Source organism: Erythranthe guttata, chromosome 2, assembly GCF_056151865.1.
Source record: "Erythranthe guttata isolate IM_541 chromosome 2, IM_541, whole genome shotgun sequence".
NCBI lineage: Eukaryota > Viridiplantae > Streptophyta > Magnoliopsida > Lamiales > Phrymaceae > Erythranthe > Erythranthe guttata.
In genome coordinates this window covers 6701298-6773386 of record NC_142534.1, presented here as the reverse complement: position 1 = coordinate 6773386, position 72089 = coordinate 6701298, and the positions used below count along the sequence as shown (strand labels likewise).

Genomic DNA, 72089 nt, shown 5'->3' with positions numbered 1-72089 from the left:
GTTATTATTTGATGAAAGAAAACATAGTGCAATCTAATCATGCTTCACCACCTTATAACTACTACATTGATCAGGAACTCACAAGTGCTTCCTTAATTAGTTCAATGTAATACGCTAAACAATATTAGCGGTTTGAGTCTAAACAATTAAATGACTTACGTTTCATGTCTCTAGAAGACCATAAATACTCTACCCTTTAAGTAAACTGAGGGTTACGTTTAATGAAATAGTTCAACCACAGCTAATAAGAGATTCAAAATTTTGTAAGTCAATAAATATGTAATGCTGTAAATTAGTTATCTAAGTTGATAGGAGATGATACCATGTTGTGTCAAGAAAGCAGTCATCAGACTACCAGGAGCAAGAACAACATTGAAGTAGAGTAACACATAAGCAAGGCTTGCCGGCAGAACAGGCTGCTGAATATATTCAAACCACCCATTCTTGATAACTTCTACACTCGTAGCAACTATGCAGCATAAGAAAATCAACATCAGTGCAAACAAGAAGGAAAATCATCAATACAAAATTAAGAAAGATCATTTATATGTACATGAACAAATATCTTTATGTATATATATCTATACTACAACCAATATATTATCATTTGTTACAAAAGGTCCATTACTTACATATATTTGAGGTGTCTGGAATTGAATCTGTAGGCGAACTCCCACAGCAACATTGTGAACATTTGGCACGGTCCAGGACTCCAGCAGAGAGCATGTTCGTTAACCACGTAAGAACAACCTAGGTCATGCAAAAGAAAATCAGAAAATTAACATTGTTTCCGAATTGAGCACCCAGACTACAGCAAGGGTATGTTACCACTACAGGCAGCGACCATATCATTAGACCAGCAGCCAGCTTTAAGCATGTGACTGGTTCATGTTGAGATAAGAAAATGCCAAATAATGATGCTCCTGCAATCTGCGATCGTACAAAATTATGAAAATTGTCAGCATCATGAGTATCTCGACAAAAAATCATAGTTTTATTGCACCGGAGGAACTATGACGAGATCAGATTCTTCAATCACCTCGCAGAGGAGATCAATTCTACTGAGGATTGCATTTGCCTGTGCAAGAGCAATTGGTCTACTTGTTCCTGCCAACTGACATAACAGATTCTAACTTGTTAAAATTCGTAAAACTTGGCAGCTTTAATAATGATGACGTGGAAAAAGAAATCAATAAAATACAAAAAAAAAATTTTACCAAAACAACCCAGTCACGCTCCATTGCTACCCCCAAAGCCAGTCCACAGAGCCTTTCAACAGCCAAAGCTATCACAAGTACAACAAACCAAGGTTGGACAAGAACAGAAGAGACAGGTGTGGGGTGGATGGTATGCGCATGAATTATCATTCCAACAGATAACAACTGAGCAGCTCCCTGTAACAAGAAGCGTGAAACTTCGCGGAAAAGGCTTCAACTTCAATATTATTACAGACAAGTGAAAAGTAGGTACCTGGACAATAGTTAAGCAATTGTATGCTGGGACTCTTGGAAAGTAGTCCATTAGTTTCCCTACCAAAGGGCCTCCAACAATTACTGCGACCTGTTAAAATATGCAGGTATTTCTACAGTTAACCACTCAATTCTTATTTAAAGGCCTCGTTATCTATGTGGAGTACTACCTTTGCAAAGAAACCCAAGACAGCCACAGGAAGAAGACTTGGATGAATCAACGAAATGGCAGCAGGCCAAGCGAAATTCCATAGCTGTTCAACCAGATTTCCAGCCAAGCAGCTAGCATATAAAGCTAAATGCATACATGACTATCGTTAGAAAAGGAATTATCATAAATAAATGTAATAATACTGTAAAAAACCACTATCACTAGATGCAACTTGAGGGCAGCTTGGGAATTTTAAAAATCGTGCGTGTGTGTGTGTGTGTGTGTGTGCGCGCGATTGCTCATAATATCCATATGAAACAAGAAAGGTAGTCACTGCTAGTATTATGTAAAAACCTATTAAGGATATCTTAGCCACCAGCTAAAATTTGGAAATGCCAGGAGACAGTGGAGAAGCTTTGGTGTCTCTATATCTTGCATTATTTATTGGCCAAAAATTCCTTATAATATGATACGAAGGCATGTCTCTTATTGAATCATGGTGACTCAAATAGACAGAAAAAGATTAGGAATTCACATTAAAATCATAGATTTCAAGCACCAAAATATAAGATTTTATGTGGAAAATATATCCACTTAATGATAGATTGCCACGGGGTTCCGTAAATTTTTTATTTCATCATTCTACTAAAAATCTATCATTTTAATTTTTAAGGAGAACGCTCACCATAGAGTCCAGCTGGATGAGCAGGAGTTGCTGCAATTGCGTTCTGTTCCTCTTCTGATAAGACCTACATGATGCCCAGGAGTTATAGATGGCCAAAAATTGAAATATATATATGTATAAAATATATATATATATATATATATATATATATATATATATGGAAATTCATAATTCTCAAAGATCAAAACAAGCTAAGAAACGAGGAAATACAAGTCAAAGAACACTTACAGGTAATGCTGTCAATATTGTGTCTACATAGGTGCCTCCAACAAGTAAGTTAATTCCTTCTGTTTCCAAGGTATCAGATTTCAGATGAACAACTGGAATAGAACAATTTGATTCAAGAGATGCGGTATCCTCAAAGACTTCCTCAGTTGCAGTTGCAACAGAATCCAAGACATCAATGCTAGTCAATGAACACTTTAAACTAAATGCATCGAGCCTGCAAATATGAGAAAAAACATTTTTCAAATACCTAAATAACAGTAAATCTACTGAATATCAACTCTGAGAAATTTATTTTATTCTTCATATATTTTATGAAGTCGTAATAGGCTCAGTAATTGTCTATAATAGTCTATAAAGGTTATATTGTAGTGATCACATGAACTCCCCACCCCCCAAGAATTTGATGGTGAGCACCAAACGGAAACCTGATCAGCCTACCATTAAGAACAAGAAGCAGTTGAATCACGAAAAAAAAAATAAAAAATAATAATCCTCTTCAAAGTAAGATAAACCAGAGATTTCTCGGATGTAAAAAAGTACTTCATGACATGAACAATCACTCGAATATGTACTACTAGGTAAATGTTCCACTAACAAAATCAAACAGATAGAAAAAAGAACTCTGAACACAGAGAAATGGTTACAACTAGAATCAGTTTTGAAATGCGAATTTCTACGGAAACTTCCACACAAATTTAAAATCATTTTGTAAACATAACCGTTCTGAAATTTAGCAAGAACACAAATTACAATAATAAGTAGGAATTTAATAGGAAAAAGCACCATAGTACAAATTGGATGGCATTAAAATAAATAAATAATCTACATTCCATCCTAATAACAGTGAAAAAAACACATGATCAAATATAACAAAAATTCACTAAAGAAACGGGAAACAAGAGAAGCGCAGCGTACCTGGCAGGGGCAAAATGGGGATTTAGCCATCGTCCAGCCGAAGAGAAGTAAGGAAGGCGCAGTCGGAGATAAGACGAAGACGACGGTGAAGCAGGATGAGTATGGAGCCGGTGAAGAGCGGCGGAAGGCTGACCATGAGCCATAATAACCACACCCATGGCCATTTCTCCTTCAATCCTTCTGCGCTAGTGCTACAACTCGTGAGTTTCTCCAACTTTTCTCCAATTTGTAGCGCTGGTAATTCTTCTGATTCCGATTCTTCTCGATAAATACTCATGCAGCATTATCAGCTGATTCCGTCAAAATTAAAAACAAAAACAAAAAAAAAATTGCAGTTATTGTTCGTCCAACCAGAGAATCTGCAGCGTATGAAGATTGGTTCTAGACCATCGGCGATTGGCAAGGAGAATCGGAGTGGGAGGAATTAGGTTTTTGAATGAAAGAGATGAATTTTGGTACGGGGTAGTGGAAAATGTTGGTTTATCCGGAAATTGGTTTTGAGGTCGCATGAATGAGAGGGGGCGGCCAGCGGACACTTCTGAAGTGGATAGTGTAGAGGCTATTAATCACTTCTGACGTGTACAAATCCTCTCTCACTACCACCAGTAGTTCCAGTACCCACTTGTTTTCTTTTTTTTTTTTTTTTTTTTTTTATTTTTATTTAGAACTTATATTAAGGGGCAATTTGCCATACCCTCCTCTAGTATAATTTCCTTTCAAATAAGGCACAATTCGCATTTTGCTAACAGTCCACAGGGTATCCCAACATTCATAATTGGACCAATATACCCATAGCATTAAAACGCTGCAAGTCGCCTCGTCAACTTTCTCAAAAATACCGTCTTTCTTTTCTCCCACTTTCTCTCTCTTCTCTCAGAAACCAACACCGAAGAACAACTTACAAGGTTTTTTACTGTGATTTTGTAAGGTTTTGCTCTACATTCCTCTGGTTTTGCTCGGTATTGCTGCGCTTTTTGCTACGAAGTTGTGCGTGGAAGAAAAAATGGTGAAAAAAATGTAAGTAGTTCGAAGCCTAACTTTAACAAATTGGATGATTTTTCAAAACCTAATCTTAGTGTCGCCATAATCTGTTTATTTTACAGCTTTTACTACGAGAACTTCTAAACGTAAGGGTACTTTTTTCAAAGCTTTGTTTATTCCGAAAAATCTACTGTATGGTGAACCTAAGAAAAAAACGTGATGTTGTGCTCGAGAAGAAGAAGTAAGATATTGCTGAAAGAACAAGATTGAGAATTGTTAGTGTTAGTGTTGTTGGACATGAAATTGCTCTTGTAATTATGCAAAGAAAGGAAAACTTATGAAAGATAGAAGATGCAAAGAGAAATGAACTAACAAAAGCATATAACAAAGCCCTTGATATGAGCCAGCGATGCAACGAAGTTGATGCCGAGCTAAACAAAGTGCAAACTGACATTATGCATGTTGATGAGATGGCGATGCATAGAGAGATGCTTCATTCATTATCTATACAATGTTTTGACGCATTGGGACTTCGAGCTACAAAATACTCACGTTCACATCCACTTAAATGGCTGCAAGATGGTGTATTCTGCGATGTGGTACATCAACAGTGATGTGTAAGTTTGCTACCGAACATGGAGATTGATTATGAGATCGGTTTTGTTTATACTCCTTCTGATATTTGTCCGGATTCGAGGAGGAATCCTTTTAAAGAGGGGGAGTATGATACGATCCTAGCAAGCTTAAAGATGAAGAATTGGAAGAAGAGAAAACGAGTGAGATTCATGGATCCGTTCCTGTTTCAATTGAAGTATAAAGTTTTGAATCGGGCCTTTAAAGAGTCCTTGCTTCGAAATTGGAAGAAAAGGAAGAGGAGACATTGTTAGACAAGTCGAATTCCATACATGCGAGATTCTCGCCTAATTCTGGCAGTTTTACTAATCGGGTTATAACTCTCTCATATAACGTCCAATTAAAGTGATTTTAATTGCTAGGGAACGCTAGCTTCAAGTTCTAAAACTTTGCTTTTTTTTTTTACCCGAGAGAGATTCGGATTGGAAAAGGTAGGAAATCGAGCTTGAAGTCAAGACACGTGCACAACCAAGTGTCTACTCGAGTTATGAAGAATGTTCGTGTCATCGACTTGATGTTTGGAGTTTATATTTTATTAAATTACGTTTTTATTTTGTATTTATTATATTTCATTGTTTTAGAGTTCTTTATGATTAGGGTTTTGCTTATTTATTATTTTCGTTATTATAGTTTAGGTAGGAGTCATTTTCCTTGTGAAAAATGAGTCTTTTTAGGCTTTATAAATAGGTTGCCAATTTGGCCTTTTATTATAGACGAATTTTAATGAATATTTGAGTATATTGAGAGTTAATTCTCCTTCGTTGTTCTACAACAAATTTCGGGATTTTACAAGTGGATTCTTGTAAATTTCTTAGCGACATAATATTGGTTTCTAGTTCTTTATAACCACGGGGTCAATATTCTACATTCATAATAATGGTTTCTAGCTCTTTATAGCTATGGGGTCATTATTCCTTGCTTCTGCCAGCTTGAATCCTTTGTTTTTGGATGTCTTCGATCTTGCTTCCCTGCAAGGTATTAGGTCTCGTAACGAGTTCTAGGGGGTTCGTATCAGTTCCTAAGAAGTAGAGAACTGTTGTCCTAGAAGAAGAGAAATTTATCGACAAACCAAATAATCGAGATCATTGCAAGTGTCAAGCTTACTTACTCCTTTGAGAGAAGTACAAATTGACAATTAATAAGTTGTTCACCTCTCCTGAAGATAATGAGTAAGAAAATAATAATATATAAATTTAATTTTATGACTAACTCATATAATCTTTATATGTCAATGTATGTGTAGAGCAATTCGTATTTGGAAACCTTCTAAAACTCAGCTCTTTGAGTTCTGTACATTAGAAGATATTGTGTTACTGATCAAAAGATGTGACCTTTCAAGTTGTGTAAGCTCTCTAAATAAGCTTTGTTATTATTTACATATCTGATTTGAAAAATTATGTGGTCTCACATTCTCTATCTCACATATGATGATGCATATGGTGCAATGATGAGGGTTGATCAAGAAAATGGTAGGATTAAACAGGTTGGTGAGGATTTAGCAGAACAAATCATTGTCTTCATGTTCATGTTTTTGGTAACAATAAATAACATAAATTAAACTTGCATTTTCTATAATGTAATACTATAAATAATGCCAATTTACGCTATTATTTTACCCATTTTTCAGACATTTCACAGGACTAAACAAAATTCATTGTACATGCTTGGAAAGTTTATGTATGAAAGAAACTTAAGAATTAAATATTCTTGATCTTCTATATATGTCCATTCTAAACGCAACAACAAAACCACCACAGATCATTGGACATTGCTTGTTCTAGGCAGAAAAATGAATGGTTGCACCGCGACTCTTTCAACAAAACAAATCTAGCAAATCCTTTGTTATTAGATAGTCTGGAAATGGTAAGAACATTGTATCATAACCTACATGAGCTCCGTAAATTAACTCTAATCTATTGTGTTTTAATATCATTTTTCTAAAAATATTGCAGAAATCGTTTATTGAGGAGTACGGTAAAAAATCAAAATAAAGAATTGACATTCCAGTAGGTGGAGATTTCTAGTCTGTGATGTATATCGTTCACAAATATTTCCATCAACAAAATTGTCATCAAGAAGGATACTAAAGACATCATAAATTATTTCTGAATAGATGTCATTGAACAGTTCTTAGGCCATGAGTATGCCATTGATCGTTCATAAGTGAAGTAGGATGTATCCGTTGACAACCAATATGCTGAGTTTTGTATTTGTTATACTTGTTTAAATTTTCTAATTTAATGAATACTTGTCTCTCTGCATCTTTGTATTCTAAACTATGTGTAAGAAATATGCAAATGAAACTAAGCTATAACTATAAGCTCCGTTCAAAATATTTCTTATTCTTTAACACATCACTTCATTCCGATGTAGCACTACTCTATAAAATTAGCATAACATAAAATGTGCTTCATACTCAGTCAAAAAATTCTAAGTAAAAGCTCTCCACCTAAGCTGCGTAAAACTGTGTCTAATAATCTGTCAACAACATTAATAATATAAATAAACTCTCCGACTAAGCTGCGTAAAAAAATAACTAAACAAGGCACATCATGCATCGGAAAAAAATATCGAACATAAGCCGATTAAAGTGCATAATTAGTATCTGTAATAAAAAAAACAACCCCAAAAAACATCCTGAACAACAAAACTTTGAATCTAACATAACTAACAACACAAAAAAATCTTAAAAAACAGAGATAAACAACACCACTAAGATCTCGCTATCATAACAAATATATATATCAAAATAATAGTATACGCATGTGCCAATCGTAATGTGTTTCTAACATCGAACCACAAACACAAAAATACAAAAACAACTAGTAGAGATAAACAACAAAACGCCCAAAAAAAAAACAACTAAAAACACATTTTCTCGACTGGGATCACCATCAAAATGAACGATAACCAGCAACGAAACATCACAGGCATGAACTTGTATTCAATTTACATAATTTTCGAATTACTTACATGAATCGCACCATGTGTTCCCGTCGTCGCACCACAAACGACCAAATCGAAGCAAAAACTTACAAAAGCAGCAACGAGTTCAGCGATATCCAGCAACGAAGCACAAAACACGATTAAATGGACTTGATTAAACCGAGAGATTATTTTCTAGGTAAACGTGTACGTCAGATTTGTTTAATGTAGCTTTAATACCATAAGGGTATTTCTGTAACTTCCACTCTTGTTCGGCTAGGTAAAAACCCATGGAGGACTGTTAGCAAATAACATAAATCCGTCTGTCCTGTTTGTTATAGAGAACATTTTTCAGGGACCAACATCCAATTTCCTCTTATTATAAAGGAATATTAGCTAAAATAACTTAGGTTTGAGAATAATTATCACCAAGGACGAATGTATTTTTATTTCAAATTTCCCTCTTATTTTCTTCATGCAACCATTCGTTTATTGAAGAAAAGAAAAATCTTTGGGAACATAAAGTCTATAAATTCGCTGCTCATACAATATACAACAAAAATAGCCAGCTTCGTTGTCGTTTCCTTGTTGTGGAATGTTCGTGTCAACAAAAAAAATGGAAATCGTTGCCAATACATTACAATGAGCAACGACTTATTTCGTTGTTAAATATATATCGTTGCCAATACGTTTATAATGCACAACGATTCTAATTTGTTGGCAATAATATTTCATTGCCAATACACGTGCATTGCACAACGAATTGATTTCATCGCCAAAGATATGTACAACATGCAACAAATATTATTGTTGCAAAAATTATCTTTATTTCATAGGCAAAATGAATATTTCATTGCCAAATATCTTAGTGGTTTTTGTGCATAAGGCCCTGACCAAACATCTGTATTATTCTAGGTTTAGGGGCTATATCTCTTTCGCCAATAAGCCCATTCATTTAATATGTATTATAAATAAAGGAAAAATTAACGTATATGAAAAAATTACCCCCAATTCTTAATTGTAACCCCAATGTCATCAATTTTGTCCAGAAAAAAAATCTAATTTTGACTTTTGTTTTTTCAAAAATTATTTTTTTGCCGTTGACTTTTCGATTTTATTTTATTTATTATTTTTTTTTGTGGTCTTTTTTTTCCACCACCGGTTTTCGGTGTTGACCGCCAGTCTCCGGCATTGACTTTTTCGATATTATTTTTTATTTATTTTTTTCTCATAAAATTTTTATCCATTTTTTAATATGCCCGACGCTAAACGTTGATCGTAATTGTAGTGTCATTAACAGTAATTATACTGTCACTGACAGTACATTAACGTAATTATACTATCGTTGACAGTACATTAACGTAATTGTACTGTGGTTGACAGTACATTTATGTCATTGTACTGTCGTTGACAGTACAATTAGAGTCAACGACAATGTTATTATTTTTTTGGATTTTAATTTTAGTTTTTAATTTTGTTTGATTTGTTGACAAGTCAACGTAATTATATTACTATCGTTGACAGGAACATAACTGTAAAAACAATAATATTATTGTCAACCACATCAATACTATTATTTTTTTTGGGTTTTTTGTTTTGTTTGATTTGTTGACGGAGTAACGTAATGATATTACTGTCTATTATTGTAATATTACTGTGGTTGACGGTAATATTACTATTGTTACAGTAATACTACTGTCAACCAGAGTAATATTAATTCTTTTGGATTTTTGTTATGTTTACCTTTGTTGAACGGTCAACATATTAAAATTACTCTATTACAAAATAATAATGACTTTTGTTGTGTTAATATTACTGTGCTAGAGATTAATATAGCAATATTACTGTATAAAACTGTACTATAGTTAATATTATTGTGTTTAACAGTAATATTACTGTCAACCACAGCAATATTGTTGTTTAAATTGGGGGGGGGGGGGGGCAAAAAGATGTTAAAGAAAAAAAAAATTCTAAAAAATAAAAGTTAACGCCGGAGATCGGCGGCGGAAAAATCAGGAAGAAAAAATAATAAATAATGAATAAAAAAATAAAAAAAGTCAACACCAGAGACCGTCGGTCAACGCCGGAAACCGGTGGAAAAATCAGGAAGAAAAGAAGAAAAAAAAGTCAACGCCGGAAACTCGCGGTCAACGGCGGTGACGAACGAAATTGTCCATAAAATTGGGGTTTGGGTCAAAATTGAATGATTTGTGAAATTTGGGGTCAAATTGAGGTTAGATTAAATTAAAGGATGAAATCGGAGCATATTAAAATATGAGGGACTATTTTAGTCTTTTACAAACCTCTGGACCATGTGTGGACTTTTTTGTAAAAGAGTTTTTTGTCTGAACACCTTTATGAATAAGTACCCATTGATGAGCTTATTTGTAAAGTGCCCAATATCTTATTCTAAAGTTGTAATCACGTGAAATTTGCAACAATTTATTGTTGCCGAAAGTTCATTTTTAACAACGAAATGATGTGTGCTTTTTTCGTTGCTAATTTTTGAAATTTATATTTTATGTATGATTATATTTCGTGGCCAATTTTGCTAATTAAGATATATTTGCTACAAATTTAAATTGTAGCAAAAATTTTCCCAACAAAATATTTTGTTGTGGTTTATTAAATTTGTTGGCAAATGTGATTAAAAGGCTACAAAAATATTTTTTTGCCGGAACATTAACCTTAAGCCACAAATTAAATTTTTTGTTGCTTACAAATAACTTTGTAAGCAACGAAACTGATATCGTATTAAAAAAAAAAAAAAAATAGTTGCCAATTTTGCAATTTCTTGTAGTGTGGTTAAAAAATCCTAATCCAGGCAACCCTAATCGTATCTTTGTACTTTTTCCCCCTTATTTCTTTGCTCTACTAATTTTGAAATTATATTGAGATAAAATGGTTGAAGTTCATGTGAAATTCTATCAACATCAATCTCCTACTTTCCATCCATTTTTCTATAATTACTGTGCAATAAAATCGTTGACTCTATATCTTTCATACGAAATCTGATATTAGATGGTTATGAACTCCTAATCCACGACCAACATACGATTTTACTTTGTAATTACTTTTTATTTTTATTTTTTAATAGCATCCACCAACGTAAAAACCTTCAGCCATGATTAGATGGGCAATGGAAAGTATCTTATATCGATACGATCTTTCCTAAAATTAGAGAAATTTAATTTTAATTTTTTTAATATTATTGCTTATATAAAAAAAAATTTGCTCATGAGGTCTTGAACTATTAGTCTATTACAATGTGAGCACAATCTTTTTATTTCCACCAAAATCAACGTCAACCCTAAAATAATAGAGTTTCCCTCCGTAGACAACTTTGCTTACTCGCGTTTGAGTCTATATATAAAAGGAGTAAACGATTAGCAACCCTAGAGTAACCCTAATGTCATTTTTGTAATTTTATTCTACTTCTATTTAAAAATTCCATGTGCATGTTTTTCTTTTGTATACAAAAGAAATTCACGTTTGGCAACCCTAGGGTAACCCCAATTTCGTTTTTGTAAAAACTCTATTATTTATGAAAAATCATGTGTATCGGTCGATTATGGAAGTTAATTTTTTTTAGTTATTTTCCATGGCCGCTTTAATTATCATGCACTAAAAAAAAAAAAAATTGTTTCTTCCCTTTTAGAATGCTGTAATTATTTATTTTTTATTCTAGTTATATTTTTAATATAATTTTTCTCTACTAAAATTTTGCTTTCTTTGTTATCTCAAGAGAACGATTTTCCACTTTGTTGGTTTTAGTGTTTGAGATGACTTATCTCCTATCAACCATAACACACAATGCATATCCTCTCATACATGTTAAAAAATTGTAACCGTTCACTACTAAAAATATCTACACACTCATACACAATCGACTAACAAATAATAAGCTTTCATTGGCAAAAAAGCTGGAGCGTTATCATCGTTCCTCCATCAGAAATATATTGCGTTAAAATCATGTTATAATTGTCAGGTTGTCAACTACTAATAAAATGTAGGGGGCTATATGTCAAACACCCTTCATTGGGATTTCAATTCTTGATAAATCCTTTATTTATAAATGATATTTGAGATAAATCCAATGGGCCTGAAAAACCATAAATGCCCCCACCCTTTTCTTTTTTATTTTGTTTAATGGTTTTCTTTATTTCAATTTAAAAGAAAATTTTGTAATTTTTTTTTTTATTTTTGGTTTTTAATTTTAAATTATTGTTTTTCTTATTTATATGTTTCATGTTTTTTATTTTAATTTAAAAATGGTTTTATTTTTATTTTCGTTTTTTCATGGTTTTTTTCTTAATTTCAATTTTTTTTAAACATGTTTTTTTTTCCTAGTTTTTTTAAATAAAAGCCACTCTTTATAAACATGAAAACCACTCTATATAACAACTATGTAAACTTGAAAACCACTTTGTATAACAACTATGTCAACATAAAAACCACTATGTATAATGTATACACAGTTATATAAAAATCTCTACAAAAAATATTGAAAACCACTATAAATTTATCAAAGACAAAGCCTGACATTATGAAAACCACTCCGTATAAACAACTATATAAACATGAAAACCACTCTGTATAAAACAACTATATCAACATGAAAACCACTTTACATACACAACTATATAAACATCGAAAATCACTATGAATTCTAACAAGAAAACACCAAAAATTCTGCGAAGAAGAAGCTATAAAATCACTATAAAGGACACCATCTTCTCTCGAATGAACCCTAGAGCATAGTCCATGTAATCATCTTCTTCTCGTTATTTAAAACATAAACCACTATTTTAAAAAAATCATCATCTTCTTCCTCCCATCAGCAATTTCGTCAAAAAAAATCATCAAGAACAAAAACATTACCAAATTTAAAAGAACAAAAATCAGCATAACATATAAAGTCGGCACTCGAACTCCCTCCTTTAGTTTTAGACACATGACATCCATAAGTAATAGAATGACTATCAAGTTAAGTTAAAGTTATCATCTTGAATCATTTGTTCAATCAGCTTGAAATTCTCTGAGACCTAGGATTCATTTGTTCTCATTGGGGAATTGAAACATTGAAAGATACTTAACAGGAGTAAATGGAAAGGTAAGTAATAAAAACATTTATTTATTCTTCTTAGAACTCAAAATACCATGTCAATTTACAAGATAAAGTACAGTGCAACACCATTTTGTTAAAGTACAGTTTAACATCCAAGATGATAACACAAGCTTGGTACTGACAATTGTATTAAGATCTAGTGCATGAAAAATCCTCAGGATTCAAAGCACACGGAGTTATATACTTAATCGATCACATAATAACATGTATATATTACCATAAAGCACAACACAACAACAGTAGCAGCGGCGAAATCCATCAGCAAAATTGCCGCCTCACCGAGCACATCCGCACACCCGCCGTGGAAATAAATAAATAAAACTTCATGAACAAATAAAAAACCCAAAATCAAGAAGGCGAAGAATATTTAGGAAAAAAAAAAGTTTCAATCGAGAACCAGAGAGTGGTATTTTTGCCGAATAAGACAGAGAAAATTTGCAGCGACGGTGTTTTGTTGTGGCTGGAGAAATCGAACCGAGAGGAAAAAAAAAAGCATAGAGAAAACAGAAGAGAGAGATAAGTGGGACAATGACGAACAAAATAAACGAGAGATGAGATGTGTTAGATCGTGGGAATAGGGTTTGAGAATTTAGATGGATATTATAATTGAATTATTATAAATTAATATTAAATAATGGGGTAAGAAAAATGGTATAATAGTGAATCTGTATTAATTTTTATTAATTAAAAATATTTTGGATTTAACTTAAAAAGATGAATTTTTTTGGACTTATTGTAACTGGGTTAGTCAAATGAGGGGTGTTTGTCAAATAATCCCTAATCCCTACTAGTGCCATTCTCACACTCAACCTCAAACATGCCTACTTAGAAGGCCAAGAGTCCCTTCTCCCCCTCCCCATTTCGGCTGCAACATATCCCCCTCTCTCTCTCCATTGTTTCTTTTCTTCCTCCAACCACCGAAACCACCATTGCCATCAACACCACCAAGCTTGAACCCCTCTCCAAATCAGCAAGATATTTCTCAAACCAACAATGAGAATTCCCTATCTCACCCTTGCTCTCGAATTTTCCAAGAACACTATAAATACATGGTGTCCTTTCACTAGTGAAAACACCTCTCATCTTGAAATCTATACCGTGTCCTTCCATATCAAGGTAGCTTGGCTGAATCTTCAAGCTTAAAGAAGGTAAGAAGCTGCCATTCAAAGTTCTTCCACCTCTTCTTTCTTCTTCGTTCTTCCCTTTCTAACTTTCGGTTTTTCTTTGAAGGCTCCCAAGAACCTTCCCCTTTTCATCTAGCCTTTTTCCTTTCTGTTTTTTTTAAGGTAAGGAATCGAAATCCTTGCTGCAAATGGAGGTATCAAGTATTAAAGATAAAATTTCGAAATTAATTAAAAGACACCCCTAATTCTTGTTTTTGTGTTAATTCTTGTATTTACTTGTTCCTTTTTGTGAGTTCATATGATTTATGTTATTGCATGTATGATCAGAGGTCTTAAATGGTAGATTTGAGTCGATTACCTTCATAAAAGTTCCGGTTCTTTCGAAAATTGTGAAGAAATTAAATTTGGGAAAAGTTTTGGGGTTGCATGTGTGAATCGGCATATTTTCGGGCCAGATCTGCAATTTGTGAAATGTCAGGTTCATATAAGTTTTCAAATTGGTTTTTTTGCATTTATTGAATTGAAATTCCAGATTTAGGAAAATTTTAAGAAAAAGAGTGATTTTGAACTCCTAGTGGTCTTGCATGTATGGATCTAAAAGTTTTGTGGTGGAAAATGGAATTTTCAAAGTTGTTGCATAAATTAAAATTTTAACTTTGTTTTCTGCATATTTTGAATAAAGATTTCGGATTTTTGGGGATTTTTCATGAAAAGTGGATTTCGAAATTATAGTGTTGTTGCATGTGTAATTTGAAGGAGTTTTTGGGTAAATCTGTAATTTTCAAGAAATTGGTGCCAATTAGAATTCCAGGTCTGTTTTCCAGCATTTAGTAAAGGGAAATATTCAGTGTTAAAGGGGTTTTACTAGAAAATGGAATTTGTGCATTTTAGAGGTCTTGCATGTCTAGATCTAGAGAAGCTAGGGTGAATTATGTAATTTCCGGAAATTTTGCATCAAATCACTTCTCACTAAGTTTTCTGCCTAAATCTAAATTTCAGTTAAGTTAAGGGTCGATTTTTCATGAAGGTATGAATTCTTGAACTTTAGGGTATATTGCATGAGTGAGTCTTGAACTTTGGGGGCAGAATTGTAATTTTCAGAAGTTCAGGGGTGTTGTGCTGAATACCCGAAACCTCCAAAACTAATATGGTTCCTTGATCCTAGAATTTAATTGAAATTAAGTAGCTTGAGGAAAGATAGAAGATAGGTTGATTCTTAATAAGTTTGTGTTATATTCTTGGGTGAGTATGCGTGAATACACAATTTGATAATGGTTAATCTCGTGTGAAATATGTGTTTAATTGTCACTTGATTGATATTTGTGATGTTTTGGGGCTTTTATATTTCTTATGGGTTATTGTGGAATATTTATACCTTTAGGTACTCAACCGAAATTCTAAGTACTTCGGCCGTGCCATTTTTGTAATTAACTAAAATAAATTGGGGAATTAATGAAATACTTAGAAAAGATGAGAAAGGATACGGGGGGCCGGTATTCCAACCATAGATACTACAGTTGGGTGGTTTGATTCCACCAAAACGGGCTCAGAATAATCTTCTCGTATTCTAAGTAAAGAAGTTGATTTCTCATCGGATCCGATAAAATGAAGAATTCTTATGTTTCTATAGTTAATAAATTTTATGTACTAGAAATGTAAATTGTGTTAATTGTTGTGGTGCTTGTGCTAGTGTTATATAGTATATGTAGTATGACTATATTTTAAATTCTTGGTATCTTTCGATAACCTTACTGAGCTTTGTTAGCTCATATAGATATTCTCCGTTTGCAGGTACTAGTACTACTCACTCCACCGGATTGGACTAGTCGACGTTTCGAGAGGCCGACTCCGGGTTTTTGGCTCGTATGGAGGATCTACTTATAATGCTTGTAGTGCTATCTTTTGTGTATATTGTCCTTAGGACAATTACTATTTCTATAGTAGCTCATGTGTATTATTATCCGTGGTAAAGGAGACTAAGTTCTCCGAATGTGGGCCCCTTTTGTTAAACTATGGTCCACTTATTAATATGTAGTTTTAATTATGGACTTTAACCTTTTTCTATGTTTTATCAAGGTGACACCACTTAAAAGTCTATATTACGTAATCATGGAGTAATTAGACGTATACTCCACCATCCCACTAAACCATCCCGCCGAAACATTTTCCGAAGCCGACTCCGTCTTTAAATTCTAAGTCTCAAAGAAAATAATAATAAGATGAAATCGGTTCACTAAACCCCTTGGAGTCTTCCCACATACCCAAATACTTAAATAATACCTTTAAAGCTTCCGTGCATGGCAAACCCTCTCGGTTGCTATACGAATACTAGGGGGTGTCACAGACATGGTATCAGAGCAAAATTTGTAGAAACTGTATACGAGCATCGAACCGGAATTCGGAAACCTCGAAGCGAGAAAGACTCAGTCGGTCCGGTAAATATGTGCTTACTTGTGTTTCATTTTTTTTTTTTCAATTGATCTAAAATGTTCACAACACACACTAAGACATGACAGGAAGACCATCTCGGAACACCGCCACCGCCAATAATCTCCCGGACACCGCTAACATTATTCTCGGTCTCTCTAACCTTATCCGCGAACAAGCGCAAAATCATCATGACCAGATCCAACAACTCCTCCAAAGCCAACGCGCCCCACCTACGCCTCAGCCAAACCCCCAAAGCCTATACGAACGTTTCCTCCGTATGAAGCCCTCTGAGTTCCACGGTGATCCCGACCCGGTCATAGCCGAAGAATGGATCAAATCCTTGGAGGTGATCTTTGACTACATGCAAATGGATGACATTGAACGAGTGCACTGTGCCCTCTTTTTACTTCGCAACGAAGCCCGGAACTGGTGGGAAGGAGCTAAGGAAGGAGTTGAACTCGAGAACTTGTCATGGGAAGCATTCAAGGTCCAGTTCTTCGAGAAATACTTTTCCAAGGACGTCCGGGCCAGCAAACTCAAGGAATTCCTGGAACTCCGTCAAGGAGACCTCACCATGACTGAATACGTTCGGTTATTCGAACGAGGATGTTTGTACGCCCCATTCATCGCCAAGGACGTTGAAGAAAAGAAAAATCACTTCACAAGGGGTTTACAACCCGAAATTCGAAGGGATATCCGCATGTCCGACGCCACTACCTTTCGCCAAATGGTGGACAAGGCACTAACCGCCGCTCAAGACGAAAATGAAATTCAACAAGGGAAGCGACCCCAGCCACCCACGCCACGACCCTGGAAGAAGGCCAACTTTGGGAATCACAAATTCAGAGGAAAGAAGGTCCAGAATGCAAACCCTAGACCGGTAACACCGACGACCAAGCCAACGTGCTCGAACTGCGGAAAGGCTCATTTTGGAATCTGCTTAAAGGACACCGAATTGTGTTTTCGATGCAAAAAGCCAGGCCATAAGGCGAGAGACTGCCCCAGCGCTCAAACTCGAGTCCCCGGCCGCGCGTTTGCCATGACCCGAGAGCAAGTACGTCAAGATCCGACGATGATCGCAGGTACCGTCCTTATTCTTGGACAACCCGTGTATGCTTTGATTGATTCTGGTTCTACACACTCCTTCATTTCCTCCAATGTGTGCATACGTCTTGGATTAGTACCAACTCGAGTAAGCCACGAATATCGCATCTCTATGCCCTCGGGCGAAGAAATGATCACCGACAAAATAGTGAAGGATTGCCCTATTCAAATTCAATCCCAACCCATGGGGTACGATCTCATCATCTTAGCAATCGAAAATTTTGACCTCATAATGGGAATGGATTGGTTGACCAAATTCAAGGCCCAAATCAACTGCGCCTTAAAGACCGTAAGCTTTTCTCTCCCAAATCACACCCTCTTAGAATTTCAAAGCGACGCCGAGACTCTAATTCCCATAATATCCGCAATCAAAGCCACTAAACTCATCAACAAGGGACATATCGGCTACTTAGTCGACCTTCTGGAGACTAACTCAAAACCTCAACCGGTGATGTCCGAACTTCCCGTTGTCCAAGAATTTCCCGACGTCTTCCCCGATGACCTACCCGGGCTACCGCCCGATCGCGAAATCGAATTCGAAATTCATCTTATTCCGGGAACAGAACCAATCTCGAAGGCCCCGTACCGCATGGCTCCTGTGGAACTCAAAGAATTGAAGAATCAAGTTCAAGAATTACTCGATAAGGGTTACATCCGCCCCAGTCACTCTCCATGGGGAGCCCCGGTACTATTCGTTAAGAAGAAAGACGGATCTTTCCGCCTTTGCATCGACTATCGAGAGCTGAATAAGGTGACCATAAAGAATAAATATACGCTACCCCGCATCGACGATCTCTTTGACCAACTCCAAGGGTCATCCGTCCTCTCCAAGATCGACCTCCGGTCAGGTTACCACCAGCTAAAAGTCAAAGAAGCTGATATTCCTAAGACAGCATTCCGAACTCGGTACGGCCACTACGAATTCGTAGTAATGCCTTTTGGATTAACCAACGCCCCAGCAGCTTTTATGGATCTTATGAACCGAGTTTTTCATCAGTACCTCGACAAGTTTGTCATTGTCTTTATCGATGATATTCTCATATACTCCAGAACCCAAGAAGAACATGCCTCCCAATTACGAATAGTACTTCAAACACTCCGAGATCATCAACTCTACGCCAAATTTAGTAAATGTGAATTTTGGCTATCCCGAGTCACTTTCCTTGGCCACATCATCTCTGCCGAAGGACTTTCTGTCGACCCCGGCAAAATAGAAGCAATCTCAACTTGGCCTACTCCAAAGAATGTAAGGGAGATACGAAGTTTCCTTGGCCTAGCCGGATACTATCGCAAATTCGTTCAAGATTTTTCCAAAATCGCATCACCCCTCACTCAACTCACGAAGAAAGGAGTCACTTACCAGTGGACCCCAGACCGCGAGGCTAGCTTCCAAGAACTAAAGAAGCGTTTGACCACCGCTCCGATTCTTTCACTACCAGAAGGATCCGGAGGATTTGTGATCTATAGCGACGCATCCAAACTCGGACTAGGTGCTGTACTTATGCAAAACGGAAAGGTGATAGCTTACGCGTCCCGCCAGCTCAAGGAATACGAGAAGAATTACCCAACGCACGATCTGGAGCTCGCAGCAGTAGTCTTTGCACTTAAAATCTGGCGTCACTACCTATACGGCGATAAGTGCACCGTTTACACCGACCACAAAAGCCTGAAGTATTTCTTCACACAGAAGGAATTAAACATGAGGCAGCGAAGATGGCTCGATCTGGTTAAAGATTATGACTGCGAATTCCTATACCACCCCGGGAAGGCGAATGTGGTGGCAGATGCTCTTAGTCGGAAGTCAATGAACGCCCTAGTGGTTGAATCAGATTTCCGAGACCGCGTGAGGACAGCTCAAAATCAGGACCCCCAACTTCAGAAAATTCGCACAAATCTCGAAGCAAACCCTAATTTCCGAATTTCCAAAGATGGATTTCTCCTATTCCAAAACCGCACTTGCATTCCCGACGACGCCGAAATTAAACGGCTCATATTAGCCGAGGCGCATCAGACCACATATACATGTCATCCCGGATCAACCAAAATGTACCAAGACTTGAAGAAACTATATTGGTGGCCGAGAATGAAGAATGATATAGCTCGATTCGTCGCTCAATGCCTCACCTGCCAACAGATCAAGACTGAACACCAACGACCCGGAGGATTACTTCAACCAAACCAAATTCCCGAATGGAAATGGGAAGTGATAACGATGGACTTTGTTCAAGGATTCCCAAGGACCCAACGCGGACCGACTCAATTTGGGTAATCATCGACCGGCTAACCAAATCGGCCCATTTTCTTCCAATCCGCAAGACGTTTAGCCTAGATAAACTCGCCGAACTCTATATGCGAGAAATCGTCCGACTCCATGGAATTCCGACAGCTATTATTTCGGATCGAGACCCACGATTCACCTCAAGATTCTGGAAAAGTTTGCAAGGAACTCTTGGAACCAAATTATCGTTCAGTACTGCCTTTCATCCCCAGACCGATGGCCAGTCGGAACGTACGATCAAAACCCTAGAGGATCTACTTTGAGCCTGTATACTCGACTTTGGAGGCAACTGGGAATCTCGACTACCGTTGATCGAATTCGCGTATAATAATAGCTTCCAATCATCAATCGGAATGGCGCCATACGAAGCACTTTATGGACGCAAGTGCCGATCTCCCCTTTACTGGGATGAAGTTGGAGAGAGAAAACTTCTCGGACCCGACTTAGTTCAACAAACGGTGAATCTAGTTCGGGACATCCGAGAAAATATGCGAGTCGCCCAAAACCGACAACAAAGCTACGCTAATAATAGGAGGCGAGATTTGGAATTCGAAGTCGGAAGTTTAGTATTCCTAAAAGTAGCCCCTTTTAAAGGAATTTTGCGATTCGGAAACCGAGGCAAACTATCTCCGCGATATATCGGACCGTTCGAAATACTCGAAAGAATAGGCAGTCGCGCTTACCGTCTAGCACTTCCGCCTAACCTATCCCGAATCCATAATGTATTCCACGTCTTCATGCTTCGCAAATACATTCCCAGCCCCGAACACGTTCTCAAGGCCGAACCTATTGAGCTAAATCCGAACCTTTCCTACGAAGAAAAACCCCTCCGAATTCTTGACTCCAAAACCAAGACACTCCGAAACCGCGAGATTCACCTAGTCAAAGTGCAGTGGCACAACCACACACCCGAAGAAGCTACATGGGAACGCGAATCAGAATTGAGAAGTCTCTATCCCGATTTATTCGGGACAGGTAACAAATTTTGGGGACAAAATTTTTAAAGGGGGGAAGATTGTAACACCCCACGTGTTCAAAACACGATAATAAAACCTCTAGTCACGTAAATACTAAATTCTACCAAAATAGGGCTATACGTGAATTATTGATATCCGGATTATTAGATATCAAATTTATTACGTGACCTTATGTGCCTATGTGTTTCGGAAATTATGCATGCATATTAGAAATTACCATAATATATATATATATATATATATATATATATATATATATATATGTGTGTGCCGTGTGTGTGTATAAAATTAGGGGTGGATTATTAATTAATTAGAAAATAAGTACATGATTACCCTAAGCCTAGCCTAATCCCTACTAGTGCCATTCTCACACTCAACCTCAAACATGCCTACTTAGAAGGCCAAGAGTCCCTTCTCCCCCTCCCCATTTCGGCTGCAACATATCCCCCTCTCTCTCTCCATTGTTTCTTTTCTTCCTCCAACCACCGAAACCACCATTGCCATCAACACCACCAAGCTTGAACCCCTCTCCAAATCAGCAAGATATTTCTCAAACCAACAATGAGAATTCCCTATCTCACCCTTGCTCTCGAATTTTCCAAGAACACTATAAATACATGGTGTCCTTTCACTAGTGAAAACACCTCTCATCTTGAAATCTATACCGTGTCCTTCCATATCAAGGTAGCTTGGCTGAATCTTCAAGCTTAAAGAAGGTAAGAAGCTGCCATTCAAAGTTCTTCCACCTCTTCTTTCTTCTTCGTTCTTCCCTTTCTAACTTTCGGTTTTTCTTTGAAGGCTCCCAAGAACCTTCCCCTTTTCATCTAGCCTTTTTCCTTTCTGTTTTTTTTAAGGTAAGGAATCGAAATCCTTGCTGCAAATGGAGGTATCAAGAATTAAAGATAAAATTTCGAAATTAATTAAAAGACACCCCTAATTCTTGTTTTTGTGTTAATTCTTGTATTTACTTGTTCCTTTTTGTGAGTTCATATGATTTATGTTATTGCATGTATGATCAGAGGTCTTAAATGGTAGATTTGAGTCGATTACCTTCATAAAAGTTCCGGTTCTTTCGAAAATTGTGAAGAAATTAAATTTGGGAAAAGTTTTGGGGTTGCATGTGTGAATCGGCATATTTTCGGGCCAGATCTGCAATTTGTGAAATGTCAGGTTTATATAAGTTTTCAAATTGGTTTTTTTGCATTTATTGACTTGAAATTCCAGATTTAGGAAAATTTTAAGAAAAAGAGTGATTTTGAACTCCTAGTGGTCTTGCATGTATGGATCTAAAAGTTTTGTGGTGGAAAATGGAATTTTCAAAGTTGTTGCATAAATTAAAATTTTAACTTCGTTTTCTGCATATTTTGAATAAAGATTTCGGATTTTTGGGGATTTTTCATGAAAAGTGGATTTCGAAATTATAGTGTTGTTGCATGTGTAATTTGAAGGAGTTTTTGGGTAAATCTGTAATTTTCAAGAAATTGGTGCCAATTAGAATTCCAGGTCTGTTTTCCAGCATTTAGTAAAGGGAAATATTCAGTGTTAAAGGGGTTTTACTAGAAAATGGAATTTGTGCATTTTAGAGGTCTTGCATGTCTAGATCTAGAGAAGCTAGGGTGAATTATGTAATTTCCGGAAATTTTGCATCAAATCACTTCTCACTAAGTTTTCTGCCTAAATCTAAATTTCAGTTAGGTTAAGGGTCGATTTTTCATGAAGGTATGAATTCTTGAACTTTAGGGTATATTGCATGAGTGAGTCTTGAACTTTGGGGGCATAATTGTAATTTTCAGAAGTTCAGTGGTGTTGTGCTGAATACCCGAAACCTCCAAAACTAATATGGTTCCTTGATCCTAGAATTTAATTGAAATTAAGTAGCTTGAGGAAAGATAGAAGATAGGTTGATTCTTAATAAGTTTGTGTTATATTCTTGGGTGAGTATGCGTGAATACACAATTTGATAATGGTTAATCTCGTGTGAAATATGTGTTTAATTGTCACTTGATTGATATTTGTGATGTTTTGGGGCTTTTATATTTCTTATGGGTTATTGTGGAATATTTATACCTTTAGGTACTCAACCGAAATTCTAAGTACTTCGGCCGTGCCATTTTTGTAATTAACTAAAATAAATTGGGGAATTAATGAAATACTTAGAAAAGATGAGAAAGGATACGGGGGGCCGGTATTCCAACCATAGATACTACAGTTGGGTGGTTTGATTCCACCAAAACGGGCTCAGAATAATCTTCTCGTATTCTAAGTAAAGAAGTTGATTTCTCATCGGATCCGATAAAATGAAGAATTCTTATGTTTCTATAGTTAATAAATTTTATGTACTAGAAATGTAAATTGTGTTAATTGTTGTGGTGCTTGTGCTAGTGTTATATAGTATATGTAGTATGACTATATTTTAAATTCTTGGTATCTTTCGATAACCTTACTGAGCTTTGTTAGCTCATATAGATATTCTCCGTTTGCAGGTACTAGTACTACTCACTCCACCGGATTGGACTAGTCGACGTTTCGAGAGGCCGACTCCGGGTTTTTGGCTCGTATGGAGGATCTACTTATAATGCTTGTAGTGCTATCTTTTGTGTATATTGTCCTTAGGACAATTACTATTTCTATAGTAGCTCATGTGTATTATTATCCGTGGTAAAGGAGACTAAGTTCTCCGAATGTGGGCCCCTTTTGTTAAACTATGGTCCACTTATTAATATGTAGTTTTAATTATGGACTTTAACCTTTTTCTATGTTTTATCAAGGTGACACCACTTAAAAGTCTATATTACGTAATCATTGAGTAATTAGACGTATACTCCACCATCCCACTAAACCATCCCGCCGAAACATTTTCCGAAGCCGACTCCGTCTTTAAATTCTAAGTCTCAAAGAAAATAATAATAAGATGAAATCGGTTCACTAAACCCCTTGGAGTCTTCCCACATACCCAAATACTTAAATAATACCTTTAAAGCTTCCGTGCATGGCAAACCCTCTCGGTTGCTATACGAATACTAGGGGGTGTCACAATTATATTGGCTAATAATTAATTGATGTTTATCTACATGACTTGTCTTGCAAGATAAACCATAAATTAAATTAGGCACAATTTAATTGGCTAATTTAATGTACCAATTTATTAATTTTAGCCATCTACAGACGGATTGATCTCCTCCCGAGATCTGTTTAAGTCTCTTTCCTGAAGAACCGATATTCTTTTTGTATAGAAAAAGCAAACTTATGATAATCCTTAACCTAGGTGTCTTTTCCACAAAGCCTTGAAGTAGATATATTTTTCTATTAAAATAACGCGTCTCACAGTGGAACAGTAAAAAGAGCAGAAATTTTTTCTCTCTCAAAAGGCACACTCAATAATACATTTGTTGCTCCTCTTTTATATTGCTCGGAATACTCCCTGTACAAAAAATGGAAAGAAAAAACTCTAATTAGGTTTAAAACTTATGTACAAAAGAAGAGTAAATGAAATACGGGAAACCTATTAATACCATATCAAAACAATATAATTTCTATAAACGTTAACCAATTAATGACAAGAAACAATCCAAGAAACCTAGGAGATATTCCTTGTTATTTGTTCAACAAGCTCACACACGCGCTTTGTGCAATATATGGAAGATTGAACTCTTTCTTTTGAAGGCACTTAATGAAGTAATTAAAAAAATATTTAATTAAGAAAATATAAATAACTGTTATTTATCTCCACTAGGTTTCATGGACATAGTATTAGAATAAAATTCTAACAATCTCCCCATTTGTCATTGATTGGTCATAACATTTATTCCCCTAAATATATTTTACATGCATGAGCAAGGGTTAGGGTAAACCAAATATTTGCAAAGAAAATATTAGAACATATCAGCTAAATGTTAAATAATATAGCAAAAATACCTTAAGAAAGCATATAAATAAAATTATTCATATGAGCATCAAAATCTAAAGATCTATAGTAGCAGAATCAGCTCCTGTTCACCCTGCCCCTCAACAGCTCCAACAGTTGCACCAGATGTCTCATCTCCCCGTGTTTGAACTCTCCATATGTTCATGCCACGTGATCAACACATACGCAACTTTAGGTTCTTTTTCTCCCTTGTGCGAACTTCCCCTATGTTCATACTACTCCAACAACTTTAATATTATTTTCTCCCCGTTTCTGAGCAATCAACATGGACTTGTTTTCAAAAACTAAATGGATTTTTGCGATAAAAAAATAAAAACAGAAAAGAATCTTGAAAGCAAGTGAAATAAATTATCATACTTAAGAAACACAGAAAATTACTAATCTACTACGACAAGATAATTCTAATGCGAAAATCAAATGATAGAGATACCAAATTCAACATTACATAACCAAGACAGCTGATTTTATTAGACTTCAGAAGAAATGTGGGAATATGAGGAGTAGGCCCACTAGATCCGGCTGCAACATAAAATCAAATTTGAACGGCACAAATATAAAAACTCTCGTTCTCTCTCTCTCTCTCTCTCTCTCTCTCTCTCTCTCTCTCTCTCTCTCTCTCTCTCTCTCTCTCTCTCTCTCTCTCTCTCTCTCTCTCTCTCTCTTCTCCCCATTGTTTTATTTTAATTATGCTAATGCAAGACATAACATAAGAAAAAATGCATGATAAAAATAAACGTGAATCAACAAAGAAGTGAAATAGAGATACTGCACGGACTCCAATTCTTCTGAGATTTATTTTCCCATTAACGATTAACGCAATCCCCGAAATTTGGACCTCCAAATCTACTTACAAAATTATTAATCCCAACTCAAACACATAGACTTTACCTATTCAATAGCTTACACGCAATTCTAGTGGTATTTTTTTCCACATGATGTTTTTTTAAGAGGAAGTGAGTGCTTCATCATATAGATAAAGAAAAAGCAAGATTGTTCATTGTTATGGCCATGCAAGATGTAGTTCACTTGGCTTTCTAATTGACTCGTGTAACAAGTTTTCAACCAAATGTCTCCGAAAAATAGTTGGGTTTATGGCACTAGGCGTAGAACACCCTACACGTTTACCTACTCGACTCAACTAGGCTTCGAACTTAAAATTGACTAAATTGGGATTAATAATACTGTAGAAATTCAAGGGTAGCTTTAACTCACTAAAGGAGGCAGCTTTTTCTGAAGGGGATATCCAACCATGATAAGAATTTTTTGAAAAATAAATAAGTTCGAGCTCTGTCAGTAGTTATTTTGGATATTGATGAAGTTCTATTCCACGAAGTATCAAATCTGCATGATCCTCAATCATATGCAGTATGCTTAATTCATGTCCTATATGAAATGCAAAAACGCATGCAGTGTTCTACCACTAGAAGTTGCAAGTCTGCACACATAGACTGTTGCAACGATTCACGCAACTAAAGCAAATTAAACATCATAAATTCCCAACAATTTTCGCAAGGAATCAAATCTTTGTGGATCAAAGGTTTTTGCTAAAGCATCAGTAAATTCATTCTCCGTTGCAACATAATCAATTGAAACCACCCCCGTTTCAACCAAGTCCCTTATGAAGCGATGACAAATATCAATAAGCTTACTACTAGAATGATGAATTGGATTCATAAATTTATTTGTCGCACTCAAACTATAAAAATTCAGATTACAATTTTTTTTAACCCAACCTAGTTTTTTCAACAAAACTGTTCAAACAGTCCGTACTCTCAATACCCGATTTTAAAGAACTAGTGGTTGATAAAAAATTAATATCAAATTTATTTACCCAATTTTTTTTTGAGTTTTATGGAGCTTATTGCATTTACTACCCCTCTAAAAATCACAACTGTGCGATTCCCCTGTGTCATAAAAAAATTAGCACATAATCCCCCCGTCCCCCCATAACTAGTCAAAGGCGAAAACTCCCCTCGCACCAAATCTGTATCTCACTCATGGGTTGTGAAACTTTTTATTCATTTTTGCCCGTGAAATGACAGAATTGCCCTAGCCTACACCTTCATCTCTCTCACATCTCCTCTCTCCTCTCTCCTCTCTCCTCTCTCCTCTCTTCTTTGTCTTCTTCAACTTCTCGCATCTTTCTCTCTCACATATTTAATAAAGACCAAAACATAAAATTGAACCTAAAATCTAACCCATTCTTTCATTGGAAGCTGATTAATTTTGATGTTGCTATCGAATTCGGAATCGGAACGCATAACATCTTTACAAAATGGCTTAATATTATTCAAGCGAAGTGGGGAATTTTGGGGAGAGTGAAGAAGGGTATGGCAGTACAAACGGATTCCGCCATTTCCGGCAAGGGGTGTTTCTAGCCGAGTGGATTCTACCTTTTCCGACGACGAAATTGGAGGGGTTTGTGGGTGTGGAAAGCGGCGATTTTATTGAATGTCTTAAATGAAAGAGCCATTCAAATCTCTCTTTCACCTTTCAAGGAGAAAAAAAGATGGCAACAGAGATGGGGTCCAACCATCAGCGGAGTGAAGAAGCCCAAAAACTCTGTTGTTCATGTGAAGACAATGATGATGATTTTTTTTTTCTTTAATTAAGTTTTAGAAAATTACAATTTAACGTCTTTAAGTTTCTGCAATTTTTCAAAAATTCAATTTGGTCCTTTTACTTTTGAAAATTACTCGTGTGAGGGTTGGGGCTTTTCATATAAAAACCTCCCAAGGTATGTCATCTTTTCACAGCTGGTCAACGGGCAAAAAGTAAATGGGTCGACTGTGCAACCTAAAAATTAGCATAGGGGGGTATTTGCTAATTTTTTTATGACAGGGCAATCACACAGTTGCGATTTTCGCAGAGGTAGTAAATGCAATAAGCTCGAGTTTTATTCACTAAATAAATCTTTATCTTGGGTTTTTGAGTCGACACAAAAGTTTGATCGACTTTATTGGAAAATGGTGAGCGAGCTATTACTATTTTTACCAACATCAATACTTAAAACAATTGGGTTGTATATGACCAAGAATATGCCAATAGTGAAAAATATGAACACAACCTTTTCGTTGAGATGAATGATTTGATGCAACCGTTTAACAAAATTTATTTTCCAGGTAGGATCTTCGTTATGTTTCAAAATATCATTAGGTAGTTGATTAGTGTGAGAAGGTGAGATTTTAAGGAAGAAGAGAATTAATTGTCTCTCCCGTTTATTCCAATATTTATATTATATGTGTGAAACTCTAACCACTTATGCAAGGGAACTACAAGATATGCATGCCAATATAATATTATTTATCTATAAGATATACATAGGAATAGAATCGGCTAATACACCCCCCAGTTGAAACGGGAGAGGAGCGAACGTGTAGGCTGGAGAAAAATTCTCCAAAGAGGGGGATTGGGAGCAAACTGATGTCTGGGAACAAACTGAATACATCAGCAAACTGATGTTTGGACGGGACATGGAGGACACGGAGATGTCCCAAGGCGACTTTGTCCCGAACAAAGTGTATGTCAAGCTCCACGTGTTTGGTGCGCGCATGTTGAATCGGGTTGCTGGTTAGGTAAAAAACACTGATATTGTCGCAATAGACAATAGTTGCTTTCGTCGGTGGACTTAGTAGTTCGGTCAAAAGTTTACGCACCCATGTCGTTTCGGCAGCGACATTAGCTACAACTCGGTATCCAACCTCTATACTTGAGCAGGATATAGTCACTTGCCATTTGGAGGACCAGGAGATAAGATTGTTTCCTAGAAAGACAATGGACCGAAGTGGAACGACGAGTGTCACGGCATCCACCCCAGTCGGCATCAGAGTATGCAATGAGAGACATGTCCCGTGTGTGGTATAGATGAAGCGTATAATCAAGAGTGCCGCGAAGGTATTGTAAGATTCTTTTGGGAGCTGCCATGTGAGGTTTCCGAGGATTGTGCATGAAGAGACATATTTGTTGCATGTGATAAGAGATGTCTGGCCATGTGAAGGTTATGTATTGAAGAGCACCGACAAGACTCTGGTAAAGAGAAGGATCGACGACATAAGGGCCATAGTTGGCAGATAGTTTGGTTCGTGATCCGCTGAGGTGAGGCACGGGTTGCATGAGGTCATCTTAGCGCGTTCAAGGATCTCCACAGCATATTAACGTTAAGCGAGGACCATCCCCTAGGACGAGAGCGTAATAGATATGCCAACAAAGTATTGGAGGGGGCCGAGGTCCTTCATAGCAAATTCTTGGTGGAGTTTGGCAATGATGGACTGAAGAGTGAGTGTACTAGAAGTTGTTAGGACAATGTCGTCAACATACAGTAGCAGATAAGCAACTGAGGAACCGGCGTGATACACACAGAGAGAGGTGTTTGATTTGCACTCGATAAACGTGATAGACTTGATGTAGCTTGAAAACCGCTTGTACCACACACGTGGTGCCTGTTTAAACCCATAAAGATCCTTTCGGAGATGACATACATGAGTGGGACGAGTAGGGTTAACAAAACCAGGTGGCTGTTTGCAGTACACTGTTTAAGAGAGGTTGCCGTGGAAGAATACATTCTTGACGTCAAGTTGATGAACAAGCCAGGAGCGAGAAGTAGCAATGCTGAGAGCTGTTCGAACAGTTGCATGTTTAACCACCAGGCTGAATGTTTCATTGAAATCGATACCAGGACGTTGATCGAAGCCGTGAAAAACCCATCGTGCTTTATATCATTTCAATGAACCATCAACCTTCAATTTCTATATGTACAACCACTTGCCACTGATGACAATAGTAGTAGGGGGTGGGGCACAATATCCCATGTGTTATATTTAATCAAAGTAGTATATATTACTCAAGCATGGCTGCACGCCCGTTTGGGTCAAGAAGTGCTTGGTGATATGTGGTGGGAATTGGAGATGATGTAGAAACTGTCAAAGAGAAGGTTTGGGCTTGTGAACACCGACTTTACTATGTGTCACCATAGGATGGTTGGGTGGGGATGAGAAAGCGAGCGGAGGAGGTTGTGGTTCAACTAGGTATGAGGGTTCAACCGGTTTGAGGAGGATGGGTGGAGGTGAGGTCGATGTTATAGTACTGTCAGACAAACTGTTGGAACAGTTGGACGTGACAGTATTTGGGGCTGGTTGAGGCTGAGAGAGAAGAAGGAGTGGGTTCATAGGTTCGGTCATATCAGAAATGGGGGAGGTGTTTGATGGGTTGGTAGATTCAACAAACGGAAAGCGGATTCATCAAAGATCACATGACGGGATATAATGATAGGACCAGTGAACCGCAAGACAACGATAGCCTTTGTGTGAGGAGGGGTGACCAAGTTAGACACGGGAGGTAGAGCAAGGGGCGAGTTTGTGAGGTGTGGTGGCGGTTAGATTTGGATAATAGAGGCAACCGAAGACACGAAGGCGAGAGTAGGTCGGTTTTGATTTTGTAGATGGATTCATGTGATGTGCGAATTTGTGTGCATTTTGTAAGAAGGATGTTCATGAGATGTGTGGCCATATTAAGTGATTGGACCCAATAGGTGGAGGGGAGGGAAGCGTGAAAGATAATTGATCGAATCATGTTTGTGATGCTCTAGATCATGCGTTCAGCATGTCCGTTTTGAGGTGAAGAGTGGGGACATGAGAAACAGTTGTTTAGTTTTAATTTTAAAATTTTAATTTTAATGGCCCATTAACCTTTGAATTTAATTAATTAATGGTGAATAATTCAATTATGGAATTAATGCTGATTTATGGTAATTAATTTGTAACGTATGTAAGGCAATAAAAGACCATGATGGGTGGGATTTTGTCTTCTACCGTTACAAAAGAATCGTGGCCCTCTTCTCTCGTCTATAAAAGAATTCACAACTCTTCTCCTCAATAACAAATGCAATTAAAAATTCCATCACTTACAGAATACTAGTGAGTTATGATATTGGAGAGATAGAGAGAATAAGGTATGCCTATGAATAAAGTTCTCACAAGGAGATTCGAAGGAGGCTTGGCTTGTAGATTGCTATCATCCTCGTCCATCATCTCAATCGGAATCCATGGCGAATGGTATGTCGATAATCCCAATTATGTGATTATGTTATTAAGATGAATTTGATTTCAAGATTCCATTATTAGAATTTTCTGCATATAGTTAAATAAAAGTCTTTCAATTGGTATCAGAGCAGGGTTTTGAAATCAATTCATCTTAGAACTCAAAATTTCTTATATGTTAATTTTACGGCCGTGTGTTTTCAAATATTTTATCTCTGGGAAAATCAAATCGTCATCCGTTTTTCCTTTTTTAATAAAAGGCACGAAGCAGAAATCTTGGTTTAGAAAAAACAAAAAACTGATTGACGTAAAGGTCATATAATTTTCAGAGTTTTTATGCTGTTTGTGTGTATCTATTTGAAGTCAAAGGTTATATATATATATATATATATATATATATATATATATATATATATATATATATATATATATATATATATATATATATAATATTTTTTGAGGTCAAATCCCATGCCTGATATATGATTAGAACAATGTATGACAGAGTGCAAGCAATTTTGTGTATTAAATTTATATACAATATGTCAATAGTATTGTATGTATTAAATCAATTGATGTGTATTGTTTAAATTTTGATTATTATATACTGTATATATGCAGTAAATTAATTTTTTTGATTTATGCAAAATGTATTTTTTGTTATTATTATTTATTTCATGATTATTTTGTATTATTAAAGTTGTCACTCAAATAAAATAATGAGAATATTAATTAGTTTTATATTGATGAAATTTGCTAATCTTGTAGTTACTAAAGTGACCTAGATTAGTAAAATCTTACAAGTACAAGGACTACATGAAGGTTTAATCATTTAAATGATATGAAGGGTTGTAATATTCTCAAATTGCAGTCATAATTAAGAAATTGAGACCAGCTCAAAGGATAGTCGATTTTAATTAGTTATGAACTGGGTAGGATATAATAATTTGTATTACATGGCAATTAGAATTGTTTTCCTAAAGGTAACATGACTAATTTACGAGTGGTATAAATTATGTAAGACCCTACGTAGTTGTTATAAAAGATTATTTACACCAACATAGAGTAAACAATATGTATACTATATTTCACCCAAAGGAGAACTTGTAGTGATATCGATTATCCATCTTATTTGACTCAAGGTCTTATGTGAGCATCCTTTTAACTTTACCTTATTATATTTGCTATATTTAATTAAGTTGCTATTCCTACTTCATTGTACTCGCATGCTTCTGGTATTAAGACACTCAATGGGTCAAATTTCTCCGAATGGTATGAACAAATTGAATTCACCCTAGGTGTTATCGATTTGGACCTAGCATTGCTTACTGAAAAACTTGGGGAATTAACGGATGATGACTGTGAGGAAGAAGTTAGCCTAATTGAAGCCTGGACCAAGTCCAATAGGTTTAGTCTCATGCTTATTAGAATGACCGTTGCTAATAACATTAAGACCTCTTTTCGCGAGGTTGACAATGCTATGGAACTGTTAACGGATATTAAAGAACGCTTTAAATTAGCAGACAAGTAGTTAGCAGGGACACTCATGGCTGAATGACTACCATGAAATATGGTGGTGATAATGGAATTCAGGTGCACATCCTGAATATGACTGATAAGGCTGCCAAACTTGGAGCTCTTTGCATGATAGTGGAAGAGACCTTCCTTGTACAATTTATCCTTAACTCACTTCCATCAAAGTTCGGCCCGTTCAAAATCCATTATAATACTCAAAAAGATAAGTGGAGTTTGAATGAGATGACTAGTATGTGTATTCAAGAGGAAGTGAGATTAAAGTAGGAAGGAAATAACTTTGCAGTGGCTGTAACTCATGGAACTATGAAGAAGAAAAGGAAATTTGTGAAGAGTGGAAAGAAATTCGCACCAAACAAAAGATATGAACCTGATGAAAGTAGTCAGGGTCATGGAAAGGCTTTTGTTGTCACTTGTTACTTTATAACAAAAAGGGACACGTAAACAAAGACTGTGAGAAACGTAAGGCATGGTTCGAAAAGAAAGGTATTCATTTTTCTTTTGCATGTTATGAATCAAATCTTATTGAAGTTCCTTCTTACACTTGGTGGCTTGATTCTGGTGCTACTATTCATATCACAAATTCATTACAAGGATTCCTTACAACTCGGAAACCGGAGAAAAGTTAAAAGTACATCTATATGGGGAACCGTCTCAAATCTAAAGTGGTGAGGGTATCGCCTCATATTAGAGACGGGTCACAAGATGGATCTTGAAAAAACTTTTGATGTACCTTCGTTTTCTAGGAATTTGGTTTGTTTGTCAAAACTAGATGTTTATGGTTATAAACTAAAGACAACTTTCCTTATTTCCGTTTTTAAACTCTCGTATTTCCCCGTTAGGGAAAATGAACTCTTATTTCAATACGGGCCTTATTTTGAAACTTTAATATAATTGGTCCGTTTATTCTAGTAATTATTACTCTTGCCAAAATATTTACTCACCAAATGTGTTTCCAAAAATCTGTTTTCTTTTCGAACCAAAAATGAAATATATAGTTAGATAATGTAGCACTTGAATAAAATCCTCCTTTCGAAAGTTATGTTTAAACGAAACATTTAGATGACTGAAGTACCCTAAGAAAGTTTTTCGAAATTCATAAGGGTTTCAAGTATCCTAAGAAAGAGATTTTCAATAATTACATTTTGTCCCACTCCAAAGTTTTAAAAATTACACAGAGATCCTTTTGCTTCCGCTATCTAAATAAGTATTCCGAAAAACCGGATCGATTTGTCGCCCGATTAGAAGGAGGGTGCTACAGCGGTGGTATCAGAGCATTGTTTATAGAAAAATCCTATGAACCGAAAACCGGGCTCGAAGACTAACGAGGCACGACAACTCGTCCATTCGGTAACATTATATGTATTTTATGTTTTATTTATTTATGTGCTTTACTTATAGATTGCATAATATGTTATAAAAACTATAGCAAGACGACTAACCCGAAGTTCTCAAGGCACTCCCAACAATGAACCACAATATCTTAACCAAACCATCCATAACCTCTTGAACCTTATCCATGAACAAGCCCAAACTCACCAAAGACAAATTGACAAACTCCTTCGACGAAGCCAACCTCCTCCGCCTCCTCCTCACGCAACACCTCACGCCATTTACGAACGATTTCTCAAAATGAACCCCTCCGAATTTCATGGTGGAACCGATCCAACAATTGCCGAAGAATGGGTCAAATCCCTAGAAGTGATCTACGACTACATGCAATTGATCGATCGTGATCGTGTACATTGTGCTCTATAGTCTATTCCTACTCCGCAACGAAGCTCGTCACTGGTGGGAAGGGGTCAAGGAGGGCGTCAATTTCGACACCATACAATGGACCAACTTCAAACTACAATTCTTTGAAAAATATTTCTCCAAAGACGTACGCTCCCACAAACTGAAGGAATTTCTAGAACTTCGTCAATGTGAATTACCTATGCTCGAGTACATCCGTCGCTTCGAACGTGGTTGTCTATACGCCCCATTCATCGCTCGAGACCCTGAAGAGAAAAAAATCACTTCATTCGTGGTGTACAACCTGAAATACGAAGAGACATTCGTATGTCCGACTCCTCGACTTTCATACAACTGGTGGACAAAGCCCCGATGGCAGCCCAAGACGAAAAGAAGATTCAACAAAACCGCCGATCCCAAGGAACGAGCGAACGCCAATGGAAGAAGGCTAACTTTGGCAACCAAAAAATTAAGGGCAACATAAACCAACTGACTAATCAATCCACTGGAATTCCACAGCCGCCCAAACCAAATTGTCAACAATACGGGAAAGCACAGTTTGGAGCTTGTGTGCAAGGGACGAACGCGTGTTTCCGATGTAGAAAGACTGGACACATAGCAAGGGACTGTCCGAACGGTCAGAAGCGTGCTCAAGGACGTGTGTTTGCTTTGGCAAAGGAGCAGAGTGAGCAAGATCCCTCAATGATAGCAGGTACCATATACATTTTCGACGAACCTGTCTATGCCTTAATTCATTCCGGCTCTACCCACTCTTTCATCTTCCTACCAATCCAAAATTTTAATATCATTCTAGGAATGGATTGGTTAACCAAATTTAGGGCTCTAATCGACTGTGCTCCGAAAACAGTCATTTTTCTTCTTCCAAACGGCAAAACCCCAAAATTCCAAAGCCAAACCAAAACTTCGAGTCCGATTATCTCAACCATAAAAGCCGTTAAACTCATTCATAGAGGACATTTCGGCTATCTAGTAGATGTCTTAAAATCCAAATCCGACGCCAAACCTCAGCTGTCCGATGTCTAAACAATACAAGAATTTCCCGATGTATTTTCTGACGATATTCCCGGACTTCCACCCGACCGAGAGATTGAGTTCAAAATAGATCTAATTCCCGGAGCCACACCAATTTCTAAAGCCCCATATCGCATGGCCCGACTTGAACCGAAAGAATTGAAAGATCAGATCCAGGAGCTGCTCGAAAAGGTTACGTTCGACCTAGTCACTCACCATGGGGAGCCCCAGTATTGTTTGTCAAGAAGAAAGACGGATCTCTTCGTCTTTGTATCGATTACCGGGAACTCAATAAAATCACTATCGAGAATAAGTACCCTCTTCCCCGAATTGATGATTTGTTCGATCAACTCCAAGGTTCTTCCATCTTTTCCAAGATTGATCTTCGATCCGGATATCATCAACTCAAAATTAAAGAGTCCGACATTTATAAAACCGCATTCCGGACAAGATATGGCCACTACGAAATCATTGTCATCCTTTCGGTCTAACTAATGCCCCCGCCGCTTTATGGATCTCATGAACCGAGTCTTTCATCCGTATCCAGACCAATTTGTGATCTTCTTCATTGATGATATTCTCATTTACTCCAAGAATGAAGAAGAACATTTCCCTCATCTTCGCATTGTTCTTCAAACCCTTCGATCCCATCAGCTATACGCCAAATTAAGCAAATGTGAGTTATGGCTATCAAGTGTCTCATTTCCTGGCCACATTGTCTTAGCAAGTAGAATTTCCGCCGATCCCCGCAAAATAGAATCAGTTTCCAACTGGTTAATTCCGAAGAATGCAAAGGAGATAAGGAGTTTCCTCGGTCTGGCCGGTTGATATCGAAAATTCGTACAAGAACTCGCCTCACCACTCACTCGACTCACTCAAAAGTACGTCAAATACCAATGGATCCCAGAATGCGATGCTAGGTTCACCAAACTCAAGAATCGACTCACCTCTGCTACAATTCTGACACTACACGAAAGAACTGGAGAATTCATAGTCTACAACGACGCCTCGAAGCTAGGGTTAGGAGTTGTACTCATGCAGAATGGAAAGGTTATAGCCTATGCCTCCCGGCAACTCAAGGAGTACGAACGGAACTACCCGAACCTCGATCGCGAACTAGCCGCCGTCGTCTTCGCACTCAAAATCTGGCGACACTACCTTTACGGTGAAAAGTGCGCCATTTAAACCAATCATAAGAGTCTTAAGTACGTCTTCACTCAGAAGGAATTAAACATGAGGCAAATGAGATGGCTCGAACTAGTCAAAGACTACGATTGCGAAATACTCTACCACCCTGGTAAAGCAAATGTGGCGGCAGACGCTCTTAGCCGAAAATCAATCAATTCCCTTGTTGTTCAGCCAAATTTGTCATAAGCAATCAAGGCTGCTCAACAAACCGATCCCCAAATCCTCAAAGTCCGTGACAATCTCGATTCCAATCCAAACTTCCGAATCTCCGAGGAAAGAATTTTCCGATTCCATAATCGCGTCTTTGTACCTAACGACTCCAAAATTCGCTGACTAATCCTAACCGAAGACCATGAAACCATGTACACCTGCCATCCAGAGAAACTAAGATGTACCAAGATCTAAAGAAACTCTACTAGTGGCCCGGAATGAAAAGAGAAACTGCTCAATTCGTCGCCGAATGTTTAGTATGCCAACAAGTCAAAGCGGAGCACCAAAGACCAGAAGGTTTGCTACAGTCCAATTTAATTCCAGAATGAAAGTGGGAAGCTGTCACAATGGATTTCGTTCAAGGATTTACAAAGATCCAAAGAGGATCTGATGCCATTTGGGTAATTGTCGACCGATTAACCAAGTCCGCTCATTTTCTTCCAATCTGAATGACCTTTAGCCTAGAGAAACTAGCGGAGCTATACGTCTGAGAAATTGTTCGACTCCACGGTGTTCTAGTAACTATCATTTCCGACTGAGATCCTCGATTCATGTCTAAATTCTGGAAAAGCTTACATGGAACCCTCGAAACTCGTCTATATTTAGTACCGCTTTTCACCCACAAACCGACGGTCAATCTGAGCGAACCATCAAAACCCTAGAAGATCTGTTGCGCGCTTGTATTCTCGATTTCGGAGGAAATTGGGAATTTCGTCTCCCACTAATTGAATTCGCTTACAAGAATAGCTTTCAATCATCTATCGGAATGGCACCATACGAAGCCCTCTATGGTCGCAAATGTAGATCTCCACTCCATTGGGACGAAGTCGGAGAAAGAAAATTCCTCGGCCCAGAACTAGTCCAACAAACCATCGAAATAATTCAGAGTATTCGAGAAAGAATGCGTATCGCCCAAGATCGGCAACAATGTTACGCCAATTCTCGGAGAAGAGATTTGGAATTTGAAGTTGGAGATTCCGTATCCCTTAAAGTGGCACCTTTAAAAGAAATAATGCGATTTGGAAAAATGGGAAAGTTAGCACCTCGTTTTATCTGACTATTTGAGATTCTCGAGAAAATCATCACCCGAGCCTATCGTCTAGCCTTACCACATAACCTGTCCAATTTCCACAATGTGTTCCACATATCCATGCTTCGTAAATATATCCATAGCCCATATCACGTTCTAAAACCCGAGCCTATTGAATTATCCCCCAACCTAACCTAGGAAGAAAAACCCTCACAAATCCTCGAATACAAAACAAAAACTCACCGAAACATTCGTCTAGTTAATTTCTTATGGCATAATCATACTCTAGAAGAAGCCACGTGGGAACGAGAGGAGGAAATGCGTAAACACTTCCCGGAATTATTTGGGTCAGGTACAATTTTGGGGACAAAATTATTTTAAGGGGGGAAGATTGTAACACCCCACCTTTTCGAAACCCTAATCGCTAACCAAAATTCCATAACCCGAAAATACTTACATAAGAATTATTAGGAATTTAACTACATGACTAACTTAATTTCTTTATGTGCTTCGTTTGCTTAGATTAATTAATAATTATTATATGCCGATTAGATTAAATAATTATGTGCTTTATGTGCTAAAGATTAAATTGTAGATTTTTATGTGCTGGATTAATTTATGTGACTTATGTGATTAAATTAATCTATGTGTTATAGTTTATTGATCCATATGATTTTATTATTACATGATTTTACCATAAGTATAATTACATGCATATACACGTACATATATACATACAAATATGAAAATGTTATGTGAGCTATTCCACTGCAGACTATAGGTGATATATATATATATATATATATATATATATATATATATATATATATATATATATATATATATATATATATATATATATATATATATATATATATATATATATATATATATATATATATATATGTATATATATATATACATATATATATATATATATGTGTGTGTGTGTGTGTGTGTGTGTGTGTGTGTGTGTTTGGTTTTATGTGTGTGTAAGAGAGATTAGTAATTTTATTAATTAGAAAATAAATTAGAAAAAAGATGCATGCTTGTACACTTGGCAAGGAGTGAGAATTTACACTAATCCTACACTCAAGCATGCTAAGTTTCCTGAAGGATACTCTTCCATCTTCATCATTTTACACCTCACTCCACACTTGTCTTCTCTCCTCCATTTCCATCGAAACACCACCACCTCCATCAGCCACCGCCTCATCTTCCTCCAAGAAAAAAAATAAGGAAATTCAAGATGCAAATCCCCTATATAAGCTTCACTTTTGAGTATGCTAAAAACAACATAAAAAACACTTGCCTTCTTACAGGAGATCAAAATTCCTCCCAACTTGATATCAAAGCTCTCACCTTCTCCATTCAACTAGCTTGGTTCGATTTTGGAGCAACCTCTTAAAGGAGGTAACATTGTGCTTAGAAGAGTTCATTTTCCCCTTCTTTTCTTCCTCTAAAAACCCTCTTTTCTTTTGAAGGTTTTCTTTCGGCCAACACCTTTTTTGTTTTCGGTATTAGGTAAGAAATCTCGAATTTCTTGCTGCAATTAAAGAGTATCATAGTATGGAAAAGAGTTTTCAGAATTATCTAAAAGATTGCTTCACTTTTCGAAAATTAGGGCTTATTGAGTAAAAACCGAAATCTTGTGATAATCTTGCAATTTATGTTCTTCCATATCTAATCCATGATATAATCTGTGAATCTAAGCTTTTGTGGTTTGAGATTTAAATATTTCGTATTTTTGGGAATTTTGGCAAAAAAAAGTGAGTTTTTAAGATTTTTGGGGTTGCATGTGTAGATCTATGAATCTTAAGGGCTAATCTGGAATTTCTTGAAATTTCAGCTTGTAAAATGTTTGAATCTTGAAATTTTAGTAGTTAGCAAATGGAATTTTGTTTATTAGACAATTTGGTTGTAGTTTAGAGTTTGTAATTGGTAGAAAATCACTCTTTGGCTAAAAACACCACTTGCCTAGTATTTTAATTTTAAAACATTCGGTTTTCGATGAAACTACAAAATTATTTTTGTATCTGAATATTTAGTCAGATAAGAGTCCTATAATTAAATTATAGAATTGTCGGAGGTTATTTACTATTATTTAAAAATATTTGTTGTTCATGTGCCATAAATGAAACTTTTGTGCTTTAATCATTGTGCTTTGAGATTCTTAACATATTAATTGTGGGAATATGGATTTATTGCTTAAGAATAAATGAAAGGTTAATGGAATTATTGGGTTGGATAAGTCAGGATACGGGGGGCTGGTATTCCAACCGTAGTTACTATAGAAAAATGGGTGGTTTGATTCCACCAAAAGAACGGGCTCAGAATAATATGCTTATCATCCAAGTAAAGAAGTTAATTTTTCACGGATCCGAACAACAGAAAATGTTTTCATTCATGCATTTGCACGAAAGTGTAAATTGGTAATTTTTCATTATTTGAGTCAATTTATGTGTCTGATTAAATTAAGTGTTTCTATGTGTTCGTTTGGCGACGAACGGTAAGATCTGATGCCTATGTGTATATATGTATATAAATCCGTAAAACATATTTTAAATCCTCGTTATTTATTCGGATTTCTTACCGGGCTTAATAGCTCATATAAATACTTTTTAATTGCAGGTAGTAGCAGTAATCCCTCGCCGGAATGGACTGAGTAGTGGATAGAAGTCTGGCCCGGAGCTTTTGACGATCGTACGAGGGGTCTATAAATTATGCTACTTTTATTTTGGTGATGTAAACTAAAGACAATTTTCCTTATTTCCATTTTTAAACTCTCGTATTTCCCCGTTAGGGGAAATGAATCTTATTTTGGTACGGGCCTTATTTTGAAACTTTAATTTAATTGGTCCGCTTATTCTAGTAATTATTATTGTTGCCAAAATATTTACTCACCAAATGTGTTTCCAAAACTATGTTTACTTTTCAAACCAAAAATGAAAATATACAGTTAGATAATGTAGCAATCGAATAAAATCCTCCTTTCGAAAGTTACTTTTAAACGAAACATTTTGACGACTGAAGTACCCCAAGAAAGAGATTTTTAATAATTACATTTTGTCCCAATTCAAAGTTTTAAAAATTACAAAGAGATCCTTTTTTCTTCCGCTATCTAAATAAGTATCCCGATAAACACCGGATCGATTTATCGCCTGATTAGAAGGGGGGGGGGGGGGGGGGGTTGCTACACGAGGACGTTTCAATGATTCCGAAAATATAATTGTTATAATTTTTCAATCATCGGTTTATGAGAAACGAGCGAAAAAATACTAACGAACTTAAGTTGTTGGGCCCGGTCCAACTTAAGCCCGTTAGGGCTTTTATACAAGACACTAAAAATACAAGATTTATAGGTCTTGTAAATACATAACTTAAAAAAACAAAACCCTAGCCGGTCACACACGCGCGAGCTGCCATCTCCACCGCCGCCGTCGCCATCGCCCCGTCGCTGGAATCGACGTCCACGCGCCGATACTCCTCGGTAGTTCTATTCTTTTGTTTTATTCTTCTGTTTAATCTAACTTTTGTGTGTCCAGTGCCATGAATTTAGTAGAACACGGTATACGAGGTGAAATCCGGGAGGAGGAAGACGAAGGAGTCAAATCACCGAGAAGCCCTCGCCGAACAGCCGCCGCAAGCGCCCTCACGCGCCGCCCGAAGACAACGCGTGAATCTCACGCGCCGCCGGTGCCCGCGCGTCCCTCGCCGCCGCTACTCCCGACTGCACAGATTGGTTTCTGTGGCAGTTTGCTTAAATCCGAAAATTCGCATCACGCTTCAAGTGGTCTTTCAATTAGGTTTTAATTTAATAAGATTAAATTAATTGTTGATATTCGCACTATGTTTTTTCATTAATTTCATTATGTGTTTGTTAATGTATGATTGGTGATTTACAATGAGGATGGTACTTGATTTAATTATCAAATTAATAATATGCATGTTGTTTTATAATTTCGCAGGAAGCATTAAGGTACGCAATTAATTGCTATTATAGACTACGTGTTTATATGATTAAACTTTTTTTTGATATAAAATTTTTATTTTCCGCTGCATACACGTGCTGATTCCCAACAGTGGTATCAGAGCTCGTTGCGCAATTAATTGCGTTATATAAATTTTGCTTATTTTAATGCATGTTAGATTTATTAAAATTGCGATTGTTGTATTATTTAATTGAGTGTTTTCGAAATTTTAAAATATTTTTGAAATATTGTTTACAATTTTTCTAGTTTTAAATTGTTTTAAATTGGAAAAAAACGGATCCGAAATTTAATTAACACTGTTGTTTTTAATTTTGTCCGGATCCAACCGGTCGGACCGGCCGGTTCAATGGTTCTTTTCGATCCAACTGACCGAATTGACGTGGAATCGGATCAGTTAGACCGGTTCTCGGTCTGACTGACCCTACACACTGATTCAGCTAGCTGGGCCTGACTGAACCGGACTGTTTCGGTCGGAACTGGTCAGACCGATCAGACCGGACCGGTTCACAAAATAAAAAAATAATTTTTTTCAGATTTCTAAAATTAAACTTAAAACAAATTGATTTTAATTTTTTGAAAATTATTTTCAATTAAACCGAATTATATAATTGATTTAACAATCAACTAGTCAAGAATCCCTCATTCTTAATTTAATTAAGAATTATTTCAAGCTATAAAGAAAAACCAATCTATTGAATTTTTCTTTTCTTCTGCAACAGTTGAATTATGCGTAGCCGTTTGCAATAGTGCAGCAAACCGTGTTAGCGGGGAGTACTATAGTAAGGTAAGTTGTAGTTCAATTGACATAATGATGAAGGTAGCCATAGAAAAGGTTATGCTGGATTAACGTGGTCGGCTAGATTAACTAGGGACTGCATTAGTTTGGTATAATTAAGTTCTATGAGCATATTTGATTGGTAGGTCAGCCTTGACACACGAAGATTTTGAATTCGCGAGATTAACTTAGGTCATTATGAAGTGTGGGGAAAATTACTTTAGGATCATATAAATGATATGATTGATTGTGATCTACCTTTGGGTAGATATAACTGATGGGGATCAGGCACGTGTACGCAGCGGAAAACAAAAAAAATATTTTATTTATATAAACTAACTTATATAAACAAGCACGTGCACAATAAATTAAAATTAATTGCGTACCTTTTCGCTTCCAATCACCGACAAACATGCTCGCATATATAATTAATTTAAATAACATAAATTAAATCATCATAGCATGCTCGCGAAATTAAAACAAATAATAAACATGCTCAACGAACGATTCACATAAACACATAATCGAACATATAGATTCATGTGATTCAATAATCAATTAACATATATTAATCTCAATTAATATAAATTCATTAATACATGTATATTAATTAGGGAAAATGATATGTTACCCTTGAAGGGTGAATCCAACGAAGACTCGAGAAGATGGCTAGCTGCTTTTCCCACTCCTACTGATCCAACCTGTTTGCTGATCTGAAATTATAGCCCTTCTCCGACTTATATATCTCCACTATTATTTACTGTATTGACAATTCCTTCTGGAAGATTGTATTTTTATGAGTCGTTTAGCTTCTGCCAAGATTTCACGTCCATCCGATCACCAGTTGATTTATGGAGAATTTTCTCGCTGGACTGCGCAGGAAAATCCGAGAGCAGTTTTTCAGAATTGCCTTCTCGCATCACCGACTTGTGGAGGCGCGTGCGAGCGCGTGCAAAGGACCTTGGTGGCGCCGTTGGCGGCATAATAATCTTCCTCCTATAAGGTTTCACCTCGTATATTCAATTCACTATGCACGCAGCACTAGATACGTGATAGGCTAAGTACAACGAAGAAGAACGAAGGGAAAAGGAAGATGCCGATGCGGCGGCGAGTAGCAGCGGCGCGGCGGCTGGTGGCGGAGGTAGGGTTTCGGCTGCAAGGTGGAAGGCCGATGGAGGAAGAGAGGCTAGGTTTTCAAGCTTGTGTTGTGTCGTTTTTGTGTGTCTTGCACAAGACATATAAATCTTATTTATATGCTCCTTGTGAAAACCTTAACAAGCCTTAAGTTGGGCTAGGCCCAACAGCTTAAGTCCACTCTCTTTCTCGGCTCGTTTCTAACAAACGAATGCTCGCAAAAATATAACAATTATATTTTGACGATGAGCACAAATTCTCGTCGATACGAGTACCACTTTGCAATTTACTAATTTCCGAAATTGGAAACCCTAATTTAGGACTTGCCAAATTGGGAAACTTCCCAAAATAGAAAGTTCACTAAATTTCCGTTGGATTCTTTTCCTCTACTTATTCTCATCCGTAATTAACAATTACGAATGTTGGACTCAATCACATTGACTTCCAATTACACTAAGATTAACTAATTAATCTTAGCTCGTTGCATTAAGGATCTCAAGTACACGAGCAGTGTGACCCTCGATGGTTCAGGTGTTAGCTAGCCGTGGACCCACAACCCATTGTAATTTAAACTCGTCGCTAGAGTAACAATTAAGTTGAATCTAGTTTCAACTTAACTACCCAACGAATCAAGATTGGCGTCTAGCAACTACGCGTCATGATTCCCTAGATACAAATGAAGTGTCTGCAAGAACCTTGTGATATAGTTAACGTACAGTATGATCCCTTCGATACATATATCCCGATTGAACTAGAGGCATTGGTTCGTCGAGACCTCTTTATGAGTTCAATAACTGTATGGACGTTCTTGATTACATAATCCGTTTGTGTTTGACTTAGAAAACACATTTCTCTAATCACGACACTTTTAGTTGTGGCCACAGACTTCATGCATCATAAATCACAATAACACACAGGATATCCATGACTAATCAAGCGATCGAATCTCCTACTACAATGCACATACATCCCACTAGATTTCGGACTGCACGAACACTGGTCCTTGGGGCGGTCCTCGGTGGAACTCAGGGACAAGTCACGATACAGCTGGTCCTCTAGTGAAGTCACGGTGATGTCTATGTCTTAAGGATTAATGGTGTACAACTATATCATAGAAATCTCTACTCGATTATTGGGAACCACTTAGAGATCTCTAGATTGAGGGAGTTCAGTGAACTCATCTACTTATGATCACCCACTTATGTATGCCGATGTCACAACACTGTTGACTGATGAGACGCACAACACATACACTAAGTGCTACTCTCGAATGGGAAAGGTCGATATCCTCATTAGCGGCGTAACCCGTTGACTAGGAACGATGTTTAACAACTACTATACTTAAATAATTAATCTCACGATTCTACTAGATCTATTTACAATATTTAAGTAACTGCAAGGACTACATCTATGCTTATGCAAGGGACACAGATATAGAATGCCAAAGGGGTTTTTTTTTTTATCATTAATACGAAATAGATTATTTACGAGTAGCGTGAGAAAACACAACGATTAGTTGGCTCTTTGGTCACCTACTCTAACAATCTCCCACTTGACCTAAAGCCAACTACTCATTACCTAAGTCCCATCAACTCTCGATGTTTCTCATGGACCGGTATGAGTAAAGGCTATGTTCAGGGATCAAATGCGTTGTCTACCGAGGCAACTCTCTCAAACAAAAGTTTGCCTCTATTAATTATCTTACCAATGAGATAATAATGATTCAATAATGCTTGGATTTCTGATGAGACTTATTGAAATCATACATTCAACATTTGAATGTAATTCCGAATCCAAATTGCTACATTTGCGTCATCTAATGCCGCAATATATTAAGCTTCGGAGGTGGAATCCGCCGTCATGTTCTATTTGGAACTCATACGGCACTTCGTTAATAAGCATGAATATAAATCCCGACGTCCTTTTTGCGTTGTCCACTTCCGATTGAAACACTAAAGTCGTCGAACGACTTTATTTTCAGATCGGAATCCCCATAGACTATATAGGAATAAGTCCTTACTACTTCGCAAGTATTTAAGGATTTGTTTCGTAGTTATCCAACTAACTTGGTTGGGGTTAGACTGATATCTACAGTGACGCTTCACTACATACATTATATCATGTCTATAATATGAATTGGGATAACTAAGCAACCTCTTCTATTTATCTCTATAGATACGTATCCTCTAATACGTAGGAAGCTTATCTCATATTCATTTATTGAGAAATGTTAGGACAATCGTGCTTTAGCTGAAGGCAACATCCCTACAACATTCCCAATGAGTATAATACTATCAACACAAAGCACTGGGAAACATAATGGCACTCCCACTAACCTTCTTGGAAACGTAAGGCTCTTTCGAATTCGTTAATATCCATTTTCCATATCTCGTAGTCATACTATGCAGAAATGGCTAGCAAAATCCTAATGGAATTATAACATAGTGTTTCGTGAAAAGTTATCTCACAAACAACAACTTGTCTTAGAGTATAACACATTTTCACGTATCTAGCTTTATAGGTCGATACCTTTCCATCTATTCCAACATAAAGAATGTAGACCCACTTGTAACCTATGGGAAAAATTTCTTTAGGTGGATCCATCAAGGTCGATACCTTGTTGGAGTACATGGAATCCATTTTGGATTTCATGGCGTTAAGCCAATGTCCCTTACTGCATCAAATACAGCCTCGTTGAAGGTTCTTGGATCACATCCCTTTTCAAATTCATTTTGACTACCTTCGATGAGGGTTAGCCTATTGAGTTCTCTATGGATCCTTTCGAATCTCCACATAGGTGGTTGAGAAGGTACATTAATGGTTGATTTGATTTTGATTGGCTCTTGTTCTATTTATGGCGTTAGAAATTCAATTCGTGGTTCTCGAATTTCTTCGAGTTCTACCATACACCTATTCTATCGCATAGAACCTTCTTCATTAAGAAGATGGCATTCCCCGAGACAAACACTTTTGTTTCAAGGGATAGTAGAATAAGTATCTACAACAAATTTTGAGATACCCCACGAAATGGCATAAGTTGGATCGACTATTCAACTCGTCTCCCACTAGCCACTTCATGTAAGTGGATTATCGGGAATGCCAAAGTTCATATGGTGTGGAACTAACTGTTTCGGTATTAACCCTATCCAACAAATACGCGGCGGTATGGAGTGCATGACCGTATAAGAAAGCCGGTAACTTAGTGAATCACGTTCTCTTTGAGATAGTCGATAAACTCATAATTTAAGTATTTTCCACTACGATGGGATCGTAGTTTCTTAATACTTCGTATTAGTTGCTTTTCTACTTCGTTTTTGAAATCTTTGAACATTTCGTACATTTAAAATTTGTACTTCATCAAGTATACGTAACCATACCTTGAGTAATCATCGGTACATGTTACGAAGTAGTTAAAACCACCGTGGCACTAACACATAGTGGACCACAAATGTCTGTATAGATCAAATCCAAGAGACGTTCAACATGCTCCATTTGTCCCTTAATGGTAATTTGGACATTTTTCTTTTCGAACAAGATTCACAAGCCCGCAGTGAGTTCACATCATCCAACGTGAACAATCCCTCACATGCAAACTCATTCATTCGCCTTGAAGAAATATGTCCTAATCTAGCGTGCCAAAGTTGTGTTGGGTTATCTTCTATATTGAGTTCAGGTTAAACGAAAAATGCATCTTTCTCAAAACGTTTCCAATCAAGATACTCCGTGCAATTTACAGAGCCCAATGGTCTGTCTTTCCACATTGGAAGCAAGCATCACTTATATGCTTGTTTTCCTTATCCTTGCGAATACTCGAATCACCCCTAGTCTATTGTTTGCTCGACTAGGAACTATTTTCCTTTTACCCTCTTCTTCCACTTTGAACTATTCTTAGAAAAAGATATAGAAGGTGCCGATGACAAAATAAACGATTCTTCCTTTATAACTGACTCGTATTTCAACATGTTGACCAACTCTTTCAAAAAGAGATTCAACATGAGATTCACTGAGAACTCTGGTGGGAGAACGATGATGTGGTCACGCAACTTCTTTGGGAGCGAGTCATCTTAAACCATGCTATTGTCCGGAGTCCTTTCGCGTAGCCTAAGAGACATCAACTCCTTAGTCGTCACAAATCTCGTTGTCATAATGCTCTCACCACACACGATCTCGAGGTGAGCCTTTGTGTTAACAACATAAAGGCCATTCTCATAATTCATCACTAACTTGGGCGACTAGGTGCTATCATATAACACTTCGTCAATACGGACACCCATCTTCCACTTCTAATAAGTGGTGGTCTCCTACTGAGTTGAGTTATCATGAAGTTTCGTCGGGGTATAATTGAGTATGCACAATTGCTCTTGGAGCAAAATCACCAAACGAATGTTTATTGAGCCAATCAAGGTAATTATTGCCATTAATTGTGTTGGTGTCAAGAATTGACGATAAAGGATTCTTAGCATTTATACTGAAAAGCTTTAAGTAGACTTACATAAAAGATAATTCATTATTAATGATTGCAATTAAAGATTTGGACTTTTATCATTTAATTGTACTCCCACTAAATTTTATCGAATTCCACTACCCTCTAGCAGACAAACGAGAAAACTTAATTTTCTTTTAATGGGTTTTAGGTTCAATAGGCAAATGTAACCCGTAGTTAATCTAGCCCGATTACATTTGTCCAAAGGTAGATCTCCATCAATCATATCGTTATATGACCATAAAGATAAATTTTCCTCACACTTGATAATGACCTAAGTTAATCTCGCGAATTCAAAATCTTCGTGTGTCAAGTCTAACCTACCAATCAAAGATGCTCATAGAACTGATTATACCAAACTAATGCAGCCCCTAATTAATCTAGCCGACCACGTTAATCTAGCATAACCCTTTCTATGGCTACCTTCATCATTATATCAATTAAATTACAGCTGACCCTACGTTAGCACTCCCCGCTAACACGGCTTACTGCACTATTGCAAGGGGCTACACATAATTTCACCGTTGGTAGAAGGAAAGAAAAATTCAATAGATTGGTTTTTCTTTATAGCTTGAAATAATTCGTAATAAATTAAGAATGAGGGGTTTGTTATTGTTTTGTTGTTATCTCATCAGAATTATTGGACGGGTCGATTGGATTCCTACAACTATGTTCTCTAAAGGTATACGAAAACGCATATTGTTCTAAGAGGAACATTCGACCTAAACTATAATTAATTACAATAATTAATTATTAGAATTTGTTTCAAAATAATTAAAGGACCTTAATAAACATAAATCAATCAAATACGATTAAGGTACAATTAATTAAGTTGAAGTATAATCACTATTATACATGTGTTCTATTTATAAAACTAATTTAACGTTTAAATTAATTAATTAATCACACACTCATTTATTGAACATTATTGATTAATGCATCGAATACATGGATTGAACTTTAATTGATAAATAATTTCATAAAATTAAAAATCAATTTTGATTTAATTTTAATTTCTGGAAAAAAAATTATTTATTTATTTATTACCGGCTGTCTGAATCGGTTAGACCCGGTCAGACCGGCATGACCGAGCTCTCCGGCCCGGATAGTTTTTAGAAAATCATTTTGGAATTTAAAACTCAAATCCAATTTTAATTTTTAAATCCAATTTCCAATTCCAATTTTAAAATTGATCAAAATCCAATTTTAAAACCAAAATTCAATTTTCTAATTCCAATTTTAAAATCGGTCAAATTCAATTTTAAAATCAAATCCAATGTTCTAATTCCAATTTTTAAATCGATCAAATCCAATTTTAAAATCAAATTAAAATTAAACCAATCCCAATTTCAATTTCACCAATTCAATCAATTCAATAAACTATTCACATGCAACCGAAAGCAACAATCACGTAGGCAATTAGTTGCGCAACCGTAGCTCTAATACCACTTTTGGGGATCGGGCACGTATACGCAGCGGAAAACAAAAAAAATATTTTATTTACATAAACTAATTTATATAAACAAGCACGTGCACAATAAATTACACTTAATTGCGTACCTTTTCGCTTCCAATCACCGACAAACATGCTCACATATATAATTAATTTAAATAACATAAATTAAATCCTCATAGCATGCTTGCGAAATTAAAACAAATAATAAACATGCTCAACGAACGATTCACATAAACACATAATCGAACATATAGATTCATGTGATTCAATAATCAATTAACATACATTAATCTCAATTAATATAAATTAATTAATACATGTATATCAATTAGGAAAAAGGATATTTTACCCTTGAAGCGTGAATCGAACCAAGACTCGAGAAGATGGCTAGCTGCTCTTCCCACTCCTACTGATCCAACCTGTTTGCTGATCTGAAATTACAGCCCTTCTCCGACTTTAATATCTCCATGCTTATTTCCTGGATTGACAATTTCCTCTGGAGATTGTACATTTATGAGTCTTTAAGCTTCTGCCAAAATTTCATGTCCATCCGATCACCGGTTGAGTTATGGCGAATTTTCTCGCTGGACTGCGCAGAAAATCCGAGGCAGTTTTTCAGAATTGCCTTCTCGCATCACCGACTTGTGGCGGCGCGTGGAAACGATCTTGGTGGCGCCGTTGCGGCAAAATAATCTTCCTCCTCTTAGGTTTCACTTCGTATATTCAATCCACTATCCACGCAGCACTAGATATGTGACAGGCTAAGTACAACGAAGGGAAAAGGAAGATGCCGATGCGGCGGCGACTGGCAGCGGCGCGGTGGCTGGTGGCGGAGGTAGGGTTTCGGCTGTGAGGTGGAAGGCCGATGGAGGAAGAGAGGCTAGGTTTTCAAACTTCTGTTGTGTCGTTTTTGTGTGTCTTGCACAAGACATATAAATCCTATTTGTATGCTCCTTGGGAAAACCCTAACAGGCCTTAAGTTTGGCTAGGCCCAACAACTTAAGTCCACTCTCTTTCTCGGCTCGTTTCTAACAAACGAATGCTCGCAAAAATATAACAATTAAATTTTGATGATGAGCACAAATTCTCGTCGATACGAATACAACTTTGCAATTTACTAATTTCCGAAATTGGAAACCCTAATTTAGGACTTGCCAAATTGGGAAACTTCCCAAAATAGAAAGTTCACTAAATTTCCTTTGGATTCTTTTCCTCTACTTATTCTCATCCGTAATTAACAATTACGAATTTTGGACTCAATCACATTGACTTCCAATTACACCAAGATTAACTAATTAATCTTAGCTCGTTGCATTAAGGATCTCAAGTACACGAGTAGTGTGACCCTCGATGGTTCAGGTGTAAGCTAGCCGTGGGCCCACAACCCATTGTAGTTTAAACTCGTCCCTAGAGTTACAATTAAGTTGAATCTAGTTTCAACTTAACTACCCAACGAATCAAGATTGCCTGCAAAAACCTCGTGATAACGTACAGTACGATCCCATCGATACATATATCCTGATTTAACTAGAGGCATTGGTTCGTCGAGACCTCTTTATGAGTTCAATAACTGTGTGGACGTTCTTGATTACATAATCCATTCATGTATGACTTAGAGAAACACATTTCTCTAATCACGACACTTTCAGCTGTGGCCATAGACTTCATGGATTATAAATCGCAAGAACACACAGGATATCCATGACTAATCAAGCGATCGAATCTCCTACTACAATGCACCGACCTCCCACTAGATTTCGGACTGCAGGAACACTGGCCCTTGGGGCGGTCCTCGGTGGAACTCAGGGACAAGTCACGATACAACTGGTCCTCTAGTGAAGTCACGGTGATGTCTGGGTCTTAAAGATTAATGGTATACAACTTTATCATAGAAATCTCTACTCGATTATTAGGAACCACTTAAAGATCTCTAGATTGAGGGAGTTCAGTGAACTCATCAACTTATGAGCACCCACTTATGTATGCCGATGTCACAACAACGTTGACTGATGAGACGCAGTACACATATACTAAGTGCTAGTCTCGAATGGGAAAGGCCGATATCCTCATTAGTGACGTAACCCGTTGACTAGGAACGATGTTTAACAGCTACTATACTTAAATAAATAATCTCACGATTCTACTAGATCTATTTACAGTATTTAAGTAACTGCAAGGACTACATCTATGCTTATGCAAGGGACAAAGATATAGAATGCCAAAGGGGGGTTTTATCATTAATACGAAATAGATTATTTACGAGTAACGTGAGAAAACACAACGATTAGTTGGCTCTTCGGTCACCTACTCTAACAATAATCGGGCTAGAATAACTACGGGTTATATTTGTCTATTGGACCTAAGCCCATTAAAGAAAAATCGGTTTTCTCGTTTATCTACTAGAGAGTAGTGGAACTCGGTAAAATTAGTGGGAAAACAGTTAGATAATAAAAGTAAAAATATTTAATGGTAAAATCATTTAATACGAACCTCTAATAATCCTTTTCTCTAACCTCTCAGGTAATCATGTCTAAGAATCCCATAATCTCAATCTTCGACCAAAAACTCAATGGCCCAAACTACCTCGATTGGTTACATAGTCTAAAACGTGTGCTCACCGTTGAGGGGCGTCTCTATGTGCTAAATGAGAGACTTCCTGCTACTATACCTGACACTGCGACCGATGCTGAAAAGGAAATTTATGAAGTATGGAAGAAGGACGACACTCATGCTAGGTGCTACATGATAGCATCTATGGAGCCCGCGCTTGCAAGGAAATATGAGTCTCACTTGCATGCTTTCGACATCAAAGCTCATCTTGATAGCATGTATAGTGAGAATATTAGGGCGTCTAGGTATGCTGCTACAAAGGAGTTGACCACTGTGAGACTGCACGAAGGGGATTCGGTCCACGAACACTGTCTCAAGATGATCACTCTCCTTGAGAAGCTAGTGAACCTTGACGTCACCCTCCCTGCCGAGCTCTCATTGGATTTGATCTTGTTGTCCCTTCCTAGTTCCTATGAATCGTTCATAGTGAACTTCAACATGAACAAGCTGGATCCTCCATTGGATGAGTTAATAAACATGTTGGTCAGTTTCGAGTCCACCGTCAAGAAAGAGAAATTTGTTCTCGTTGCTGCCACTTCTGGAAAGAAGAGTTCTTTCCAAAAGAAGAGAAATGAAAGTTTTCCTTTCACAAACAACAAGTTCGAGGTGGGTGAAGGTTGTGGGGGTCCTAAAGCGAAGGTCAGCAAGCAGGCTGATGATGCTTGACGTCACTGTGGAAAGAAAGGGCATTGGAGCCGCAACTGCAAGGCTTACCTAAAGCAGAAACGTTCTGAAAAGGGTACGTATTTCATTGACGTAAATTTGTCTGTAAACTCTTCTTCTTGGGTATTAGATACTGGCTGTGGCTCACATCTGTAATGATTTGCAGCTAATGACAAGAAGTATAAAGCTTAGAGCGGGTGAGACCTACCTAAGGATGGAGAATGGAGCAAGAGTTTTTGCTGAAGCCATTGGGACAATTTACTTAAATGTTTTGGATTCTAGTTTTCCTATTGTTTTGAACGATTGTTTATCTGTTCCGTCTCTCATTAGAAACCTTATTTACATTCCTGTTTTGGATATTGAAGGTTTACCTTTGTTTTTGAAAATTCGATTTGCATTATGCAAAATAATGAAAATGTGATTTGCAAGGGGCGACTATTTGCAAGTGAAATACCTATTAATGTTATATCAATAAAACGTAAGGAGATAGATCAAAACCCCGCACAACTTTGGCACGCTAGATTAGGTCATGTCTCTTTAAGAAGGATGAACTATTTTGTTAGTGACGGATTGTTCACTTTGAACGACGTGAAATCACTACAAACTTGTGAATCCTTCCTTAAAGGGAAGATGACCAAGTCACCCTACAAAGGGAAAATGGAGCTGGCCGAAGGTCTTTTGGATTTGATCCATACAGACGTATGTGGACCACTAAGTGTTAGTGCGAATGGTGGTTACAACTACTTCGCTACCTTTACCGATGATTACTCTAGGTATGGGTACGTGTACTTGATGAAGTACAAGTCCGAAACATTTGAAAATTTCAAAGATTTTAGACACGAAGTAGAAAAACAACTTGAACGAAGTATTACGACGTTGCGATCCGATCGTGGTGGAGAATACTTGAGCATTGAGTTCATTGACTATCTAAAAGAGAATGGAATACAATCTCAATGGACTCTACCTGGAACTCCTCAATTAAATGGAGTTTCTGAGTGTCGGAATAGAACTTTGTTAGACATGGTTCCTTCAATGATGGGGTTCACCAACTTACCAGTATACTTGTGGGGTCACACACTTTGCACTGCCGCGTATTTGCTGAATAGAGTTAACACCAAAGCAGTTTAATCCACACCATACGAACTCTAGCATTCCCGGAAACCCAACATCAAACATATTAAGATATAGGGTTGTCCCGCTTATGTGAAGCGATTAATGGGAGACAAGTTGGATAGTAAATCCGACTTATGCTACTTTGTGGGGTATCCTGAGGACTCAATGGGATACGAATTCTATTATGTCAAGGAAGCAAAAATGTTTGTTTTGAGAAATGCAACCTTTCTAGAAAAGGAGTTTCTATCAGATAGAAAAGGCAACATGATAGAAATTGAAGTAGTTCAAGAACCGCAAAGTGAATTTCAAGCACAAGAACAAGTAAACGAGCCAATACAACAATCCATTAATATACCTCATGAAACTTCAGTACGTAGATCCGAAAGAGTTCGGAAAATGCTTGACAGATTATTACTCATCGAAAATGATGAAGATCATATTGAACTTGGACGAGATTTAAGAACATACAATGGGTCCGTATCGGATACGGACATGGGACATTGGCTCAATGCCATGAAATCCGAAATGGACTCCATGTACTCCAACAAGGTATGGACCTTGGTAGATCCACCCAAGGGAATAGTTCCCATAGGCTGCAAGTGGATCTATAAGAACAAAATTAGAGTGGATGGAAAGGTATCGACCTATAAAGCTAGATTGGCAGCAAAATGATATACTCAAAGACAAGGCGTTGACTATGAGTAAACCTTTTCACCAGTTGCAATGCTGAAGTCCATTAGGATTTTGCTGGCCATAGCTACGTGGTACGACTACGAGATATGGCAAATGGATGTGATGACCGCTTTCCTCAATGGACATTGAGGAAGAAATTTACATGGCGCAGCTTCATATCTTCTGGAAGTGAGCAAAAGGTTTGCAAACTCCAGCGATCCATTTATGGATTGAAACAAGCATCCCGTAGTTGGAACATAATGTTCGACTCAATTATCAAAGAGTTTGATTTTGAGAAGAACCCGGAGGAACCTTGTGTATACAAGAATGTTAGTGGGAGGGCAGTTATATTTTTGGTGCTTTATGTCGATGACACTCTACTGATTGGGAATGACATTGGAATGTTGCAACAGACTAAAGTTTGGTAGTCCACACGTTTCTCAATGAAGGATTTGGGAGAAGAATCTTAAGTATTGGGAATATGTATCTATAGAGATAGAGCAAGGAAGATGCTAAGCTTGTCCCAAACCCTGTACATAGACACCGTTATGAAACAATTTAGCATGGAAGAATCCAAGAAGGGATTCTTGTCAATGTCCCATGGGGTTCATCTCTCAAAATCCATGCGTCCCCAGACACCTAGTGAAATCGAAGAGATGAAAAAGACACCATATGCTTCTGGCATAGGAATCATAATGTATGGCATGTTGTGTACTAGACCCGATATCAGTCTAACCCCGGTCCAGCTCACTGGAAGGTTGTGAAGGATATCTTCAAGTACTTGCGAAGGACTAAGGATACATTTTTGGTCTATGGGGGTGCCGATTTGAAATTAGAGGGCTTTACTGACTCTAGTTTTCAATAGGATGTGGACGACTCAAAGTCGAACTCGGGATTTATATTCACGCTTAATGGTGGTGCCTTGTGTTGGAAGAGTTCCAAGCAAAGCACGATGGCCGATTCCACTACTGAAGCTGAGTATATTGCAGCGTCCGAAGCTGCAAAATAATGGACATGGATAAGGAAATTCATCCAAGAGTTGGGTGTTGTTCCTAATACTAATGATCCAGTACCTTTGTACTGCAATAACACTGGAGCCGTGGCGCACGCTAAGGAGCCGAGAACTCATCAGAAGTCCAAGCATATTCTGAGAAAGTATCATGTGGTCCGAGAGATCATTGATAGAGGTGAAGTCAAAGTAGAACGAGTCACCTCGGAAGAAAACGTAGCAGACCCCTCCACGAAGCCTTTACCAAGGTCGGTCCACGAGAAACATCGAGAGTCGATGGGATCACGATTTATGGGTAGTTGGCTTTAGGTCAAGTGGGAGATTGTTAGAGTAGGTGACAAACAAGCCAACTTGTGGTTGTGGTCTTTTCTTTTATTCTTGTAATAAATAATCTTTTTTTGTAATAATGATAAAACACCTTGGCATTCTATATTTTTGTCACTTGTACAAACATAGATATAGTCTTTACAGTTATTACAATTACTTAGAACTGATCTATTAGGATCGTCAGATATTTACTTGAGTATTATAACTGTTAAACCGTGTTACTAGTCGAAGGGTTACGCCACCAATGAGGATATCGGCATTTCCCATTAGGAAAGTAGCACTTAGTGTATGTGTACTGCGTCTCATCACTAATCGGTATTGTAATATCTATATACATAAGTGGGTGCTCGTAAGTTGACGAGTTCACTGAACTCCCTCATCCTAGAAATCTCTAAGTGGTTCTCAATAATAGAGTAGAGATTTCTATGATATAGTTGTACACCATTAGTCCTTAAGACCTAGACATCACCGTGACTTTACTAGAGGACCAGTTGTATCGTGACCTATCCCTGAGTTCCACTGAGGACCGCCCCGAGGGCCATTGTTCATGCAGTCCGAAATCTAGTGGGAGGTCTGTGCATTGTTGTCGGGGATTCGATCGCTAGAATTGTCTTGGATGTCCTATGTGTTCTCATAGTTTGTAATCTTTAAGTCTCTGGCCAGTGCTGACTAAGTGCTGATTAGGGAATTGGATTCTCTAAGTCATGCACGTACTGATTACAACACTTAGAACGATCTCGATGAACCAATGCCTCTAGTTCAATTGGGACATATGAATCGAAGGGATCGTACTGTACGTTAACTACATCACACGGTTCTTGCAGGCACTTCATTTGTATATAAGGAATCATGATGCGTAGTTGCGAAACGCCAATCTTGATTTGTTGGGTAATTAAGTTGAAACGAGCTTCATCTTAATTATAACTCTAGGGACGAGTTTAAACCACAAAGAGTTGTGGACCCACGGCTAGCTTACACCTGAACCATCGAGGGTCACATTGCTCGTGCACTTGAGTTATTTGAATAAACGGTCAAAGATAAAAATGTTTAATCTTTACATAATTGGAAGTCAATATGATTGAGTCCAACATTCGTAATTGGGAATTATGAATGGGAATAAGGAAAGGAAAGAACTAGGCGAACATCTTAGTGAGCTTTCTAAATTGGGAAGTTTTCAAATTTACCAAGTCCACTAAATTAGGGTTTCCAATTTTAGAAATTGGAAATCGAGAATCGGCATTCGTAATGACAAGAACGTTTTGATGATTCCGAAAATATAATTTTTTATAATTTTCCAGTCATTAGTTTATGAGAAACGAGCGAAGAAAGACTAAGGAAATTAAGCTGTTGGGCCCGGTCCAACTTAAGCCCGTTAGGGCTTTTATACAAGATACTATAAATACAAAATTTATAGGTCTTGTAAATACACAACTTAAAAAAAAACAAAACCCTAGCCGCTCACGCACACGTCCGCTGCCCATCTCCACCGCCGCCGTCGCTGCGTCCCCGGAATCGGCGTCCACTCGCCGATACTCCTCGGTAGTTCTATTCTTTTGTTTTATTCTTTACTTTAATCCAACTTTTGTGTGTCTAGTGCCACGTATTTAGTATAACTCGGTACACTAGGTAAAATGATATTCCTACATTAATAATCTTTGCTATTCATACGTATTTAGTCTGTATTCATACACTCATTAATAATATTGAAATGCTATTCATAGTGCAACTTTTACCACATTGCAGTGCACTTTTAGTTCATTTGTATCTTTTTTCAAAAAAATTCAAAATCCTCTCATACTCCCTCCAACACTCTTCGAATTCCCGCGAATTAAACGAGCAATCCGACAACTATTTGAGGTAAAACTCAAACTCCATTTCATCAATCCAATGTTTCATAGTTGTCTCTCAAAAAAATGCATCATTTATGATTGCGTTTTCATCGATTCAGATGACACTGAAAAATCACAGATAATTAGGACCAAAAAGAAAAATAGATTCAAGATGACCATCAACATATGTTAACAAGAACAACATAAAAGTTTTCCTCCATTTTTCATCCATTTTCATTTTAAACGTAACGTATATATGAACCAATGTGTATTATATTGGATTTCTTCCCATTGATTGTTAGCACATAAAAAATGAATACTAATTATTAACTCTCTAGTTGTGTTTGGATATTTATTTAATATTAGAAAATAAGGTATATATAGTTAGTATATAGACCTTACAGGTACTTCATGCATGGATTATTTTTGTGGCATGACTTAAATTGAACAAAATTATATTTTTCACCTTCGTTTATAATTCTATATATTCAAAAAATTAGCCGAAAATGAGTCATGTCTCCTAACCAACAGCTAGCTGAAAATCGACATATAAATTCGGTTATGCAATTTTAAACATAATTGCCGAAATCATAAATGATTAGACATATAAAGATATTTTTAAAATGTTGAATTTTTGGTTGAAAACTATATTGGCTCTACTGGATAATTGAGGAATCAAGCTATCTTCACAAATGCATTTATGGTTTTTTATTATTATTCACTTACTCCTAAAAGCAAGCAATTATAGCCATTTTTTTTAATTCGAAAATATTTTCACTCATCAAAAGAAAAAACAATATACTAGTTTTGGACCGTACAAGCAAATTTTATTTTTTTCCATATTTACTCCTACCTTCACCACTAGTGACAAATTTTCACCTCCCTAATTTGCCATTTTGGACGCATTCAAACCCTAAACATATCTATATATATTGAATGCACATTTGCCTTCTCACTTCACATTTCATAGCAAAAATCTAAGAAGCATATAGTGAATTAGTTTGTGCCATTTGAGTGTGAAGATAAACATTTACAAATAAACTTTTAAATAAATCACAAAGATGAAGATTGGAGGAAACTCAAATACCCAACCTAAGGATACCACAAGAGCATCTGCATCCGCATCAGGTAAAAGTTGCACAAAACAAATTTGCTATCATTTTTATTTTTGAATTTGATTTTCTGTTGTCCTAGCAATCTGACATTCATTCTCTTAATTTAACTTTTTGGATATGTTATTTTATTATTATTTTATATAAGTATGATTTAAGTTTACAGATCTTTTAGATATCTCATATAGAGATTGTTGTTTGAATTAAGTAAAAATTATATTTTTGTCGTCTTTCGTATATGATTCTATTTTGATTACTTTTATATTTGACAAGTAACATTCTTTGATTAACTCATGCTTTGATGGCACACGACACGCGTTAATTTACTTTATTTGATTATGAGTTTATAAACTCGACTTACTATTTTTCCTTTTATTTTTACCTTTTTGCACGATATATCATAAGTAGAAACGTCACAAAAAATAATCGTGTTTTTTTTCCGTAAATCTTAAATCAAGATGGCGTTCATGATGCAGAGAAAATGGTTGGGATTGAAAAAAAGGGGACAAGTCAATCATAAAAAAAATATTTTAAGTTAAATTGGATACTATGTTGCATTTTATGGATTTTATTTATGCATGTCACGTATACACATATCCATGAGGTGTATTGATCAAAAAAAAATGTGAGATGATATATACTTGAAGTGTAATAGAAGAATAAAAGTTTGAGAGATTAATTCTATAAATAAGTGCAAAAAAGGAGAGTAAATAAGGATGGTTGTCATTATTCTTTTGTTGTTGAAACAAATTAAATGCAATAAATTAGGGGTTATATTTGTTTTTTCCATAGTTGGCATACCATTACTTGGTTTTTTTATAAATATATGAAGAAAATAAAAATTGGTCCGAAAATGTAACCAAACATTTCGTCAATTTTAAACATTATGTTGCCTTTACTTCATATGCTTTTAAATAAAAATATACAATTCATTCATTTCAGGCACACTCAACCCAGAGTCAGTACCCCCAACCTCCCCACATCAAATGTCGGCGATCAGAATCAGGCGCCACCGCAAGACTTCAGGCGGGAGACGGATATATATATATGCCGATGACCAACATCGTCCGAGTCCTACGTAGGGCGCTGCCACCCCATGCAAAAAATTTCGACGATGCGAAGGAGATTATTCTAGAGTGTGTCTCAAAGTTCATCTCCATTGTAACTAGTGAGGCCAATGAGAAGGCCCACCTCGAGTACAAAAAAACCATCCACCCCGAAAATGTAATCGCCGCCATGTACTCACTTGGGTTCGATGACTACGTGGAGCCCCTGACAGTTTATCTGAATAAATATCGGGCTGAGGATCCGGAGCACGGGGCATCGATGCGGATTCAATTGCCGATGGTTGTGAGCAGCGGCGCCCAGCAACCGCCAGCTGCTCCAGTAGCTCCACCATTTCCACAACCACCTCCGGCGCCGCTAGTGGTAATGGGTGATGGGCCGGTGATAGTTGATGACGACGAAGTAGTGGGCCCCGATGAGTATATTGGGTTCGATGAAGTTATTAGGAAGTACTTTTTGAATGATTAGGTGGTGGTGGCGGGGAAGGCTCTCCTAGCAGTGGTGGCGATTGAACCTCTTCAGGCTTGTTCAGCGAGGTTTTTGTTTCTAATTAAATATTTGTAACACCCCGCATTTTCGGTAAAATAATATTAGTTTATTTTACCACCTTTATGTGCATATTTGTGAAATTAGAATTTTTAATAATTATTGCATGGTTAGTATTTACGTGAATTAGGTGATTATGTGAATTATGTGATTGTGTGAAATATATGATTATGTGAAATATGTGATTATGTGAATTGTGTGATTATGTGAATTATGTGCTTAGGAAATATTTCGAGATATTATGTCGAAATAAATTACTTTTCATGAATTATGATTTTATTCTTGCATATGAATTTAAATGAGCATTTCATCATATTTATGCATGCATAAAATTTTAGAAAAATAAATTTTCTCATGCATTTTAGGATTTTTAATTAGTGTAGAAAATTAGAAAATCCTCTCCTCATTTTTCTTGAAATTTTTGGACATCACACACACACACACATGATTTAAAAATTTGTATATTAATTAAGAAAAGACATGCATTAGTGTGGTTGTACTTTGAGCATAGAAAGAAATACCTAAAAGCTAGCCTCCCTACCCTCTAGACTAGGCTTGTTTTTCCACTCCCACACACCACTTTAAGACCAAAGGTCTTTCTTTCTTCTTCCTCTCCCCTTCATTTTTTCGGCAGCCATAACACCACCACCATAGCCACCACCTTCTCAAGCTTGAACCATCCAAGAACCACCACCACTCCCATTTTCAGAAATTGCAAAATCACCCCCACAAAAAGATGTATTTTCTTTCTTCTCCATTGGCTTTGAACTCTCCCAAAACTCAATAAATACCTCCCATGCCCAAGATCAAAATGCACTCTCAAACTCCACTCTTACTATCTATAAGTTCAAAGTCTCCTTCTATTTCAATAGAAGATGAATTTTCGGCCAATGCTAAGTAAGCTTCTTCTTCCTCTTTTCTTTTTCTTTTTTTTTTCAAAAAGAGCGAAGATCTTCTTCATCCAAGTTCTTCTTGTTCTTCTTCTTCTTCTTTTCTTAATACATAATCTAACTCTTAATCTCTTCTTGTATTAGAGAGAAAAGAGCTAACAAATCCTTCTCCTAAAGAGAGAGGTGAGAATTCTTGAATTCTTGCTCAAACATGCAACACCACTAGTATTTTCGTTTTTTATGCGTTTTTATTGTTTATCCTTGCATATTATGTGATTATATGGCTTAGATGATGATTGCATGTTAGTGTTTTGAAAAGATAACTTTGTTCTTGAAGTTTTATGCTTTTTAAAAAATTTGCGGAAAAATGCTTAAATTGCTTATTTAGCTTAATTAGTGCCTTGCATGTATTAATCTAGTGTTTGATTGTTGATTTGTGAAAAGAAAATGAATTTTTGGCCTAGCCATGAAACTTTCGGATTTTTGGGGGAAAAATGCTTAAATTGCTTATTTGGCTTAATTAGTGTCTTGCATGTGTTAATCTAGTGTTTGATTGTTGATTTGTGAAAAGAAAATGAATTTTTGGCTTAACTATGGAACTTTCGAAATTTTGAGGTAAAGTGCTTAAAATTGCTTATTTGGTTTATTTGCTATCTTGCATGTGTTGATCTTGTGTTGATTGTTCTTTTAAGGCCTTGCATGTTAAGATTTGGTGATTGATTGTTGATCTAAGGTCTTGCATGTTAAGATGTAGTGATTGATGGTTGATCTAAAGTCTTCCATGTAAAGATCTAGTGTTTTCTATGAAAAATGATGAAAGAACTAAGAATTTGTGCTAACTTGATTTAAAATACTCTTGCATGTGAAGATCTAGTGTATTTACTTGAATAAATGTAAAGATGGAAGTCTTGAATTTTATTCTTGTAAAAATGTTAGATTTAATGAACTTTTGATGTTAGACTGTCTTTGCGTGTTAAGATTTAGGTTACTTTATGTTTTTATGGCTAAATGATTTTGTGAAACTTTATTTGTAATTTCCTATGTGCTCTTGCTTTCTTATGTGGATCATTGGGTGTGAGGATGAGAGAAGGGTGTGCATTAGTGTCATGAATTTTTCAAAAAATAAAACTATGATGGAAAGTCTTTCGAGGTTACAGTAAATATCCCGGGTACGCCGAGTCGGTACCGTAGGGCCTAGGGTTGGTTTGATTCTACGTAGATAGACGGATTCGAAATATATGAGGTTATTTACCGGTAACTTAGATTGACTCTTCCGAGGGATTCCCGATGATTTTTCATGTCATGCATGTTGAATTATGGTGTTGAGGATATAGATGGGAAAATCTCACTCTATGGTCTTGGGAACGTAGGGTTATAAAGCTGGGAGATTCTCATCCTATAATCTTCAATAGGTGTCATGGCATAGGGTTATAAAGGTGGGATATTCTCACTCTATGGTCTTGGGATCATAGGTTTATAAAAGTGGGAATTTATCTCACTCTATGCGTGTGACAATTATGTGATGAAGAACGCCGACGAAAAAGGGAAGTATATGATTGCTTTAATTTATGTTGCATGTCCATGTATAAGATATATCTATATATATATATATATATATATATATATATATATATATATATGTATATATATATATATATGTATGCTCTATGTGTTATGTGTATTCGATAATACTTCAAGATTCACATTGAGTCCTCAAAGGCTCATATAGGTGTTGTATGTTTGTAGGTATACCCGATTTGGAGCCCTAGGAGTGAAGTTGGGAATCGAGCTTGAGAATCGGAAGGAGATCGTATGGAGGGGTTGTGGATTTTGTTGGCTCTCAACTTAGTTATGTGGTTTTATTTGTATAATATGCTTGTAAAAACTTTTGATACGGTTCTAGGTATTTTCTACCGTTCGCTTCCTCCGATCGGTGGAAATTATTAAAAGACAATGTGTAATAGTAATTAGGATTACCCTCTATTGGATATTTAATCGGTAATCCATAGTATTTCTTAAGCGAAAGCGAGTTTTTACTATCTATATGCATGCACGCTTTTCGGCTAGTAACCTCTTCGTGTCTTGTCTCGATGTTTGGAAATTATTTACATATAGGTTCTCTACTTAGAAAATCATGAAATTTTAGGAGTCTCTGCATCTCTCTGTCCTCATCATTTTTAAAGGTCTTTTGCATGATTTGGGTAAGTATTTAATTAGTTATGAATTATTTCTCACCACTGCACTTAAATAGGGTCATTCGGGTGTTTTCGGGTATAACTGGCGTTTTACTCACTCCAATGCCTTGTTTCCACTTGGAAAATGTTTTAAACTTATCTTTATGCCTTGGGGTAAAATTGGGTAGTTTTTGGGTAAGTGAGGCATTTATTATGAATTTTCAAAACTCCCTCCCCTGTTCTGGATTTTAAACTGAGTGACTGTGCCATTTTATTTATTTCTCCCAAATGGCCAAGCATCTTTTAAAACTGTTTTAACTTAGTGATCTAGACCCATGTTAGATGGAATGTTATTATTTTGGAGTCATTTTCATGATTAGTGTAAGAGAAATTAATTTTTAAATTTTCTGCACTGAATCTGTCCGAACTTGCATTAAGTCCATCATGCCTAGTTATTTTCTAGTCTTGCATGTAGCACCTATTTGTGTTAATTGGTTGATTAGTATTTAGTATAGTGTGACCTCTCTCCCTCTTATTTAAAAAGAAATTTTTTTACGTAAATTTATATCCACAATAATCATTTTTAAAAAGTCTTCCGCTGAGATTACATGTAATAAGAGTAATCGAGAGAGGGGTGCCACAGCATGGTATCAGAGCAACGATCCCGGAAACCTCCATACAACCTACAGATCTTCACGATTCTCAAAGCACGACTCCAACTGAGCACTTGGGCATGTATATGTTTTATGTGAAATTTTATGACTAATGTGAATTGTTTGTATATGTTTAAGTATTAAAATGTCCGGAGCAAGAACTCGAGCTCAAAATGCCGCTAACGATCCTCACAATCAATCTCGTACTATCCAAGACCTCACCACCCTCGTCCGAGAAAAAAATGAACAAATCAATCGCCTTGTTAACCTTCAAAACCGAAACCCTCCTCCACCACCTCCTCCTCCTCCCCCACCTAGAAATACAGCCCCACAAGCCACCTACGAGCGATTTTTGAAAATGCATCCTACCGAATTCCACGGCGGCCCAAGTCCAACTGTTGCCGAAGAATGGATCAAATCCCTCGAAGTTATCTTCGAATACATGGTGATGAACGACAGCGACCGAATCCATTGTGCACTATTCTTGTTGAAGAACGAAGCCCGAAATTGGTGGGAAGGCGCAAAGAGTGTGATCGAGCTAGCAAGTACCACTTGGGAAGCTTTCAAAGTTCTTTTCTTCGAAAAGTACTTTTCCAAGAATGTCCGAGCACAAAAGCTTAAGGAGTTTCTCGAACTCAAACAAGGAAACCTAACCGTTGCTGAATTCACTCGCCGTTTCGAGCAAGGAAGCCTCTACGCACCTTTCATATCCAAAGACGACATCGAGAAGATGAATCACTACCTAAGGGCCTCAACCCGATAATCAAGCGCGACGTTCGACTAACCTTTGCTTCTACTTTCCGTGGAGTAGTGGATAAAGCCTTGGAAGCCGAACAAGATGAGATGGAAATCCGACAATGAAGACCTCCTCACGATGCCTCTTCTCGACCATGGAAGAAACCGAACCTCAACAACGTCAAAGGAAAGCAACCGATCAACCGAGCAACCGCGACCCCGAACAACAAACCCTTTTTCCCTAAATGCAATCGAGAGCACTCAGGCGATTGTGTTGCCGGGACCAACCACTGTTTTCGATGCAAGAAGCCCGGACACATGGTCCGAGACTGCCCTATCGCTCCGAGACAAGTGCCGGGACGAGTATTCGCCATGACTAGAGACCATGCCGAAGCCGACCCGTCAATGATCGCAGGTACCATTAATGTGTATAATAATTTTGTGTATGCCCTCATCGACTCCGGATCAACTCACTCATTCATCTCAAGTACCCTCGTGCTGAACTCCGCCTAGTCCGTAGTCAAGCCGATGCCTTGTTTAGCATACTTATTCCTTCCGGTGATGAACTTAAATCCGAATTCATCATCAAACATTGCCCTATTTAGATTCATAACCAAACCCTAGCCTCCGATCTGGTCATTCTACCCATTAAACATTTCGAAATAATCCTCGGAATGGATTGGTTATCAAAATTCGACGCCCAAATTAATTGCGCTCACAAAACCGTTCGTTTCTCCTTACCGAATGGAAGTTTTCTCGAATTCCGAAGCTCGTAGAACCCGTCGATTCCTATCATTTCCGCCATCAAAGCGAGCAAACTTATTCAAAAAGGGCATCTATGTCATTTGGTCGACATAGTGGAAGCTCTCAACGAAGATAAAGCCGACATTTCCAAAGTGCCAACCGTTTGCAAATTTCCCGATGTCTTTCCCAAAGATCTCCCCGGTCTTCCGCCGGATCGCGAAATCGAATTTCAAATTAATTTGATCCCCGGATCCGCTCCTATCTCGAAGGCACATTATCGCATGGTGCCGTTAGAGCTAAAGGAACTCAAGGACCAAATTCAAGATCTAAGCGACAAGAAGTTCGTCCGCCCTAGTTTTTCTCAATGGGGTGCTCCGGTATTCTTCGTGAAAAAGAAAGAAGGAACCCTCCGAATGTGTATCGATTACCGAGAACTCAACAAGGTCACCGTCAAAAATAAATATCCATTGCCAAGAATTGACGACCTTTTCGACCAACTTCAAGGCTCCACGGTCTATTCCAAAATTGACCTCCGTTCCGGATATCATCAATTGAAGATCAAGAAGGAAGATATTCCGAAAACCGCGTTTCGGACTCGTTACGGCCATTACGAATTTGTAGTGATGGCGTTTGGTCTAACTAACGCCCCAGCCGCTTTCATGGATCTCATGAATCGAATCTCCCGCAAATATCTCGATCAATTTGTGATCGTATTCATTGACGATATCCAAGGTTGTAAAAAGCGATAATCGGGTCGGAGGCGGTCAGGGACCGACTCACGATTAATTGGTGCGGCGGTGATTAATCAGTGATAAATCGGAAATAAATAGGGTATTAAAATTTAATATAATATATTTGTAGATATTATTTATAAATACTCAAAACATAGATGAAAAATATTTAAACATAGTTATATCTCCATCATGTATATATTCTAATAACATAATAAAAGTTTAATAATAATAAGATCATAATACATAAATATTCTTATAAAATATAAATAAAAAGGCAATTTTTTTGAATTTACATACATTCTTGGCATACATCATTAGTTCTTTAACAATAATAATTAACATAAATAAAATAAAGCACAAACTCATTTTTTTTATTAAAATCCCAACTTTCATTTTGATTTATATAAAAAAAAAAAAAAAAAATAAACCGATTTTTTACCGATTTTTTGCCGATTTTTGCCACTGATTTTTGACCCGCCTCGGACCGCCTCAGACCACCTCGGACCGCCTCAAACCGCCTCACAGACAAAAAATCGATTTTTCAAACATTTACACTAAAATCACAAAGTTTTTGGACCGCCTCCGCCTCGGCGACCGATTAATCGGCCGCCTCGGCCGATTTTTAGAACGCCGACGATATCTTAGTGTATTCAAGAAATGATGAAGAACATCGGAATCATTTGGAAATGGTGCTCCAAACTCTCTGAGAGAACCAACTCTATGCTAAGTTTTCCAAATGTGAGTTTTGGTTAAGACAAGTCCACTTTCCTGGTCATGTAATTTCCAAGGAAGGCATAGCCGTTGATCCAAGCAAAATTGCAGCCGTTTGTAATTGGTCAATCCCTCGTAATGTCGGAGAAATCCGAAGTTTCCTCGGCCTTGCAGGCTACTAGCGACGGTTCGTTCCGAACTTTTCCAAGATAGCCGCTCCACTCTCTTGTTTGACCCGAAAGGAAGTCAAGTATCAATGGACTCCCGAATGCGAGTCTAGTTTCCAAGAACTCAAGAAGCGATTAACCTCGGCACCAATCCTCGCTCTACCCGATAAAACCGGAAACTATGTGGTCTATAGTGACGCATCCAAGCACGGGCTCGGAGCCGTCCGATCCTAATGCAAAACGGGAATGTAATTGCCTATGCCTCTAGACAATTAAAAGATTATGAGAAGAATTACCCGACGCACGACTTGGAACTCGCAGTAGTCGTGTTCGCCCTCAAAATTTGTAGACATTACCTTTACGGCGAAAAATGTTCGATCTTCACCGACCACAAAAGTCTCAAGTACTTCTTTACTCAACAAGAGCTCAATATGAGGCAAAGAAGATGGCTTGAATTAGTCAAGGACTATGATTGCGAAATCCTATACCATCCCGGTAAAGCCAACGTTGTCGCCGACGCTCTTAGCCGAAAATCCATGTCCGCCTTGATCATTAAACCGCCGCTCGAATCAACTATCAATTCCGCTCAAGACCATGATGATCAACTTGTCAAAATCCGAGAAGACTTAGCAACCGGTCAAAATTCAAATTTCTCGATAACCGACGGCAACATCTTGAAATTTCAAGGGAGAACTTGCATTCCGGCAAACAAAGAGATAAAGGGATTAATTCTCGATGAAGCTCACAAAACGCCCTACTCTTGCCATCCGGGTGAAACCAAAATGTATCAAGACTTGAAGAAGTTGTACTGGTGGCCAGACATGAAGAAGGATATAGCCAAATACGTATCCGAATGCCTAACAAATCAAAACGGAACACCAAAGGCCCGGTGGACTTCTACAATCCAACCTTATTCCCGAATGAAAATGGGAAAGAGTAACGATGGACTTTGTTCAAGGTTTCCCGAAGACTCTTAAAGGATCTAATTCGATATGGGTAATAGTCGATCCATTGGAACGAAGTAGGAGAGCGAAGATTATTAGGACCCGAGCTAGTCCAACACACCGTCGACATACTCAAGAATATTCGAGAGAAAATGATAACCGCCCAAGGTCGCCAACAAAAATACGCGAATAAAAGAAGACGAGAGTTGGAATTCCAAGCCGGTGACCACGTATTCTTGAAAGTCGCTCCACTCAAAGGAATCATGCGATTCGGAAAACGAGGAAAGTTAAGCCCTCGATTCATTGGACCCTTTGAAATACTCGACCGAATTGGTGGCCAAGCCTATTGCCTCGCCCTACCACCTCAACTATCCAAGATCCACAATGTCTTTCACGTCTCCATGCTCCGAAAATATATTCCTAACCCTAACCACATTCTTGAAACCGAACCACTTGATTTATCCCCGAACCTATCCTTTACCGAAGAACCCTCCCAAATATTAGACCGAAAAGTTAGGAAACTCCGAAACAAAGAAATTCGCCTAGTTAAAATTCTTTGGAGAAACCATTCTCCGGATGAGTCAACGTGGGAACTTGAGGATGAGATTGTGAGTCGTTATCATGAACTAATTGAAAAAGGTACAAATTTTGGGGACAAAATTTTTTTAAGGGGGGAAGATTGTACCACCCCGCATTTTCGGTAAAATGATATTAGTTTATTTTACCACCTTTATTGCATATTTGTGAAATTAGAATTTTTAATAATTCTTGCATGGTTAGTATTTACGTGAATTAGGTGATTATGTGAATTATGTGATTGTGTGAAATATATGATTATGTGAAATATGTGATTATGTGAAATATGTGATTATGTGAATTATGTGATTATGTGAATTATGTGCTTAGGAAATATTTCGAGATATTATGTCGAAATAAATTACTTTTCATGAACTAGGATTTAATTCTTGCATATGAATTTATATGAGCATTTCATCATATTTATGCATGCACAAAATTTTAGAAAAATAAATTTTCTCATGCATTTTAGGATTTTTAATTAGTGTAGAAAATTAGAAAATCCTCCCCTCATTTTTCTTGAAATTTTCGGACATCACACACACACACACAATACTAATGTTCTGGTTTCCAGTGGATGTTGCGTAATGCCTTTGGATCATTTTAAATTAACAATTTATTTAGATTAAACCTACTATTTTTAGAAATAATCAATATTCTATTATATAACTACGACGATCTGATTTTAACTTTTATATTATTATTTATTAAATCTATTTTGTATATATATTGTATGTGCGTCACTGAATAGAATACTAGGGTTGTTCTAGCTCTGCACCTAAAAAGAATATACAAAATTAATTATTAAGTAATTTTTATGCACATGACCAAATCAATTCGCTTATGGTTCGAGAGGTATGGCGTTCGTAGACCCTAGAAAACCCATAGTCTTGTATTCATACACTCATTAATAATTTTGAAATGATATTCATAGTGCAACTTTTACCACATTGCAGTGCACTTTTAGTTCATTTGTATCTTATTTCAAAAAAATTTAAAGTCCTCTCAAACTCTCTCCAACACTCTTCGAATTCTCGCGAATTAAACGAGCAATCCGACAGCGATTTGAGGTAAAACTCAAACTCCATTTCATCAATCCAATGTTTTATAGTTGTCTATTAAAAAAATACATCAATTATCAGCGCGTTTTCATCGATTCAGATGGCGCTGAAAAATCACAGATAATTAGGATCAGAAGGAAATATAATATTCAAGATGGCCGTCTAGATATGTTTAAAGAATTGCATAAAAGTTTTCCTACCATTTTCATTTGAAACGTAATTTATATATGAACCAATGTGTATTATAATGGATTTCTTCCCATTTAATGTTAGCGCATGAAAAATGAATACTAATTGTTAACTCTCAAGTTGTGTTTTGGATATTTATTTTATATTTGAAAATAAGGCATATATAGTTAGTATATAAATCTTATAGGTACTTCATGCATGAATTTTTTTTGCGGGTGACTTATATAGAAAAAAAATTATATTTTCACCTTGTTTATAATTCTATATATTGAAACAATTAGCCGGAAATGTGTCATGACGCCTAACCAACAGCTAGTTGAAAATCAATATACACATTTGGTTATTCAATTAAAAACATAATTGCCGAAATTATAAATGATTAGATATATAAATATATTATAAAAATGTTGAATTTTTGGTTGAACACAGTATTAGCTCTACTATATAATTGAGGAATCAAGCTAGAATGTAAGTTTCGTCCTACATTCATAGATGATTTATAAGTTTTGGGTTGTCTGAACCAGGGTCAATTGTCTTGCTATGTATATATTTTATTACCATAATATTTCGCAAATTTCGGACATATTTTCTTGTTGTTCATAATGCTTGTTGTATACAAGAATCAAATATTTGTAATAATTAACCTAATATTACATCTTCTTGAATGAATAACATAAATCCAGTCATATTCACAAATGCATTTATGGTATGTTATTATAATTCACTTACTCCTAAAAGCAAACAGTTATAGCAATTTTTTTAATTCGACAACATTTTCACTCATCAAAAGTAAAGCTATTATATACTTGTTTTTGTTGGTACAAGCAAATTTAATTTTTCCCAAATTTACTCCTATCTTCACCACTAATGACAAATTTTCACCGCCCTAATTTGCCATCGTGGACGCATTCCCAAACCCTAAACATATCTATATATATTGAATGCACATTTGCCTTTTCACTTCACATTTCATACAATCTAAGAAGCATATAGTGAATTAGTGTGTGCCATTTGAGTGTGAAGATATACATTCACAAATAAAATTTGAAATAAATCATAAAGATGGAGATTAGAGAAAACTCAAATACCCAACATAAGGATACCACAAGAGCATCTGCATCCGCATCAGGTAAAAGTTGCACAAAACAAATTTGCTATCATTTTTATTTTTGAATTAGATAAAATCTCTATGAACGATTTTATTATTATTTTTTGTTGTCCTAGCAATCTGACATTCATGCTCTTAATTTAACTTTTTGGATATGTTATTTTATTATTATTTTATATAAGTATGATTTAAGTTTAGAGATCTTTTAGATATCTCATATAGAGATTGTTGTTTGAATTAAGTAAAAATTATATTTTTGTCGTCTTTCGTATATGATTCTATTTTGATTACTTTTATATTTGACAAGTAACATTCTTTGATTAACTCATGCTTTGATGGCACACGACACGCGTTAATTTACTTTATTCCATTCTGAGTTTATATACTTGACTTACTATTTTTCCTTTTATTTTTACCTTTTTGCACGATATATCATAAGTAGAAACGTCACAAAAAATAATCGTGTTTTTTTTCCGTAAATCTTAAATCAAGATGGCGTTCATGATGCAGAGAAAATGGTTGGGATTGAAAAAAAGGGCACAAGTCAATCATAAAAAAAATATTTTAAGTAAAATTGAATACTATGTTGCATCTTATGGATTTTATTTATACATGTCACGTATATACATATCCATGAGGTGTATTGATAAAAAAAATGTGAGATGATATATACTTGAAGTGTAATAGAAGAATAAATGTTTGAGAGATTAATTGTATAAATAAGTGCAAAAAAGGAGAGTAAATAAGCATGGTTGTCATTATTCTTTTGTTGTTGAAACGAATTAAATGCAATAAATTAGGGGTTATATTTGCTTTTTTCCATAGTTGGCATACCATTACTTGGTTTTTTTATACATATATGAAGAAAATAAAAATTGGTCTGAAAATGTAACCAAACATTT

General features: G+C 36.7%; 1 protein-coding gene, 1 long non-coding RNA gene and 1 pseudogene across 3 annotated transcripts in view; 2 read left to right on the top strand and 1 right to left on the bottom strand.

Annotated features, from left to right (window-relative positions):
• IREG3 (iron-regulated protein 3) overlaps positions 1-4123 on the bottom strand; it is a 7581-nt gene extending 3458 nt beyond the window's left edge. Inside the window, exons 1-10 of one of the 2 annotated variants that reach the window (XR_016034767.1) lie at positions 3449-4045; positions 2534-2747; positions 2306-2369; positions 1640-1764; positions 1471-1560; positions 1218-1394; positions 1040-1114; positions 829-930; positions 633-750; positions 323-469 (exon numbers count right to left, since the gene is read on the bottom strand). Coding sequence is in view for 1 of the 2 variants with exons in the window: in XM_013002438.2 (XP_012857892.2) it covers positions 323-469; positions 633-750; positions 829-930; positions 1040-1114; positions 1218-1394; positions 1471-1560; positions 1640-1764; positions 2306-2369; positions 2534-2747; positions 3449-3612 (1276 nt within the window). In the remaining variant the exon portion in view is untranslated. Of the gene's footprint in view, positions 1-322; positions 470-632; positions 751-828; positions 931-1039; positions 1115-1217; positions 1395-1470; positions 1561-1639; positions 1765-2305; positions 2370-2533; positions 2748-3448 lie in introns of both variants that reach the window. The other variant, XM_013002438.2, reaches the window with a different exon arrangement.
• Positions 4124-38700: 34577 nt separating this feature from the next.
• LOC148772218 (uncharacterized) lies at positions 38701-40590 on the top strand. The gene is made up of 3 exons (XR_016030064.1): positions 38701-39128; positions 39200-39239; positions 40347-40590. It is a non-coding gene; the product is annotated as an uncharacterized LOC148772218 (long non-coding RNA).
• A 14679-nt stretch (positions 40591-55269) lies between these two features.
• LOC148772217 (secreted RxLR effector protein 161 pseudogene) lies at positions 55270-55931 on the top strand (annotated as a pseudogene).
• Positions 55932-72089: the final 16158 nt, after the last annotated feature.